The sequence below is a fragment of the Phyllobates terribilis genome, unplaced genomic scaffold, assembly GCF_046119375.1.
Source record: "Phyllobates terribilis strain yellow unplaced genomic scaffold, ASM4611937v1 Scaffold_11__3_contigs__length_659146591, whole genome shotgun sequence".
In the NCBI taxonomy this organism is placed as follows: Eukaryota; Metazoa; Chordata; class Amphibia; order Anura; family Dendrobatidae; genus Phyllobates; species Phyllobates terribilis.
In genome coordinates, this window is record NW_027362771.1 from 237,516,308 (window position 1) to 237,588,396 (window position 72,089).

The 72,089-nt window shown below is 43.9% G+C and overlaps 1 protein-coding gene across 2 annotated transcripts; it reads right to left on the reverse strand.

Moving 5' to 3' along the window:
- Positions 1–8,706: 8,706 nt before the first annotated feature.
- On the reverse strand, positions 8,707–36,896 carry ZBED4 (zinc finger BED-type containing 4). 2 transcript variants are annotated; one of them, XM_073652130.1, is made up of 3 exons: positions 36,674–36,895; positions 18,186–18,251; positions 8,707–13,963 (listed from the first exon to the last, which is right to left on the reverse strand). In XM_073652130.1, the coding sequence occupies exon 3, from the start codon at positions 13,777–13,779 to the stop codon at positions 10,324–10,326; it is 3,456 nt and encodes a 1,151-aa protein (XP_073508231.1). In that variant the 5' UTR covers positions 13,780–13,963; positions 18,186–18,251; positions 36,674–36,895; the 3' UTR covers positions 8,707–10,323. The 2 variants fall into 2 exon arrangements, with proteins under 2 accessions (XP_073508231.1, XP_073508232.1); XM_073652131.1 differs by lacking the exon at positions 18,186–18,251 and having other exon boundaries at positions 36,674–36,896.
- Between the last annotated feature and the right edge of the window lie 35,193 nt (positions 36,897–72,089).

The following is a 72,089-nucleotide window of genomic DNA, read 5'->3' on the forward strand; positions in this document are numbered from 1 at the left end:
GCCAAATTTTACAATTCTGACCAGCGTCACTTTTGAGGTAATAACTCTGGAACGCGCTTTAACAAATCCCAGTGATTCAGAGAACATTTTTCGTGACACATTGTACTTCATGTTAGTGGTAAATTTAGGTTGATGTGATTTGCATTAATGAAAATATTGAAAATTTAGCAATTTTTAATCTTTGAATTTTTATGCCCTTAAACCAGATAGTTATACCACGTCTACTTTACATCAGCATAATAAAGTGACAAATTATTATTAGAAGGTTTAAAAGTTTATCAGCAATTTTTCATTTTACAACAAAATTTACAAAACCGATGTTTTTAGGGACCACATCCCTTTGACACAACTTTGAAGGTCTGACAGAAAATTCCCAAAAGTGACACCATTTTAAAAACTGCACCCCTCAAAGTACTCAACATTCATGAAGCATATTAAACCCTTTGGAAGCTTCAGCAGAATTAGAATTAAAGCAATGTAAAGCAATACTTTTTCCCACCAAAATATTGATTTAGCCCCAAATTTTGCATTTTGAAAAAAGGGTTATAGGAGAAAATAGACCATACAATTAGTTTTGCAGTTTCTCCTGAGTACACAGATACCCCATATAATGGGGAAAACTACTGCTTGGGTACACTGAAGGCTCGTTAGAGGAGCACTCTTCAACTTTTCAAACCTTCAGTGCAAAATTGGCTGAAAATTGCAGAACCCCTGATGTGCCTAAACAGTGGAAATCCACCACAAGTGACCTTATCTTGAGAACTACAACTAACAGTGTAGTGATAATTTTTAACCCTCAGGTGATTCACAGAATTGTATAACATTGGGCTAAGTTGATGGAAAAATAGATTTTTTTTCTATTAAAATGTCACCTTGGCCGCAAGTTTTTAATGTTCAAAAGGACCGTACAATTTGTTACGCAATTTCTCCCGAGTACGACAATACCCCATATGTGGTCGAAAACTAATTTTGAGGCACAGTGCGAAGCTCAGAAGGGGAGAAACGGCATATTGGAGTTCAGGTTTGCTGAAATGGTTTGAGGGTGCCAAGTCACATTGGAAGAGCCCCTGCGGAGCCAGAATATCAGGACCCTATTTTACCAACTATACCCCAAAATGAATTCAATTTTCACCCTCTTCCTATGTTGCAGTCATCATATTATATGGCACGGTGTACTAACAATTGCTCATTTTGTCTTTCTACCAGTTGATTCTTCTGTTTTCTCTGCTCTATGTAGAAACAGGAAGTTTATTGTCCCTCATTCCACCTCTACAACTTCTGACCCAGCTGCTCCGCTCAACCCCCCCCCCGCCAAACTTTTGCAGTGACTCATGACTAGTGCAGATAAAATTGACCTGTTTCTACATAGAACTTAAAAGGATTCAATTCAGTTTTTAATCAGGTGATGTCATAGACCTGATGGAAAACAGAATAACTGGGTAAAAAGGCAAAATGAGCAATTGTAATTATGCTACCTTTTCCCCTTGTGGCTTTTATTATGTGGGCAAAACTATTCGCCCACTATATAAAGAATTAAGGAACATGCACGGTCACTGAATACAGGTTTCGATATTCCTGAAAATGTTTTAAATTAGGGCCATCAGAATAGTGATAAAAGAGAAAAAAAAAAAAAAGGGGTGGATACACTTCTGCAAAGGGAGGCATATTCGGTTACATGTACCAATGCACTCAGCGCTCAAAGTATGAATATACTATATCAATAGTGCACATATTTCCATAATATATTTAAGAATACACTATGATGTCCCCGGTTATGTGTTGCATATCATTGATGATATTTGGTAAGCTTAGTTTATTATTATAGCGCCATTTATTCCATGGCACTTTACATGTGAAAAAGGGGTATACATACAAAAACAATTATCATCTTTAACAAAACTTGACAGCGACTGGTACAGGAGAAGCGAGGACCCTGCCCACGAGGGCTCATAGTCTACAAGGGATGGGTGAGGATACAGTAGGTGGGGGTAGAGCTAGTCGTGCAGTGGTATGGTGGAGCGAGGCTTACTGCAGGTTGTAGGCTTGTCGGAAGAGAGTCTGATATGTTGAGGTAGAGTTCCAGAGTAGGGGGGATGCACGGGAGAAATCTGGTATGCGATTGTGGGAAGAGGAGATAAAAGGGGAGTAGAGGAGATCTTGTGAGGATCGGAGGCTGCGTGCAGGAATGTAGCGGGAGACTAGGTCACAGACATATGGAGGAGACAGGTTGTGGATGGCTTTCTATGCTGTGGTTAGGGTTTGAACTGGAGTCTCTGGGCAATGGGGAGCCAGTGAAGAGATTGACAGACAGGAGAGGCGGGGGAATAGCAAGGGGGACAGGGGGATTAGTCGGGCAGCAGAGTTTAGGATAGATTGGAGGGGTGGGAGAGTGCTGGAAGGGAGGCCACAGCGCAGGAAGTAGCAGTAGTCGAGGCAGGAGATGATGAAGGCATGCACTAATGGTTTTGCAGATTCATGGTTGAGGAATGTGCGGATCCAGGAGATATTTTTGAGTTGGAGGCGGCAGGAAGTAGAAAGTGCTTGGATATGTGGTTTGAAGGAGAGATCAGAGTCCAGGGTTACCCCCAGGGCAGCGAGCTTGTGGGACCAGCGAGAGTGAACAGCCATTGATGTTGATAGATAGGTCAGATGTGGGGGGGGTAGTGAATGGGAAGGAGGAAAGATGAAGAATTCTGTTTTATCCTTGTTAAGTTTTAGAAATCTGGCAGAGAAGAAGGATGAGATAGCGGACAGACAGACGTGAGATTTTGGTTAGTAGGGAGGTGATATAGAGTCCAGAGAGGTAGATCTGTGTGTCATCAGCATAGAGGTGATACTGAAAGCTGTGAGACTATGAACTATCCCAGGCGAAAGGTGTAGAAGAGCAAGGGTCCTAGAACCGAACCTTGGGGGAGGGAGGGGGGGGGCACCGACAGATGAGGGGAGATGAGGAGGTGGTGTGTGAGTGGGAGACACTGAATGTCCTGTCTGTTAGGTATGAGGAGATCCAAGATAGGGCCAAGTCTGTGATACCGAGATGAGTCTGTAGTAAGAGAGAATGGTCTGCTGTGTCAAAGGCAGATGACAGGTCTAGGAGGAGGAGGACAGTAGTGTCGCTTGGATTTGGCGGTTAGTAGGTCGTTGGTGACTTTAGTCAGGGCAGTTTCAGTAGAATGGTGCAGTCGGAAGCCAGATTGGAGGCGGTCAAAGAGAGCAGGAGAAGTAGGAGGACAGTTCAAAGTGGACATGTTCCAGTAGTTTTGAGGCATAGGGGAGAAGGGATATGGGGCAGTAGCTTGTCAGAGAGGATGGAGCAAGAGAGGGCTTTTTGAGGATGGGTGTAATGAAGTGCTCATTGAAGTGGGACCTTTTCCATCTATGCTCAGCAACCCTGGAGGCCCTTTGTAGTTTTTTGGTTAGGCTGGTGGGCCAGGGTTGCCTGTTGATTGTGCAAGCTTTTGTATGTATGAGGGGGTCGACCGAATTGGGAGCTGCAGGTGTTGGGGTGTTATATAAAGCAGCAACATCTGCATCAAGTAAGGAACTGATGTCTGTAAGAGGGAGAAGGGATTCAGAGAGTGAGTGTAGGTCAAGGTGTTTGAGATTTCTGCGAGGGTATGCAAGTTTGTGAAGCGGTGATTGCTGCCCTGGAGAGGAGAGGGCAGAGAATGTAAGTAGAGTGTGGTGAGAAAGAGGGAGGGGTGAGTTAGAGAGGTTAGACAGGGAACAGAGGTGGGTGAAGATGAGGTCCAGAGTGTGGCCATCTTTGTGAGTGGCTGCAGAATAGAAGACCATTGGGTAAAGCCAAAGGAGGAAGTGAGGGCTAGAAACTTAGAGGCAGCTGAGAGGGAAGTGTTGATGGGGATGTTGAAGTCACCCAAGATTATAGTGGGGATGTCACCAGAAAGGAAATGAAGTAGCCAGGTGGTGAAATAGTCTAAGAAGGTGGTGGCTGGTCCTGTGGGACGGTAAATGATAGCCAGTTGGAGGGGGAGTAGATGCGCACACAGTGCACCTCAAAAGAGGGAAGAGTAATGGAAAGTGGAAGTGGGATTTGGGTGAAGGAGCAGTTATCTGGCGGGAGAAAACCTACTCCTCCACCATGCTTGCCAATGAGGCAGGGTGTGTGGGAAAGGTGGAATCCACCATACTAAAGTGCAGAGCTGGAGAGGCCGTGTCAGAGGGGGTAAGCCAGGTTTCGGTGATGCAGAGGAAGGAAAGTTGGTTAGTGATGAAAAGATCGTGGATGTAGGAAAGTTTGTTGCAGACAGAGCGTGAGCTCCATAGAGCTCCTGTTAATGGGACTGGTAAAGCAGGGGCTTGGTGGTTGTGTACGAGGTTAGAAGGGTTGTGAGAGTTTGTGATAGATCGTGGATAGGAGGTGGAATTGACTGTGGAGATGTGGTGAGGAGGGCCAGGATTTGGGGAGATCGCCAGCAGTGAGGAGCAGAGAAAGTGTTAGTAGGTGGGAGCAGGAGAGGGCATGAGGTGGCTGTCTGTGCTTAGAGACACAGGATTGAATGTTGAATAGTTCTGAGGAGGGGGTAAGGTGAATGGGGAGGATTGAGGGGTAGATGAAAGTTCATTGCTAGGTGTAGGGATTAGGGGTGGTTGTAAAAAGTGAAGGATTATGAGGGCGAGTGTGAAAATAAACACAAACATTGTTTATGGTGTCCAAGTATCCAGTTCCCTTCAGGTTTAATTCAGGTATAATTCATATGTCTCACACTTAAGCAATACACTGCAGACACGTCTATAGCAGACTCCTTGCTCACAATATATGTGCTAAAGAATGCATTCAGGTGTTAGAGGGGAGAGGTCTGTGCTCATCTTGATCAGCTGATTGAGGCTAAGTGTCCACGATGCAGAAATGTTGCATATTTTTTTTTGCATCTCCCTGGCAGGAAAAACTCATGCGGATTTTACATGCGTTTATCAAGCAATTTTAGCATTACTTGGAAAAGTGCTTGACAACTTGGTCACACTATACAAATTCATGCAACCGGCATGGATTTATATAGTGTGACCAAGTTAATAGTTAAAAAAAAGAATAAAAATGGTAAAAAACAAACAAAAAAAAACATACTCACCTGATGGCCCGCGGTCGAGTAACCCGTCACGTGACTAAATGACGTCATGTAAGGTCCATTTACACCATTGCAAGCCAGGACGCACCACAAAGGAGACCGGAGGACATTCGAAGGCGAGTATAATGTATATTTATTTTAAAATCTTAAAAAAAAAAAAAAAATTAAAAAAAAAAAAAAAGATTTTAACAGGTACTATGGTACCCAGGTCTGGAGGAGAGTCTCCTTCTCCAGACCCGGGTACCATCCGCACATTGAATCGCTTAATATCCGCATGTGCACATGTAGTCATGTGGATATTAAGCGATTCAATGCAAGTCAATGGCGGCAATTACGCTGCGTGTCCGCAAAATTAATGGACATACTGCGTATTTTTCTGCAATGATAATCCGGAGCGGAAGTTTCCGCAGCATGTGCACAGCATGGGGCACCATGGGGCACATATTACCAAGCGTTTTTGATGCGGAAATTATGCGGCAAAAACGCTTGAAAAACGCATAGTGGGCACGCAGCCTAAGGCTAAGCCAGATGCAGGATATTCAAGGACCAAGTAAACAGGGTCATAAATAAGAGTGGGGGGTAGTAGTTGAAAAACACACCATATGCATGTAGGAGCAGAGGAAGGAAGAAATCAGCATGGGAAAGTTGGGTCTCGTATAGCCTTATAGTTTTTTTGTCTGCACTATTGCTTTTAAATGGATGGGTGTGGTTTGTTCTGACCAGTGACTAAACCAGTGTGCTACCTAGGACCAGAAAGAAAAAGAAACTTATCCATACATAGGAGTATGTCATTCACTACCACGCCATTTATTTTCAAGTGGGTAAAAGGAAGTCTGAATTTTATGAACATGTGTGTGCCACAATTTCTTCTCTTCTACAATAAAAAAAAAATAAAGGTTTTAAGTAATACTTTAACCCCGAAGGTGGTTTGCATGTCAATGACCAGGCCAATTTTTACAATTTTGACCAGTGTCACTTCATGAGGTAATAACTCTGGAGCGCTTCAACAGATCCGACTGATTCAGAGATTGTTTTTTAATGACATTGTACTTCATGATGGTGGTAAAAATTTTATATGTCTGGCGTTTATTCGTTAAAAAAAAAAATAAAAATTTGGCGATAATTTTTAAAATTTCGCAATTTTCCAACTTTGAATTTTCATGCCCTTAAATCAATGAGATATGTCACACAATAGTTAACATTTTCCACATGTCTACTTTACATCAGCACAATTTTGGAACCAAATTTTTTTTGTTAGGACGTTAGAAGGGTTAAACGTTGACGAGTGATTTCTCATTTTTCCAAATTTTTCACAAAAATGTTTCTTTAGACCCCATTTTTTTATTTTTGCAAAGGTAACAGGGAAAAAAATGGACCACAAAATTTGTTGTGCAATTACTCCTGAGCACGCCGATACCATTTGTGGGGGAAAAACACTTTTTGGGCACATGGCAGGGCTCGGAAGGGAAGGAGCGCCATTTGACTTTTTAAATGTAAAATTTGCTTGAATACTTAGCGGACGACATGTTGCGTTTGGAGAGGCCCTGATGCGTCTAAACAGTGGAAACCCCCCACAAGTGACACCATTTTGGAAACTACAACCCTCAAGGATTTTATGAAGGGGTATAGCGAATATTTTGAACCCAGAGGTACGACAAAATTTGATAACATTAGGTCATCATATTGAATATGTTGTCATTAGTCTTGAGCATAAGTGTGCGGTACTTAAGTTTGCATCGGGTATGCACCAAGTATCGCGGGTGCTTGAGTGACATGATAGCGTTCCTGCCCCGCATATTTCACGGTTGTTAGACACCCCTCCAAAACAAAACATGCGGCGATTGTTTGTGTATGGCAGGCAATCTTAGTGTGTTTTTTTGGCTGTATAACAGTCACGAAACATATAGGGCGGAGACTCAAGCATGTCACTCGAGCACCCGACGCAAACTCAAGTAGCGAGTACTCGCGCTCAACACTAATCGTCATATTGTCATTTTTTTTTTTCTTTACTTTTGAAAAAAAATCCCAAGGGATCCATTCACTATAATGAGGCAGCAGAGTTATTCTGGACTCTGGCATCTGTTTAGCGGTGTCCTTTTTTTCAGAGGTTCACAAAACTGTGGTCGACGGCACTTTTATGCACGCCTAATAAAAAGATGAACACCGTGGGATCACAGGCCAGACTGCGTCCATGGTGCCTCAATCTGCCTCATTAAAGGGAATCTTCTGCCGGGAGTTCCGTCTGAATCACGTATTTCAGAGATTTACACAGCTCAGCGCAGGATAGATGTGAGCCTTACTGTGATTTTTGGGAGGCAGAAGGAACAAATCAGCAGCAGATGAAGAATTAGATTTATTTTTTGCGCCGTTCCTCGTGCGGTATAAGTCGGTCGGTTCGATTACAGCGAAACCAGATTTAGATCGGGTTTTTATGTTTGACAGCTGACACACTAAAAGACGCTTTTTTTTTTTGCAAAGACTAGTTTTTGATCGTAATATTTTGAGAGCTATAATTTTTAAATAGGTTTCGGCCGACAGTCATGTAACAGTTTGTTTTTTGCGGGACAAGTTGACTTTTTCTTGGTATAATTTTCAGGCACATTACATTTTTTGATCGCTTTCTATTCAGATTTTTGGGAGGCCGCATAAAAAAAAAAAAAAAAAAAACAAGTCAGGAATTTATTTTTTTTTCTATTTAATGCCGTTCCGCGACTGGTAAAATTGATAAGGCAGCGTTATTCTTCAGGTCAGAATGTTTACAGCGATACTACATTTATATAATTTTTGTACATTTTGGCGCTTTTACACAAACTTTTATAGAAAAAAATCTATATTTTTGCATAGCTTCATTCTGAGAGCTATAACTTTATTTCTCGGCTGATGGAGCTGTATGGTGGCGTGTTTTTTTGCAGGACAAGAAGACGGCGATATGACAAAGCACTTTTTTTTTTTTTTTTTTTTTAACACTATTCACTAGTTTTATAGGTCAGGCCCAAATGTGTACTTTGTGTTTATTTTTTTCATAATATTTATGGGATATAGAAATATATATATTTGTACAATTTTTTATTTTTTTTTTTTTTACTTAGTCGTACTATGGGACTTTTCCTTTTAGCAGGCTGATCGCAGTTATAAGGTATAGCAGCGCAGGACCACTGCTATATCTTTAAACTGTCAGCCCTGCAGACACAAGTTAGCTTGATCATGCACGGTGCATGATCAAACTAACTTGCTGGGGCCTAGTGACATCGGGTCACCATGGCAACGGTCGGGACCCTGCGCTGATAGCAAGGGGGCTTCTGTCCCCCTGTTCACTCGCTAAATGCAGCGATCACAGCATTTAGGGGGTTAAAGTGCCGGGAGCGGTGCGGGCACCGCTCCTGGCACTGAGTGCCGGGTGTCAGCTGCTAGAATCAGCCGACACCCGGTGGCGATCGCGCCTGCACAGCTTGTGTGCGGGTGCGATCACCTGTTCGTAATAAGTACCTGGTCCAAAGGATGTCAGAAAGGGGTTAAGCCTTCTGCTATTTTGATAAAAAAAAAAAAAATGATTGTCTGCATGGACAGTGATGATTTAAAGAACAGAATAAAACCACAAACTTGTCAAGTTGGTCCAAAATGCTGTAAATAATGGTTTAATTTCAGAAACATTTGTTGACCATTTATAAATACACTAATACATTGATGTAAAAAAATTAGAACTGACTTCAGTACATAATGAACAAAAATTACAGTTAAAATGTAATATACAACAAAAAGAAAAAATACAGACCAGTGAGACATGTCCCAGGGTAGTAAAGAATCACTCATTTAGATTTGTGGATTTAAAGTGAAAAAGCAATTCTAAAAAATAAAACTGAATTGATTTATAACCCTTATGTACAACCATAACATTTACATAATTTTGGAGAGCAAAAAAAACAAAAAACAAACAATCAGTCAAAGAAAAGGAAGAAAATAGTTATAAGGAGTGTACTGGGCGCTTGCTGATATGCCTTGTGTGCTGAACAAGATTCCTGCCAGTTAGCCAATAGCACAGCATTAAGAGCTAGTCCACGGAAGAAAAAAAAAAAAAAAAAGGCATAAAAAAGGACATTGAATATTGAAATTTAATATAATGTAAATATCAGTCTCCTCTTCTACACTTTGTGTTCCACAAATAGTTACTATTTTTTAGTTTGACATTTGTGTAACAGACTAAATGCACAAGAGACTAAAGACAGAGCTGTAAACATTATTTCTCAATTACAAACAGGAGATGGACAGAGCCAATGTTACGGAGCAGTAGGGAACCCAATTTAAAGGGAATCTGTCAGTAGGATCAATATGAAGCTGGATGAAAGGGCAGCACGGTGGCTCAGTGGTTAGCACTGCTGCTTTGCAGCGCTGGGTGCCTGGGTTCAAATTCCACTAAGGACAACATCTACAAGGAGTCTACATGTTCGCCCCGTGTTTGGGAGGAAACCCAAACGCTCTAAAAACACACACATATGTATATAAATTTAGATTGTGAGCTCCAATGGCTACAGAAATAATATCCGTAAAGCGCTGCAATCTACGATGGCGCTATATAAGCAAAGCATGGAATAAAATGATACCTTGATATCTGTAATCAGATACAACTTTCTATGACTTCCATGTCCATATAGATGGCTTAGGAGGGTAGTAGATCTTACTGACTGATTCCCTTTAAAAAAACTCATTCCAATCGTCTGGAAATGTTCTACTCTACAAAAACGCAAACTGTTATAGACTACAATAAATTAGCACCTATAATGGAAACAAAACCTGAAATATAAATGCCGCTTTATTCAAAACACACACACAAAAAAATAAAAACAAAAACACACACTATTCCAAAGAATCATGACTAAAATACAGTACCTTTTCCATTTTGTACATAGTTGAAATAAAACTACAGAATAAAACTGTTTACATCTTCTCCCCAGTCTAAAATTTTTACATATGCATTTACAATTCTGAAGACCAAAAAAGAAAGAATTTCCTAGATATGAGAAGACTAGGTTTAGTAGAGTGATAGAAAATAATTATACAAGGTCTGGCTGCCTGAAGAACTGAGTAAGGCACATGAAGACAAGATTTAAAGCAAAACATTGTGACACAATAGAAAACTACAGTCACTTAAATGTCATACATGGCCCCAAAGGGAGCAAATTACCATTACATACAAAATTCAGTAATTCGTTAAGCAACAAGAATTTTCACCTGACTGTGTTCAATACTGAAAGTAAATCAATGGGAGATTAACCTTTAAAAATATTAGCTGCTCAAAGTGTTCCATCATTAACCTAGACTGATTAAAATTGCCACTTTCGTTTGAGGTGTTGAAGAGTTTCTCGGAAAGAATGACACTTGGCGGACAGCCAAGAAATCGCACTGCCAATTTTGACAAAACCGGCCAAGAGGATTTTTTCAAGTTCCAATACGTTAGTGGATCACAGTTATGCTCAAGCACTTCTTCTTCTAGATAAGCTAACACAATGTCTTCAGGCAATTTCTCTTTTAAAATCTTGGACCTTTTTATATTGGCCATAAGTGACCAGATATTGTCATCCTTATGGTTAGGTGGTGAATGCTTGGTACACCCATTGACAACAGGTGTATCATCTGAGGTAGAGTTTAATATTTCCAGTTCCCTGATTAACCCAAGTTTATATTCCTCAGCTTCTTCTTCAGCAAATAGGGATGCTTTGTACCGAGGGTCTAGAAGAGTGGCAAAAATGTATCTCGGATCGTGAAGTGTTGACGACAGGCGACAAACCATGGCCTCCTTCAGAGACTTTAGCATGGTGTCAATGCCCATTGTTTCTTCAAACAGCATTTCAATCTTTCGGTTTAGAATGTGGATCATTGGAATTACCTGACTTAGCGTAGCCGTGTGCATGCTCATTTCTTTACTAGCAGCCTCAAAGGGTTTCAATGCATGGCAAACAGACTGAATGACTTCCCACTGATCACAACTTATCAACTCCCTGAAGTTGCACTCAATAGACAGCTCATCGATGGCTCTTTTTTGCTCAACTAAACGTTCCAACATGTGAAATGATGTATTCCACTTTGAAGGGACATCTTGAATTAACTGATGTTGAGGCAACCCGTATTCCCTTTGCAATTCTGCCAATTTTTCCTTTGCCTTTGTTGATCTGTGAACACGTTCACAAATTTTTCGTGCGATGCTCAGAAGGTTTTGGACCATTCGTTGACTCTTAATAGCTTCATTTACAATTAAATCAACAGTGTGCCCAAAACATTCGACACTAGAATGATCACTTTCATTTAGGGTTTTTCCTATGCTATGATTATCTGTTACAGTGATGCCTATTTGAAGGCCGTATGAGGTTATCCAAGACTCCCACAAGTACTCTAGATGTTTTTGGACACTCAGGCCATTGTAATCACAATCAATCTGGGAGACGTGTAGAAGTGCAGAACAGTGGTAATCTTCGCTGTGTGGCTTGAATGAAGAGTCAAAGGTAACCCAGTGAGCAGTAAGTGTTAAATATTCTCGTGTCTGACTACTCATCCAGATTCCTGCAGTAAAATGGATCACGCCACTCTCTGCTTCTTTAAGGTGGGAGACAATTATGTGCTTCACATTTTCATACATATCTGGTATTGCCATCCTAGAAAAGTATGATGGAGATGGTAATGAATATTGAGGTTGCAGGTATTCAAGAAGTCTATTAAAACCAATATTATCTACAAAAGAATATGGTTGAAGATCAAGTGCAATCATTTCCGCTACAAGACTGGTGATTTTTTTGGCAACAGGATGCGCGTCACTGAACTTATCATTGGTTTCATCGAAAGAGGCGGCTGTCAAACCAGCGTTTACTTGCATGTGACCATCAGCAGACGGTAAGGCTTCTGAAACACCATTGTTCTGTAATACATTGCTGTGGAACCTCTGCAGGTGCCTCAGGAGACAACTGGTGCCCAAATTTGTTGGCTTTTTCCCCCTGCTTATTGTGCGCCCACAGTGCATACATATGACTTTAGTTGAATCCGCAGAACAAATTGAGAAATGATTCCACAGTTTTGAGGTCTTTTTGCTGTTTGATGGAAAAACTATTGGATTATCATGAGGTGCAGCAGTTGAAAGCTCAATAACTTTTGAGGAGGAGCATTCTGCAGATGCTAAGGTAGCATAAGGAGAATTTGCAAGACTAATGTCAAAGCTTTTTTGGTTTAAAACTATTTCGGGATGTCTCCTATAAAGATGTCTCATTAAGCAGCTAGTGCCTAAATCTCCCTTTTTACCTCTGCTGATCATGCAGTTACAATATCTACAAACAGCCTTCAGGTTGTCAGTAGGCGATAATGTAAAATGATGCCAAACCTCAGACTTCAATCGTTTTATAGCCTTCTTATTCTGCTGAAAGAAAAGGGGAGAGTCGTACACAATTGATTTGTGACAGTCAAGTTTTTCAGGTGAAGATACAGATGCTTCACCAATATTTTCTGAAGAATGCAAAACTGCTGCCCCACTGTCAATCAATTCATCATTAGGGACACTGTACTGCACGTCTTCTGACACTCTTTCAGGCGAAGAGGGTATGGAAATAGTTTCCTTCCAATTTTTTCCTGGAGAAACTGCAGTGGAAATATCATCTGTTGATAAGAGAGATGGCAACAATGTAGGAGGGATTGAATATGGAGGGGGTAAGCTTGTGCCACCACTGTTTTCTTGCAGAACAATGGACCGATGAGCCCTCCACATGTGCCTTATGAGACAGCTGGTACCCAGATCTTTTCCATTCTTTCCTCTACTAAATTCATTCATGCAGTGGATACAAACGGCTTTAGAATTATCCAGTGGTGACAAATAAAAGTGTTTCCAAACGGCAGATCTTCTCCTAGAACCTGATGAATTTTTTTGAATAGACATTTGCTTTTCTGTGACATTTTCGACAGCTTCGTCACTCGGATTATTTGGTAAAGATGAAGGAGAAACAGTAACTTCTTCTTTCACATTTTTTTCAGATATGGACACGTCTGAGGAGATTTCATCAGAAGAGAGCACAGATAAAGGTTCCTCTACTATTTTTTCATGAGGAGATATCTTGAGTTTCCTCATCTTTGTTGGGGTTGCAGTGGTATCCACAACATCGGGAGGCTGCAGAGGTAGTACTAAGGTAGGAGGGGAGTATGATATGCTTGGCATATTTCCATTTTCTGAGACAAGAACTCTGGGATGTGCTCTTCTTACATGTCGCATCAAACAACTGGTACTCAGATCTTTTTCGTTCTTGCCCCTGCTGAACTCTTTCATGCAGTACATGCATATAGCTTTGGTACTGTCCCGAGGTGAAATAAAGAAATGATTCCAAGCTGGGGACTTTTTTCGGTTACTCATATTTTTGTTTGTAATTATGCTCTGTGTAACAGCCTCCATCGCTGCATCATAGAGGGTGGTTGTATACTGTGAAAACAGAACACCATAATCTTCCTCGTTCTCATTTGATAAGGTGTGTGAGGTATCTGCACAATGTTGTTCTTGGTCATCTTGTTCATCACCGCTTTCAGCTTGCTTGATGTCATCTGCCTCCATCTTGATCTGCGCTTGTTCAACATCACTAACCATTTCATCATCCTCTTCAACTTTTATAGCATTTACTTTTTCCATTGTGAGATTATGTTCAGTATTAATTACAGCGCCCTCCTTTGTCATCACTTAAAACCGAAAAGTATTCTATTAAAGCTAAAAACAGGTTTTTATCATCAATTTCAGCAGAAATTTGTAGTAAATTTGGTCCGCGCAGGCATTCTTTTAGTCTTCCTGTGTTGAAGTATCATCTGATCCTTTTCTGTTTTAGCATTTTTGCCATTTGCAGAATTGCAATTAATAAGCTTGCCTAAAAGGAAAAAAATATATAGATTACCAAGTAAAACAGATAATAGATTACATATCAAAACATAGAAAAAAATATTTCTAAAGACTTTTACTGGATGAAAAAAATCAATAACTCCAAAATCAGTGCTTGCTCGATTTTGATTCAGGATCAATGCTGCCAGTACTTTATGAATTAGACACAGCCAGCCTGAAGTTTCCAGTTTGCGCAAAATATTTGATGCATTTCCCATTGAAAGTAAACCTTAAAAAGGTAATAAGAGGGTCAGGGGCTCTCTCCCGGATAATTTTTCCAGAGCTGGCAACCGGCTGTCTTCTCCTGACATAGGTCTTTTCCTATCAGTCTATGGGAGCAGGGCAGAGGAGAAGCAGGCTGACTTTTCAAATGTTTACTTTGAAGAGGTGAAGCATTTCAGACTGGTAAAACATACACATCTGTAACTGTGCAGCCAACATTTCATGCTGCCTGTGGTTTGGACAGAATGCATCTGATGACAAGTGCCCTTTAAGTGTAAATTAAATGGAGCAAATTAAATATGGTCTAGTTTTTAGACTATAAACATAAAATACAGTCTTAAATGTGGCAAAGAATGATATTTCTTAATCAGAAATGAAAATAAGTGTTGCCTTATATCTTTACTCTCTTACCCTTAGATCCCACAGTACCTCTATTGGCAAACCCAAGCAAATTCTACTTAACCTTTAGGCCCCCCCCCTTTATTAGTTTGAGAGGGAGAGATGGGGGCTAAAACAAAAAACACGACACCAATAAAACCTCACTGTGGAATCCAGGCTTGAAACACAGGCCCAGTTTCATCAGGACTGGCATATAAAAGTTTGAAATATCGCAACCCTTTTGCAGAAATTGGAATTGTGCAACCAATTTGGAACTTGCAGTTTTCTTGCCAAACGCCCCAATCTCCAATGAAATGAGCTGAACTGGGATGCGGAGGGGGCATGATGCCAAAGCGCATCAAATTTATGACAAGCTGTCACGTTCCTTACATCAAATCTTCCTCCAGTCCATGACTGGAGTAAGATTTGTGGTGAGGTGCACACCACTTGTTCAATGCTCCTGAACCATTAAGAGGCATGCCCCTCCTTAACGAATCAGAAGCATCTAATTCCACCACTCCCCCTCATTGAGACTAGCTAGAAAAATCGCCGGTCTTGATGAATTCTGGCCAAGGAGTGTACTACTGATGGGCAAACTAACTACTTCACGGTACAGTACACAGTTTCCTTTTCTCTATGCCTCTGTACTGAGATTACAAGGGCGATTCCTCAAATCAAGTCAGAATACTGGTCTAAAATGCTTTTGAAAAGTTGCACATTTTTGAGTCAGTGTGAAGCAGCTTCACTAAAATGGGTGGAGCCAAAGTGACACAAACTCTATTCTGCAGAAGTGCTGGTGTGTTCTATGCCAAAAATCCTACTCCAGTCTCTTGACCGTAATATTTCTGGAATGAAGCAACAAAGGCGCACATCACTGATAAGATGTGCAGAATTCATTAAGTGGTGTGTGCCTCTTAATGAATTCTGGAGCGTTGTACTCGTGATCTGTTCGGCCAGTTTTAATGTTTTATTACAGAAGTAGTATTTTTATGCAAATTACACACATTACCAACACTGCATGCTTTTAAAGGGAATCTGTCACCACTTTGGAGTTATCAGACCTCTACTATGGGCATACAGGGTATAGAAAAGTAAATCTATACATACCTGTATGACCCATGGTAGAGGTCTGAATTCAGAGAAATGTAGTTTTATCTCCTTGGTTTTTCACAGGCTTGGCATCCCCCGGTATCCCCGTCCATCTGCTTATTATTCCACCAATTCCCCACCTATGTCCACGTTTACCATATTTCCACCCCCTCCCCACAGGTCACAGGTCCCTGTGACGTACGCTCTTTCCCCTCACCTCCCGGCGCATGCTTGGCTTCCTCACGGGCCTGTTTGGGTGAGCACAGTGCTCTATTGCACAGGCGCCAGGAAGTCACTGTGGCCTCCCCGGCGCCTGTGCAATAGAGCACTGTGCTCAGCCAAACGGGCCCGTGAGGAAACAAATCGTGCTCCCTGTGAGCTGCGCTTTGCGCGTGCACAGTGACGTGAGGGAAAAAAGCACACATCACAGGGACCTGTGACGTGCGGAGAGGGGGTGGAAACATGGTAAACATGGACATAGGCGGGGATTGGTGGAATAATATGCAGATGGGCGGGGATAGCTTGGCGTACGGGGGATGCCAAGCCTGTGAAACACCAAGGCGATAAAACTACATTTTTCTGCAATCAGACCTCTACTATGGGCCACACAGGTATGTATAGATTTACTTTTCTATACCTTGTATGCCCATAGTAGAGGTCTGAACTTCAAAGTGGTGACAGATTCCATTTAACAAGACTAGAACTGCTAAGTGTTCACTAAGAAAATAACAAAAATGTGCCAAACTCAGGGTGGCCCATGGTGGATAACAAATTTGATTCCCTTTCAGACTCAAATTTTGACACACTGCATCACATATTAAGCCACACTCCTTTCCCTACAAAGATGTGCCCCATAAAGCAAAGGCACTGAAAGGGTCTCAAATACATAATAAATGTGCAGCATTTTTTTGGCACAAATTGCGCTAAAACTAACATTTAGAATGTAAATCTCCCCATTGTTGGACTAAAGCACAGGTGCCATCGTGTAGTTTAAATCTCCCAATGGTAATCAGAGCAGGGGAGCGATCATCCTCTAGGCAATCATTAAGCAAAAACCTTCTTCTGCAAAGTTCTTACAAGTGGATAAATCACTTTTTAGAAAAGGCTTCTGCCTTGTAAGTTTCCCAAAGACATATTTTAAATGATCAATTTTGCCATTTTAAGGCTATGGCCAAAAGGGGATTTTCTGGGACTTTGGTTCTTTTTTTTTTTCATTGGGACTAAAAACTTACCAGCAGGTAGTTGCCAACAACCTGCCTGTTCTGCCCAGCAACCCAGTAATGATCTTTCCCGACTCAGGTGGTGAATCTACTGCTACATTTCATCTCACGTCAACAGATCAACGCCTTCTCTTCCTGTCTGCTCTGTCGACATCACGCTGACACTCTGCTCCTCCTTTTTCTAAACCTGTCTACATCACAGGAATCTGGAGAATCTCTGGCAGAAGCAGTTTGTGACCGCTCTAAGCCAGCAGAGATCGTCACAGGGAAGAACAGGCAGGTAGTTAGTAACTACCTGCCTAGAATTTATTAGCGTCATATAAAAAAAAAAAAAAAAAAAAAAAAAAAAGAGTACCAGATGACCTACTCAAAAACAAAATTAAAGAAACACTCACATTTTTTTTTTTAATTCCTAGTCCTGTCTCACTATTGACGTAATGTAGTGTAGATGTGTTAACAGACTTGCATATTGCCATCTTCCCAGTCGTCTTCTAGTTCATGTACGACCTCCTCTTTTACGGCTCACACAGGTACTGTTCTGTGGGGTGGTGCTACTTTCTCAATTCAAGTCTATGTGGCCTGAACGAAGATCCATAGAATTACAGTGTGAAAGTGACTTCTGTGTAGCCCAGAAGAGGACAAGAGTGGTGCTGAAAACTAGGAATTAAGGTGATCGGAGAGTACAGTATATTAACACACTTACACTACACAGGTAGTTAGAAAAGATTAGGGGAAAACTGTTGAGAGTGCTTATTTAAGCATATCACTTTTTCTGTAATACAGAAAATTAAAAACAATGTCTCACTTTAGTAACATGTTTTTATTAATCTATAGCAGCATAAACAAAAAAACAAGCAGAGAAGCAATGTTTTGTTGTACTAGGTTTACAACACAAGACACTAAAGGGTTATTGCCAACTTGGCAAGTTACCACCTATTCACATGTATGGCCACTATATCATTCTGATGGGGCATTTCAGAGCCCCGCTCCCGTGACCAGTGGGGGTCTCAGAGGTTGGATCCCATGTTATTACTACATATCTGGTGGATGGTTAATAAAGGGTCAGTCCCAAATGGACACGTTAAGGACTGGGTTACCAATAAGGCATCTTCAAAACTAATGAAGGGAAAAAAAAAGCAAAGTTGCACAGATATGCAACTACTAGAGAAAAACTAGTCTGGTAGTCATCCAGGGAAAATGCCTACAAACCCAAATTTATAAGGGTTATAGCTATTGTGATCCACTGATGAAATTATTTACAGTATTCATATAATTCTGCATAAATATCGAACTTTACTATACCTGAAGCACTCTTCAACAGTATATTTAATTACCAAAAGACTCTTCCATTTTGGCCAGAACTGTCACCTGAAAGAAAATGGATAAGAAAATGACTTTCCTTGTATAAGCACACTAATACTATAGACAGGAGGAGTACTGGTATTTAGAGCAATCAACAGGACTCCAGCTTTCCTTCTGCTGGTAATCAGTGATTTAACAGAACAGGCGCATCGTCATGACAAATACCAAAACTGTTCCTTTTCCCACTTGAGCATCAGTAAGGGAGCGTTAGATAAAACTGGACTGTGGCCTGTCTTCACACCAAACATACCTTGCTTTACACCATTTGTACAGTATATGTTAGATGTTAAAAGTCCAGTCCCAAATATATCCAGAAACCATCCAGGAAACAAATTTCCAGTCTCTATTCGCTTAGAGCAGACCTTAGCGCAAAGTGCGGCCCCCGGGCCACTGATAAGAATACATTTTACAATAAGACCTATCCTAATATGTATTAGCTGTAGCAACTAGTCAGCAGACTTCATTCTGCTCAATATTAGGCAATAAAAATAGAAAACAATAATAGTAATAATAATGAGCAGATTTGAAGGGAATCTGTCACCAGGTTTTTGCTGCCTTATTTGAGAGCAGCATAATTTAGGGCCAGAGACAGATTCCACTGATGTGTCACTTACTGGGCTGCTTGGTGTGGTTTTCAAAAAATCACTGTTTTAATCAGCAGGAGATTATCAATAGAGGACTAATCTGCTGTCAGGTAGTCCACCCACACCCCCAACTCTGATTGGCAGCTTTCTGCCTATGTACAGTGCACACATCAGTGGTGTGAGCGGAGTTATACAAAGGTCAGCATTCAAAGCACTGCTAGATCTGCAGCAGATAAAATAGTTTTTAAACTCCGCACGATGGCTCAGTGGTTAGCACTGCAGCCTTGCAGCACTGGGGTCCTGGATCAAATCCAACCAAGGACAACATCTGCAGGGAGTTTGTATGTTCTCCCCATGTTTGCGTAGGTTTCCTCCCACACTCCAAAGACATAAAAGGGAATTTAAATTGTGAGCCCCAATGGGGATAGTGGTAGTACGGTCTGTAAACCTCTGTGGAATTAATGCCGCTCTACAAGTGAGTAAAATAAATCAACACTGCAGAAACCGGTAAAGTGATATAATTGGAATCAAGTTCTCAGCCTCTACAGCATGCAGTTCTCAGATGGGGTAGCAAAAACCTGGTGACAGATTCCCTTTAAAGGGGGTTCTCCAAGAGAATGCCAAGAGTGTGCAAAGCAGTCATCAAAGCAAAAGGTGGCTACTTTGAAGAACCTAGAATATAAGACATATTTTCAGTTGTTTCACACTTTTTTGTTAAGTATATAATTCCACATGTGTTAATTCATAGTTTTGATGCCTTCAGTGTGAATGTACAATTTTCATAGTCATGAAAATACAGAAAAATCTTTAAATGAGAAGGTGTGTCCAAACTGTATATAATAAGTTGGGTACAGTAGTATAATGCAGTATGTGCTGTAAATGTTTTCATAAGAATTTAGGAACGTTATGAAATGTCCTACAAATGTCTGTTCTGTTCCTGATTAAGGATCTGGGCTTTTAGTTGAGATGAATCTGTGCTGCACTTTATGTACATGGTCAGTAGTGAGGCCGTGCTGTGGAGTCAGGGAAATTGAGGAATCGGAAGTTTGGCTTATTGACTTCACAGCCCTGCCGTCGATACAGCTTTGATAAAGAAGGCTCATTCCGCAGATGAATAAGTAAATAGAGCCCCGGATGGGCGAAAATGCAGCAAGTATTAGCTGGCTGTATATTATATAGCCAAAGCCCAGCTGCATCAGTTCCGATTGGTTGCTGCACCATTCATGGCCGTTGAACCCAATAAATGATGCGGTCGATCGCAACAGTGACTTCTAGATGGTTAACAGGAGAGAGCTCCCTCTTCAACCCCAATCAGCTCCCTGTGATATTGTGTCCTGATGATTAACACAACAACCCAACGCCAAGTAATGGCAGGGTCTGTCAGTGTAAAACTGACAGGTCTCATGCAATAAAGAAGTATTGCAGTGTATGAAAGCAGAGACCAAAGTGGAACATTTGGGGAGGGAAGACATAGCTCATCTAATTCATGACAAGCTCTGGCGTTCCATATACCAGAAACCTCACTACAGTTCCTAACTGTGGCATCGCTGCAATCGTACAAACCCAAAGAATAAAGCGATGTAAATAAATATGAATATGGTAACAGAAAAGTACAGCAACACTAAGTGCAAAGGTGTATGCAAACACTGAATATAACAAGTTTGGACTGCATTACAGCTTTAAAGAATTATAAAATGAAGGTAAAAAGGCCGGTGTCTGCGGGTGTGTGCGGTGTCTGTGCGGGTGTGTGCGTGCAGGCAGACATAGGCCGATGTGACACTACTACTCCCATCGGCCTATGTCTGTCCCCCGTCCACTCGTGCCAGCAGGATCAGCTCGATGGGAGCAGTAGTTCCCATCAGCCTGATCCTGCTATTTAAATTGCCCTACTGTGTCCCCAATAAATGTTAAATACATGTCATTGGTGGCCAGTGGTTGCCTACAATAAATTAGTTCATACATTACCTGTCCCCGCCGATCGCCACCTAAAATAAAGTAAAAAATAAAAAACTACACCTATACTCACCAAGACACCTAATTCCCCGAAGCCATCGATCTCCTGTAATAAAATGTAAAATAATAAACCACAACCTTATCCTTACCCCTCCGTAGTAGTCCACGAGTGTCCCACGAAGATCTCCAGTTTAGAGCAGCCACATAGAATGTGACCGCTCTGAACCGCTGCCGCCGCTAGAATGACGGGGCCGTAAAGCAGCCCCGTCATTGCATAAGCGGGTTCACCGGAGTTCAGGCAGCGCAGCTCCGGTCAGCTCCTTTACGGCCCTGCTGTATCGTGAGAAATTCCCACGGTACAGCAGTGCCGTAAAGGAGGTCTCCGGAGCAGCGCTGACTGAATGCACTCCGGTGAACTCAGTCAGAGGCTCCCGCTGCCGGGAGCGGACGTGTTCCCGGCAGCGTGAGCTTACAGCAGCCATGCACAGCTGTCACCATCTCCAGATGTGACAGCTGTGCATGGGAGATCAGTGCAGGAACGTGGACAGGTAACTATTTTTTTTTTAAGTAAACGAAGAATTAAATAAAATGGTGTGTTTTATTTCAAATAAATTATTTTTTTCTGGGTGTAGTGTGTGTTTTCTTTTTAACACTTTGTAGGTTAGTAATGGGGGTGTCTTATAGATGCCCATCATTACTAACCTGGGCTTCATGGCAGCTGGCGCTGACATGAACCCCAGCCCTATTACCCCCTGCCACCGCACCAGGGCAGCGTGGAAGAGCGAGGCTAAGCGCCAGAGTTGGCGCATCCTATGGATGCGCCATTTCTGGGGCGGCTGACGGCTGGTGTTTCTAGCCTGGGAGGGGGCCAATATTCATGGCACCCTTCCTGGGCTATTAATATCAGCCCCCAGCTGTCTGCCTAGCCTTTGCTAGCTATTAAAATAGGGGGGACCCCACGTCATTTTTTTGGGGGGGTCCCCCATTTTAATAGCTAGTAAAGGCTAGGTATTCAGCTGGGGGCTGATATTAGTAGCCTGGGGAGCTCCGTGGGTATTACCCCCTTCCCAGGCTTCAAACATCTGCCCCAGCTGTCTGCTTAACCTCCGCTAGAGACTAAAATTATGGGGGATCCCACGCCAATTTTTTTTTTAAATAAATCCTTTATTTTAACACTAAATGACATTTGAGGAGTTAATAAAGATGCAGTCCCTAAATTATTATTTATTTTTTAATTAATTTTTCCCAAAAATTTTGACGTGGGCTTTGCTATATTTTTGTATGCCAGCCAGGTACAGCATCCAGCTTCTATGAACGCGCCATTTTCCGGGGTGGCTGCGGACTGCAATTTGCAGCGGGGGGGGGCCCAGAAAGCTTGGGCCTCCCTGCGCTGCAGATTCCATCCCCCAGTTGCCTAGTTGTACCTGGCTGGACACAAAAATAGGGAGAAGCCCCAAGTATTTTTTTTTTTAATTATTTCATGAAATAATTAAGAAAAAAAAGGGCTTCCCTATATTGTTGTGTCCGGCCAGGTACAAATAGGCAGCTGGTGGTTGGGGGCAGCCCGTTCCTGCCTGCTGTACCTGGCTGGACCCAAATATAGTGCGAAGCCCCACGTCAATTTTTTTTTAATTATTTCAGGAAATTCATGAAATAATTAAAAAAAAATTGACGTGGGGCTTCGCCCTACATTTGTGTCCAGCCAGGTACAGCAGGCAGGAACGGGCTGCCCCCAACCACCAGCTGCCTATTTGTACCTGGCCGAACACAACAATATAGGGAAGCCCTTTTTTTCTTAATTATTTCATGAAATAATTAAAAAAAATAAAAATACGTGGAGCTTCGCCCTATTTTTGTGTCCAGCCAGGTAAAACTAGGCAGCTGGGGGCTGGAATCTGCAGCGCAGGGAGACCCAAGCTTTCTGGGTCCCCCCCGCTACAAATTGCAGTCCGCAGCCTCCCCGGAAAATGGCGCGTTCATAGAAGCGCCATCTTCTGGCGCTGTACCCAACTCATCCAGGGCCCTGGTGCGGTGGCTCACTGGGTAATAAAGGGGTTAAGGCCAGCTTGGCATTATCAGCTGGCCCTAAGCCCGAAATTCATGGGGTCACGCCAATATTAGACATGACCACCATGAATTTCTAGTAAATTATTTAAAAAAAACACAACACCCAAAATAAAGTCCTTTAACCGGTTCCCGACCGCCCACTGTAGATAAACGTCGGCGCTTGCCGGGCTCTGTGCAGTGCCGACGTTTAAAAACGGTGGGTGGTCTCGCAGTGCTCAGGACCCCCAGGGTCCTGCAAGCACTGCGATTCCGGTGCAGAGCGTTAGCTCTGACAGGGTACATCATCGGGACCTGATTAGATCTTCTATATGCTGTGATCTATAGTGATCGCGGCATATAGGAGACAGCAGGAAGAGAGGGGGTCGTCTTACTTACCTCCGAAGACCTCCGTTTCGTTTGAGGACCTGGGGTTGCTATGGCAGCTGGAGGTCACATGACCGCCTCCAGCTCTGCCATATATGGTGTCCTTCCTGTCTGGCTTCAGCTTGTATGTAGCTGAAGTCAGACAGGAGACTCTGACTGAAACAGTCAGTGAAGATCTCATATAATGTAATATATGTGTATTACATTACAGGAGATCAGTGATCAGAAAAATAAAAATTAATGTCCCATACAGGGACTAAGTAAAAATGTAAAAAAAAAGTAAAAAAAAAGTTTTTAAACTATTAAAAAAAAAAATCACAAAATAAATAAAAATAAATAAATAAAATATTAAACCAATAAATCCGTAAATTATTACAAAACCAAAAAAAGTACACATATTTGGTATCGCCGCATCCGAAACAACCCGAGCTATAAACTGTCACACTAATTAACTCCTTCTGTGCACACCGTAATAAAAATAAATAAAAAACGGAGCAAAAAAATATGCTTTTTCATCATATCGCCAAACAAAAAGTGGAAAAAAATTTGATCAAAAAGCAGAATAGAAATAAAAATGGTACCACTGAAAACGTCATCTTGTTCCGCAAAAAAAGCCGCCATACAGCTCCATCAGCCAAAAAATAAAAAAGTTATAGCGCTCAGAATAAAGCAATGCAAAAAATATAATTTTTTTTCTATAAAATTGTTTTATTGTGTAAAAGCGCCAAAACATAAAAAAAAAATACAGCAAGTGTAGTATCGCTGTAAACGTACTGACCCGAAGAATAACGCTGCCTGATCACTTACCACACGCAGAACGGCATAAAAAAAAACTCAAAAAACAATTCCTGAAGTGTTTGTTTTTGTTAACTTTACCTCCCAAAAAACGGAATAGAAGGCGATCAAAAAATGTCACGTGCCCAAAAATGGTTCCAATAAAAATTTCAACTCGTCCCGCAAAAAACAAGCCGTCACATGACTCTGTCGGCCGAAATATGGAAAAATTATAGCTCTCAAAATATGGTATGCAAAAACTAGATTTTGCAAAAAAAGCGTATTTTAGTGTGTGACAGCTGTCAGTCATAAAAACCCGATATAAATCTGGTATCTCTGTAATCGCACCGACCCGAAGAATAAAGTAATCTAATCAGTTATATCACACTAGGAACGGCATAAAAAATAAATAAAACAAATATTATTCACCTGCTACTGATTTGTTTATTATGTCTCCCAAAGATCGCAGTAAGACTCTGCTCACATTTATCCTGTGCTCTGCGCTGAGCACTTACACCAGAGTTTCCGTGTAAATCTCTGAAATACGCGATTCAGCCAGAACCCATGATGGAAGATTCCCTGTAATGAGGCAGATATAGGCCACTGTGGATGCCGTCTAGCCTGGGATCCCACGGTGTCATTTGTTTTAGGCGTGCATAAAAGTGCGGTTGGCCACAGTTTTGTGCGCTTCTGAAAAAAAGGACACCACTAAACAGAGGCCAGACGGAGTCCAGAGTAACTCTGCTGCCTCATTACAGTGAATGGATCCTGCAGGGGTTTCATCTGAATTACATCACTTGGAAAATTAGATGGAAACCCCGATGTAAGTGCTCAGCCTAGAGCGCCGGATAAATGTTACGTAAAATGTTCCCAATAAAAGCTTCAACTCAGTCCTCAAAAAAAGCTAGTCCCCACTCAGGTCCATCATCTGTTAAAAAAATAAGGGACTTCCAAGTTACTGGTAGCAGAAAGGCTCTGGAAAAGCAAAATGGTCCTTGCCCCCCAAAAGAAATTCAGAAAATTTTGTGCTCCCAAATCCAAATGCCTATTCTACAATAATTTGTTCTCCAATTGTCAAATAGCGCTCCTTCCCCCTCAAATCTCACCGTATGGCTAAGTGGTATGATACAGCCACATATGGGGTATTGCCACTTTTAGAAGAAATTGTGTGACACATTTCGGCACCATTTTTACCCATTGCCCTGTGTGAAAATGTAAAATCTGAGGGTAAAACATTTTTTTGTGGTAAAAATATAATTATGCTTTTTTCACTGCCCAATGGTATAAATGTAAAAATTAAAAAATGCTCACTACTTCCCTAGATGAATTCCTTGAGAGGTGTAGTTTACAAAATGGGGTCACTTGTGGGGGGTTTCCACTGTTTAGGCACATTAGGGGCTCCCCAAATGTGACATGGCATCCGCTAATTATTCAAACAAATTTTACATTCAAAAAGTCAAATGGCGCTCCTTCCCTTCCGAACCCTGCCGTGTGCACAAACAGTAATTTGCCTCCACATATGGGGTATCAGCGTGTTCAGGAGAAATTGCATAACAAATTTCATGGTGCAATTTATCCTATTACCCTTATGATAATGCAAAATTAAGGGATGAAAAACGGTTTTGTGGGAAAAATGTGAAAATTTTATTTTTACAGCTCAATATTATAAACTTCTGTGAAGCACCTTGGGGTTCAAGGTGCTCACCACACATCTAGATAAGTTCCCTAAGGCAGGGTTCCCCAACTCCAGTCCTCAAGGCCCACCAACAGGTCATGTTTTCAGGATTTCCTTAGTATCGCACAGGTGATAATTCCATCACGTGCACAGGAAATAGTTCCATCTCCTGTGCAATACTAAGGAAATCCTGAAAACATGACCTATTGGTGGGCCTTGAGGACTGGAGTTGGGGAACCCTGCCCTAAGGGGTCTAGTTTCCAAAATGGTGTCACTTGTGGGGGGTTTCCACTGTTAAGGCACATCAGGAGCTCTCCAAACGCAACATGGCGTCCGCTAATTATTCAGACAAATTTTACATTCAAAAAGTCTAATGGCGCTCCTTCCCTTCCGAACCCTGCCGTGCGCCCAAACAGTGGTTTTCCCTCACATATGGGGTATCAGCACGCTCAAGAGAAATTGCACAAAAAAATTTGGGGTCCATTTTTTCATGTTACCCCTGTGAAAATAAAAAAATTGGGTCTAAAGTAACATTTTTGTGAAAAAAGTTAAATGTTCATTTTTTTCTTCAACATTCCAAAAATTCCTGTGAAGCACCTGAAGGGTTAATAAAGTTCTTGAATGTGGTTTTGAGCACCTTGAGGGGTGCAGTTTTTAGAATGGTGTCACTTTTGGGTATTTTCTGTCATAAAGACCCCTCAAAGTGACTTCAAATATGATGTGGTCCCTAAAAAAATGTTTTTGTAAATTTTGTTGGAAAAATGAGAAATCGCTGGTCAACTTTTAACCCTTATAGCTCCCTAACAAAAAAAAATTTGGGTTCCAAAATTGTGCTGATGTAAAGTAGACATGTGGGAAATGTTATTTATTAACTATTTTGTGTGACATATCTCTCTGATTTAAGGGCATGAAAATTCAAAGTTTGAAAATTGCAAAATTTTCGCCAAATTTCCGATTTTTTCACAAATAAACGCAAGTGATATCGAAGAAATTTTACCACTATCATGAAGTACAATATGTCACGAAAAAATCTCAGAATCAGGGGAATACGTTGAAGCGTTCCAGGGTAATTACTTCATAAACTGGCAGTGGTCAGAATTGAAAAAATTGGCCCGGTCACGAAGGCAAAAACAGGCTCTGGCGCGAAGTGGTTAATTGAAATAAACACACAATTCTTTATTGTTCTAAATTAAACCATACTTACCATCACGCCCATTCCAGCTGAAGCCAACGATCTCCTGCAATAAAAGAAAAATAGTAAACCAACATCATCCTTACCTTTCCATGGTTCCCACGACAGCTTCAGCTCTGCTACATCGAGATGACAGGCTGGACCGCACCAGAACCCTGTCATCCAGCCTGTCATCCCGCAGACACTGAGAAGCGCAGGCATGCTTGCGCTCCTCAGTGTCTCTCTGTGACGGCATCCAGATGAGCCGAGTTCATGTCCAATGAACTCGGCTCACCTCATGCACGTCACTGACAGCGTGGGAAAATTCTCACGCTGTCAGTGACGTGCATGAGGTGAGGTCATGTCCAATGAACTCGGCTCACCTCATGCACGTCACTGACAGCGTGGGAGAATTCTCCTGCACTCAGCGCTTCAGCGTGAGAATTCTCCCACGCTGTCAGTGACGTGCATGAGGTGAGCTGAGTTCATTGGACATGACCTCACCTCATGCACGTCACTGACAGCGTGGGAAAATTCTCACGCTGAAGCGCTGAGTGCAGGAGAATTCTCCCACGCCGTCAGTGACGTGCGCCGAGCTCATTGTCGGCTCATCTGGATGCCGTCACAGAGAGACACTGAGGAGCGCAAGCATGCCTGCGCTTCTCAGTGTCCGCGGGATGACAGGCTGGACGGCAGCGTTCTGCTGCGGTCCAGCCTGTCATCTCGATGTAGCAGAGCTGGAGCCATCGTGGGAACCATGGAAAGGTAAGGATGAGGTTGCTTTATTATTTTTCTTTTATTGCAGGAGATCGTTGGCTTCAGCTGGAATGGGCGTGATGGTAAGTATGGTTTAATTTAGAACAATAAAGAATTGTGTCTTTATTTCAATTAAAGGACTTTATTCTGGGTGTTCGTGTTTTTTTTTTAACTTTGACTATGGGGTTAGTAATGGGGGTGTCTTATAGACGCCTCTCCATTACTAACCTGGGCTTGATGTCAGCTGGCATTATAAGCTGACATCAACCCCAGCCTATTACCCCACTGCCACCACTACAGGACAGTGGGAAGAGCGAGGCTAAGTGCCAGAATTGGCGCATCCTGTGGATGCGCCATTTCTGGGGCGGCTGACGGCTGGTGTTTCTAGCCTGGGAGGGGGCCAATATTCATGGCTCCCTTCCTGGGCTATTAATATCAGCCCCCAGCTGTCTGCCTAGCCTTTGCTAGCTATTAAATTAGGGGGGACCCCACGTCATTTTTTTGGGGGGGGTCCCCCATTTTAATAGCTAGTAAAGGCTAGGTATTCAGCTGGGGGCTGATATTAGTAGCCTGGGAAGCTCCGTGGGTATTACCCCTTTCCCAGGCTTCAAACATCTGCCCCAGCTGTCTGCTTAACCTCCGCTAGAGACTAAAATTAAGGGGAACCCCACACCAATCCTTTATTTTAACATTAAATGACAAGTACAGTAACCAACACTGTCACTGTACTTCATATATATGTGACTGACATGTTTCTATCTATCTAATCTATGTGTGAAGCTCTATTCTGTCTGTTATAAATTGTCGGGTACCGCTGCTGAATTGCCGGCCGGCTTTTTTAAAGAGACGGTGCGTGAAAACACTATTATTTTTTTTAATAAATCCTTTACACTAAATGACAAGTACAGTAAGCAGCACTGTCACTGTACTTCATATATAGGTGACTGACATGTTTCTATCTAATCTGTGTGTGAAGCTCTATTCTTTCTGTTGTAAATTGTCGGGTACCGGTGTATGCGCTGATGAATTGCCGGCTTTTCGCGTAATACATTCTACATTATTCTTAGTTGTTTTACTTCATGTAGAATTAACCTACAAGGAAAGAAAGGGTTTATTTTCATTCCGATATTTGTGTCCCATTGACTTGCATTGGTTTCCGGTATCGGAATCGGCGATATCCGATACTTTTTGAGTATCGGTCCGATCCAATCCGATACGATATTTCCTGATATCGGAAGGTATCGCTCAACACTACTCTTAACCCCTTAGTTAACAAGCCAATTTTTAATGTATCACTTTATATGACAACTCTGGAGTGCCATATCCCAGTGATTTGGAGATTGTTTATTCATGATACATTAAGCTTTATATTAGCAGAAAGGTTAAAGAGATATGTTTTCCGTTTAAATCTAGTTTTTTCAAGGAAATTTACAAAACGTACTTTTTACGGATCTATTCCGTTTTGAAGAGACTTTCGGGATCTATAAATTGGAAAACACATTCAAAACTGCTGTCAGGGATGCTATTCTCTCATTAAAGGGGTTTTCCGGGACTATTTTATATTTTCTTACTATGATCCCATGAACTGACAGACAGGCAGTTGCCAACTACCTGCCTCTTCTACCTGGCACAGAGTTGTACTGGACCGCTCCTGACAGTTATTCTGACTTACCACGTCAGAGGAGCTTTTCCTCTTCCAGGCGGCTGTCGATGGGGCGTCACGCTAATTGACAGCCGGCTCCCCGCAGTTAGGCAGCAAAGGTGGGGAGCCTGCTGTTTATCAGCATGACATCGCCAGTCACGCCCCGTCAACAGAGCAGAGCATAAGTAGCTACATTGCTGACGTAACGTCAGCAAAAGCCGCAGAGTCACCGGCAGGAGCAGTCTGTGACCTCTGAGCCGGCAGAGATCAGTAGTGGTCAGAACAGGCAGGTATACAGCACTACCCGCCTTTAAAGGGCTCCTGTTAGCAGGATTGTGCTCAGTAAACTACATACACTGTCAGGTGGGCAACATTACACTGATTAAAATGATACCTTGGTTGATTAAATCCATCCTGTGGTTCTGGTGTAATCTTTACTTTCAGTTTGGAGATAATGATATGTGGGGAGCTTTATCTGGTGCTCTGCTTATATATTCATCCGTATGCTCTTATGACAGCTCACTGTGCCTTTAAGTTCTTAGGCCCATAGTCATGTATAACCCCTTTAACTCTTCTGGTGCTTTTAAAGATTTAATGCCAAGTGGAATGAGCAGAATGACATGTTATATTTTTACACCTAAAACATTGCTAACACCTGAAGCGGCCACTATGTCTTGCTGACTGATGCCACACTTGGTTGCCATGGCAATTCAAGACCATCAGGACCAAGCAATCTCAGGGTGCCAATGGGGTTAAAGATGGAGTTCTTATGCTCTGTTAACCATCTTGATGCTGCTGTCACTATTAACAGAAGCATCTAGGATTTTAAACGTCCATAGTCGTGGCTGACGCAGCAGACTGTCAGCTATATTGTACAGATTATGCATTTTCTCCTTTCAGGGGATGCTATTCTTTTATTTCTTAAATCAGTAAAAAGGCATATTGGTGTTCATTAAGGGGGTAAGTAGCTCCCAACTCTGCAATCTTTTTATTTCCTGGCGTGCTCTCCTCGAGTGACAGTTCTGGTGGATAGTAGAACTGTAGTATTAGAACGCTAAAGCTTGGCACCAGTTCTGTAACACATTCAGCGGTTTGTTTTGAGTCTACACAGCATTTACAGTACTTATAGAGATAACAGAAAATTTGAACACGTACACAACTCAGTAGCCCACAGCCAAGATTACAAGAACTGCTCTAAGAAAATGCAAGGAGTTAAAGCCTTCTTAAAAAGGTAGCCAGCACCTCGGCAGGCACTAGTGGCCAAGGGACATGGAAACCAGCAGTACACTATGTAAGATAAAAGCTCTCATTGCAGTAGAATGACAGCAGATAGAAAAAAAAAAGTCAATCTCAAACTGGCTTATGTTCATGCTGCTAAAAACGAAAAGCAACTTAACTTGAGAATACTCCTTTATAACATTTATTGCAGGAAAATTATCATGTATCCACCGAAAGCACAACTGCGTTGACATGTGTGTTTTTTTTTCGTTAAGCACTAAAACTCAATTATGGAAACTGCGGAGCATTTCAAAGAGGTTTTTAGTCACGATTTCGGTGTTTAAATAGAACTCTGCCAGTATAATTACCCCCTGCACAACAGATGTAGTAGTTAGGGTAGTGTAAAAACACTGCGAAAGATACCCATTACACCAGCTGCTGTATTGAAATGTGTCTTTTATTGAGAAACAAATTAGGTGCATTGTAGGGAAAGACCTGTCATTCCAGGACAGCAGTCCTCTTAGGCGACTGGAAGCTGCGATTGTCTGATCACTTGTGCTATATACAGCGATGCCACAGCATAAATCACAGTCTCGTTTGAAGCCTGGCCACAGGGAGCCTTTCAAAGGAGCTCGGTAATGACACGCATGGGGGTCTTCAGCAGACCCTCGGCTGTCATAACATCCCATCTGCGACCTGGGATCTCGTCATGGGCGTGGCGATGGGCTCATGGAATGACACACCCCAATGCCCACATGTTTAATGCCGCCGTCATAGCTTGACACACCCGCTTCCGACTTGCGCCGTACACGTACAGCAGATGTCGTGAAGGAGTTAAGTCTAATATCAGGCTCATAACTGCTCTTTTCTGACATATCATCATAGGGAGGACTGCTATTAAATATATCACCTAAATATAGGTAACACGTGATCACACTGTTCAAAATAAGTGATGGGCCGCTCACCTGCTCACCCTCCCAGCACACTGGCCTCTGCAAGAATAAATATTAGGGTGCTTTTACATTGCGTTCTGTGTCCCTGTCGGGGCATGCATCCTAAAATTCCCCGCAAAACGGGGTCTGGACTTGTGCGCCGACGGGGACAATAGACTGCAATGGTGACGGCAGAGCCAATGCAAGCTCTGCCGTGCACTTTTTTGGGAGTGTACGCCCACAGGAGGTGGACACACGGACGCAAAAGCCTACATCTAAGTGTCCGCCTCCTGTGGGCGTACACTCCCCAAAAAAGTGCACGGCAGAGCTTGCATTGGCTCTGCCGTCACCATTGCAGTCTATTGCCCCCATCAGCGCACAAGTCCAGTCCCCGTTTTGCGGGGAATTTTAGGACGCATGCCCCGAAAGGGACACAGAACGCAGTGTGGAAGCACAGAGTTTGCTAAGATAACTCTCCTATAGAAGTCAATAAACAAGTCCAGACTATGGCTGGCTATGGGGCAGTCCATGTGGCTGCTGTACAATATAGCTCTGAATACTGCCAACAGAAGTAAAGACCCTCAGGTAAGGAAGTGGTTCTTAAAGCCCCCGTCTCACACGCGCACCTAGTAACCCGTTGTTTATCATGGTTACCACTCTGCTACGGTGAGCGGGAGGTTACCGTTCACTTTAGCAGGCTCGTAACCATGATAAACAACGGGTTACTAGGGGCACGTGTGCCCCTAGTAACCCGATGTTTATCATGGTTACCAGCCTGCTCCTGCTTCAGCAGGCTCGTAACCAGGAGCAGGACATCGTGGAAAGATTCCACGATGTCGCTGCTCCCCTGATCGTTGGTGAGCCTGCCTGTTTAACAGCTCACCAGTGACCACATAGCGACGCAGCAACGATCCCTGACAGGTCGTATCGTTGTCGGGATCGTTGCAGCGTCGCTAAGTGTGACGGGGCCTTAACTCCAGTCCTCAAGGCCCACCACAAGATCATGTTTTCAGGATTTCCTTAGTATTGCACAGGTGATGGAATTATTATTTGTGTCATACTAATGAAATGCTGAAAACATTGGTGGGTTTAGAGGACTGGAGTTAAGAACCACTGCTTTAAGGTCTCATTCAGACATCTGTTATAGGTGTTTATCCTTGTTTTTTACAGATCTAAACATGCCAGTATACTATAAATGGTATATGTTCTATGTCTGGGTTTATTCTTGTAGATTTTTTTTTTTTTTTAGCCCAAAAAAAAAAAAATGGTTAAAAAAAAAAAAAAAACAGACAAATGGACTAAAATGGATCCAACACATTGAAAATGTTACGTTTGTCGTAGTAGAGAAAACAAAAACCATATATGAAGGAAGCCTTACACAAAATGGCTAAATGGCTCGTGTCGAATTGAACATGAAGAGGTAGTCCGCGATCAGCTGGAGGCCGGATTTCCTTTTCATGTTTGATTTGTCAGAAGGCAGGGACAGTGATGCTAGTGCCGACTGCGCGCCAGGGTCAAGTGTCAATAACCGCACGAGAGCCCCAGGACCGCGAATGCCAACACCGCGGGAACGGTGCCAACACGGGAGGAGAGTATAGGCTTTTTTATTTTAAATCGGGGCCAAACATTTAGATCAAGAAGGGGTTGTCCAAGTAGTGGACAACCCCTTTAAGTTTTACGTTTTGCAGGTGTTATAGACCAGGACAAAACAAACAAAACAAAAAAAACAATAACATACTGGCTGTCTACGCTGCACATGATAATAACATCATTAAATCATCAGAAAACATGCACAATCAAAAGGTCAATGTCCGCTAACCGATATTGTGCAACAAGGACTAACAGCAGCAGCTTCCACCACAGACAATAAAAGAAAACAAGACCCAAGAAAGAATTTTCATGTTACATCAGATATATTGGATTGGGAATAATAAATTGGTTGTCTTATGAAAGCCCCCTTACACAGGGCTGCTCCACCTTCACTCACTTCTGCATTAGGAGGTGAGCAGAGCTAATTAAGTCCAGTTAGCGGGTGCCAATAATAATTTGCAGGAAAGAAAGGCGGGCGGTAGGATTTCATTTTGTTCTCCAGGAGATGGCCACCAGAAGAGAAATCTGACAGCAGCTCTCTCACAGAGAACACATGATCCCTCCTGTGTATGGTGGAGTTGCGGGGAGATAGCAGTCGCCCCAATTATGTAATTGGTTTGGGGATTCTAGTATTCTGTGCTGACATCAGAATCCAATACACATAGATTGAGTTCCTGTAACCCTGTTCATATGCAAAATGTTTAATATTGGTACAGTAAAAAATATCACATTATAAAGTAGTCTGTCACTTCATTTGGGTGGAAACACATGGATTAACCACATTACATTACAATGGGGCTAATCCTTGAGCAGCTCAGCAGTGCTAACTGTACATCCATGGGTCAGCCTCAGACTGCTACACAAGATACACGATGGTTGGACAGTAGTCCATATAGTCGGCACTGTGGCGCACATTTAATTTATACTTTACTACTGTAAATATCACATTCTTGCGGTTAACCTGAGGGACTGGTGTCTTCTTTCAACATGAAACTACAAAGCCCCCAGATCTAGGGTTAATGCTACTTCATAAATTTCCCCTCAAATACACATTACTGCTTTTTGTGGTTTGACAGAAAGTGGGATTTTTTTTAACCCGTTCTCTGCCAAGGACATAGTTTGTCAATGTTAAAAGGTTTTTCCCTGCATATCTGGTAACCAATTGTGCAGGGGATTTTGGTACAGCCTGATTAAAGGGCATGTATCTATGGGATAGGGAATAACTTCCTGATCGCTGGGGGACCTACCAGTAGCAGCCTTCTGATCCAGAGAATGATCTGCGGAGCCGGGTCAGGCGTGTATTCTACTGCTCCATTGATTGTTAAGGACACTGCTGGGGATAGCCGGGGGTTTCCAGCAGTTGGACATTCACTCATCAAAACGTAATAGCATTTTTAGTGACATACTAACACTTACTGTGAGCCATCTTCACCCAGTTTGCGTGTCTATTGCTTGTATGCATATTTTCTCCCCACTCTAACCTCATAATGAAACAAAACTGAAAATGTAGCAGCGTGTGCCTATGTACTTGTGTGGTTTTCTTTTTTTTCAAAAACTGCTGCTTAACCCAAGTAAACGACATCCATAATTTTTTGTTAAAAAAAAAAAAAAGTATTAGTTTTACCTTTAACATACTGATTTTTTATATTTTTTTAAAGCTCTGCAAAAAAAACATTTAAAAAGGGGTTGTCCATGTTAGAGAGCAAAATCTGCAGATTTCTGAATCGTGACGGAGTGCGGTCTAGATTCCTCAGTGTTGCCGATGTGAGTGAATGGTCACATGACAGTACGTATACGATTTGCACACTTCTGGTCATGTGCCGATTAGACTTGCTCAGCTGACTCAAATCACTTCTATTGAGAATCCAGATGAGATTATTATTATGCAAATTACATAGATGCTGTCATGTGACCGCTCACTGGCATCAGCATTACCGGAGAATTGAGACAGCGTGCGAAAGTAGCATGACTGCAGACTTAGCTCTCTAACATGGACAACCTCCTTTAAAGGCATTGTCCACTACTGGACAACATATCAATTGTCCAAGAGGACTGGAGAACGTAAACAAGAAAAAAATCTCTACAATCTCCTGGACCGGTGATCACCACAAGTCTCAGGACATGGCCAAGGTCACATGACCAGAGTAGTCTTCACTATTTTATCCAGCGAAACAACAGTTTTTTCTGCTTAAAACAATGCGTTTATAGTACAAGACCGAAGGGGGACACTGAAGCAGCAGTGCCATTCTAGGAGGTACGTATAGCTTTTATCTTAGGCTGCACCCGTAGAAATTGAAAGGGGCTATCCACAAGTGCCCTTGTGACCCCTTTAAAAACGTCTGAACCTAAAAGCCTAACATCATGCGCCTCCTGCTTCTTATGTAGCCGTGTTTACCTGTGTATCAGGCTTTTGAACATGAAGCGAGGTGTTTTTAGGATATGCATTTGTGCCTTTAACCTGCAAAGATTCTTATCTTGCTTTGTAAATCCTGGAAGATTATAGAAGCAGCCCTTTACTCACCAAGAAAATAAGGGCCAGCTAAGGAATTTGGACTAGATATCATGGGGTTAAGGGTCGGTTTATATTATGACAGACAGTATGTTTGAAAAACGTACAAAACATTAAAAAGGTAGAACTCAGCGGATGCATAGACCCATCCGATATGGTCAGACAGAGTACAAGTGGGCTTGTGTTTGACCCAATTTTTTTAAAGCGGTCGTCCAGTAGAGATTATTTTAGTGGCATATTGCACACTGGGGCTATTAATAAGGGGTTAATCAGTACTGGACAAGCCCTTATTAATCGCCGCAGTGTGCAGTATGACATTACAATAAACTCTACACTTACCTCGTTCCTCTGATCTCGGTGTCATGTCCCCAGCATAAACAATGTCCTGTGACCACAGCAGATTTCACAGCTTAACCCAACTAAGAAAAAAAAAAAAAATCACTGTTCTTATGGTTGAAGGGCTGTAGGCAATCGAAGTTTTCAGATCGGCTGCAGCGTTGACAGGACATTGTTTATGTTACGTGACCGGGGGAAATACAGGAGTGAAAATAGATGAGCAGCACCAATCCAGGCGGCAAGTACAGACTATATTTTATGCTGGACCTCGGGGCTATTACCAAGAGGTTACTTAGTACTGGACAACCCCTTTAAAAAGATGGTGAAATGGGCATAGTTGTAGCCCACAGAGCGAGATTGGGAAAGAGGCCAAGCCGGGACGCCGGCACGGCCACGGCCAAGCCGGGACGCCGCCACGGCCAAGCCGGGACGCCGCCACGGCCACGCCGGGACGCCGCCACGGCCAAGCCGGGACGCCGGCACGGCCACGGCCAAGCCGGGACGCCGGCACGGCCACGGCCAACCCGGGACGCCGGCACGGCCACGGCCAACCCGGGACGCCGGCACGGCCACGGCCAACCCGGGACGCCGGCACGGCCACGGCCAACCCGGGACGCCGGCACGGCCAACCCGGCACGGCCAACCAGCCCAGGACGGTGGCACAGGTGCACAGAGCGCTGCCCCCCATTACCCCCGGCCATGTGACAGCACTGTTCCTGAGCATGTGGCTCCCGCAGCACAATGGTCGGGCTGTAGGTCAATATGTGCTCAGGCCTTGCTCGCACTACCCCTCCTCAGACCGGAACTCCAGCCATCTCCTCTGTCCTCTCACACAGCCGTCCGCTCCCGGGCACTCACCTGGCGCTCAGCCGCCTCTCCGAGGGCTCAGCAGCCGCTCACTCTCCGCAGGCCAGCCGGAGCTCTCACTGCCCCATTCATTAGTTTAAGGCTTTGTCTCCCTCCCGTTCACGCGACGTTCCGTCCGACGGCGAGATGAAGACGAGAGGCGGAGCGCGGCCTGCGTGCCACAACGTCACCGAGTCAAAGGTTCTCAAAATGGCGGCTTCCTGCAGACGGCTGCCCCATGGCGTAAGCGCAGGAGGGCGGGGTAGACCGGCCCTGGCTCCGCCCCTCAGCTCCCACATATATACACACACATATACACACACGCGGCCACGCCTTCCCGCCCGCCTCGCGTTTGTTTTGGCAGATGGCAGTCGCTGTGTACGGGGTTTCCGGAGCACTTGTGGCCTGCAGCCAGGGTGGGGTGAGCTGGAACAACAGTGGCGGCTCCTTTATAGCCAAGACCTGAGGAAACAACGGGATTACGGCCTTTGTTCTGAGGAGGGAAGGCAAACGCGGGGCTTAACGGCTGTCCTTCACCCCAAAGCAATAGCTGAGAAAACCGCGTGATTCTCAAAGCCCCGCGCCTGTAGGAGGAGGCACACGGCCGTATTGTGGCTGGTTGTACTGCTGGTCCCATCCTGGGGCTTGTGGCCGAGATGTGAGCGAACCTGTCAGGGCAGAGAGCACTATATACCTGGCGATATAGGGTTAATCTGCAGGTTAACCCCTTCACCACATCCAGGCTACATGAACAGTGCATGTTGGAAGCGGGTGCATGGAGCGGTGCTTTGCCTGCGATTTCTATCCTGATTAACACTAACATGTGGGCGCGTTATTCTCTCCGCCCATTATGGAGGGTCGCCAATGGGTTGTCATGACGGGCAGCTGATGACCCCTGTACCTGTCGTGCCAGAGCTCACCTGAAACCCAGCCTGTGACCGGACTTCAAAGGAAACTGTGATTGCTGCTATAGGCAGCGATTCTGTGGCATCCTTGTATATAGCACAAGAGATCAGATGATTGCAGCTGCAGGTCCTCCAAGGGAACTAACAATAAGGCTGTGTGCCCACGATGCGTTTTTTAAGCGTTTCCGCAGCGGCAACTCTGCTGCGGAAACGCTTAAAAAATGCTTGGTAGAAGGTCTGCCATGTTCCCCAATGATAATCCGCATGTGCTGTGCACATGCTGCGGAAATTTCCGCTGCGGATTATCATTGCAGAAAAATCTGCAGCATTACCAATTATTTTGCGGAATCACAGCGTTTTCGCCGCCATTGACTTGCATTGAATCACATAATATTCGCATCACTACATCTGTACATGTGGAATCCATGCTTTTCAATGTGCAGATGCTACCCGGGTTTGGAGAAGAGGAGACTCTCCTCCGGACCCAGGTATCATAGAACATGTAAAAAAAAGAATAAAATAAAAAATATACATTATACTTACCTTCTGATGGCCCCCGGTGTCCTTAGCGATGCATTCTGGCTTGCCAGCAGCTTGCAATGGTATAAAAAGGACCTGCCATGACGTCATTTAGTCATATGACGGGTCACGCGACCGCTGACGTCTGTGGTCGCGTGACCCGTCACATGACTTAATGACGTCATGGCAGGTCCTTTTAGTCCACCGCCAGGTGCCAGCAAGCCAAGACGCATCGGATAAGGACACTGGGGGCCATCAGAAGGTAAGAATAATATTTATTTGTTACCATTCTTTTATGGTCACACTATATAAATCCATTCCATTTGCATGGATTTATACAGTGTGACCAAGTTGTCAAGCACTTTCCAAGTGATGCTAAAAGCGCTTGACAACCCGAATGCGAAATCGCATGTGAAGAATGCTTCACTTCCGCTTGTCCCTGGCAGGAAAAACACGTGTACAATCCGCATGCGTTTTTTCTGCCAGGGAGATGCGGAAACGCTCAGGAAAAATCCGGAGCATTTCTGCATCGTGGGCACATAGCCTCAGCCTGAGGCTATGTGCCCACGATGCAGAAATGCTGCATATTTTTTCTGCATCTCCCTGGCAGGAAAAACGCATGCGGTTTTCCCACCAGGTAGCCTTTGTCAAGCGTTTTTGCATGCATTTCTGCATGCAGGTTATCGAGCGATTTTAGCATCACTTGGAAAAGTACTTGACAACTGGGTCACACTATATAAATCCATGCAACCGGCATAGATTTATAGTAGTGTGACCAAATAAGTTAAAAGAATAAGAATGGTAAAAAATAAAAAAAAGAAAGATTATACTTACCTTCCGATGTCCTCCCTGTGTTTTCTCCGCTGCGTCTGGTGTCTTGGGCGGCTCGCGGGGTTGTGAAGGACCTGCGGTGACATCATTGAGTCATGTGACAGGTCACATGACTCAATGACATCGTGGCAGGTCCTTCACAACACCGCGACACATACAGCAGACCAGACTCGGGAGAAAACAGCGGGAGGACATCGGAAGGTAAGTATCTTTATTTTTTATTTTAAATTCTTTTTTTTACAGGTTCTATGGTACCCAGGTCTGGAGGAGAATCTCCTCTCCTCCAAACCTGGGTACCATCCGCACATTGAACCGCGTGATATCCTCATGTACAGATGCAGTGATGCGGATGTCACGCCGTCCAATGCAAGTCAATGGCGGCGATTACGCTGCGTGTCCGCAAAGTTAATGGACATGCTAAGTATTTTTCCGCAATGATAATCCACAGCGGAAATTTCCGCAGTATGTGCACAGCTCATGCGGATTATCATTGGGGACCATGGGGCATGTATTACCAAGCGTTTTTTAAGTGTTTTCGCAGCGGAAATTCCACGGCAAAAACGCTTGAAAAATGCATAGTGGGCACGCAGCCTAACAGTGAAAGTTCAAATCACCCCCCTTTTCCCCATTGAAAATAAACATATAAAAAAAATACATGTGATATCGCCACGTTCAGAAAAACCCGATCTATTAAAATATAAAAAAACAACCCAAAAGGTAAACCCCATAAACGGAAATCAAGAATGCCAAAATTACATTTTTTTTGGTCACCATAATTCTATAAAAAAAGGCTGTAACAAGCGATCAAAAAGCCACATCTATCAAAAAAATGGTACTAATAAAAATGTTGTCTCGCCCCTCAAAAATAAGACAATTGCACAGCTCCATCAGCTGAGAAAAATGACACTGGTCTCAGAAAATGGAAACACAAGCCAAAATAAGGTTGTTTTTTTTTTAACTTCTAATTTATTTTTCACCCCTAAAGTAATAATAATAAAAAAAACTGGACATGTTGGGTATCACCGTAACTATGAGGATAATCATATTACTTGGTAATTTTTACCATAAAATGTACACCGTAAAAATAATTTAATAATTTCCAAAAAAAACAATGTCAAAATTGCGTTTTTTTTTTCACAATTTCACCGCACTATGAATTTTTTTTTAGCCATTTTCCAGTACACTATGTGGTAAAACGAATGGTGTAATTCAAAAGTACACCTTGTCTCACAAAAAACAAGCCCTCGTATGTCTATGGGGACACAAAATAAAAGAGTTTTGGCTCTGGGAAGAAGGGGAGGAAAAATGGAAATTTGCCCCATCGTGAAGGGGTTAATAATGTTCCAATGCTTACTGAAAAGCACTGCTACCACAGGATACTAAACTTTCTCTCCCAGGAGCTTCCAGTTTTCAGCCATACAGGCGTGCGACACCGCTGCAGTCACCGCTCACAGCACTGACAGTAGCGACTGACAGCCCACAGCACTGGTACGCTGCAGAGCAACCTGTCAGCCAAGTGTCAGGGCGTGGGTACAGCCGCCACATAGTGTACTAAGCAGTGACTGAAGCCGTGACGGCACGCTTGTATGACTGAAGGGCTACAGCTACCTGGTGCCATGCATTCAGCACCTTTCTATCGCTTTTCGCCTTCAGATTAACCCTACATCTGCAGGTAGTGTTAGCTGACCTCACAGGTTCACTTTGATCTCGTGATGAACCTTTTCTTTCACTGCCAAATAATCTCCCTGTAACGTGCATGAACCATATTCTAGCGTGTCAATCGAGACTCGGCCTACATCTACACATACAATATGTACAGGGAGGAACCATAATCAAGTGTGGCACTCGGGACTCAGCCTACGTCTACATGTACCATATGTACAGGGAGGAACCATAATCATCTGTGTCTATCGGGGCTTGGTCCACGTCTACATGTACCATATGTACAGGGAGGCACTATGATCAACTGTCAATGGGGGCTCTGCCCACGTCTACACTTACCATATGTACAGGGAAGAGCCATAATCAACCGTGTCACTCGGGACTCAGCCTACGTCTACATGTACCATATGTACAGGGAGGAGCCATAATCATCTGTGTCTTTTGGGGCTTGGTCCACATCTACATGTACCATATGTACAGGGAGAAACCATAATCATCTGTGTCAATCGGGACTTGGCCCACGTCTACACGTACCGTATGTACAGGGAGGAACCATAATCAACTGTGTCAACTGGGACTCAGCCCACATCTACACGTACTATCTGTACAAGGAGGAGCCATTGTGAATTGTGAACTGTATGTACTTTTCATTTGTAGTGAATGAAAAGTACTCTTAGCCTCCAAATGCCCTGAAAAGATTTGTATGACACAGATGTCTCCTAAGACTATATCCAACTTCTTTCCATCTCTTTAATGTAACTTTAGAAATTTCAAAGTGACCTCCACATATTTGGCAATGGCTAAATGGATGGTAATTGGTGGTAACAGCCTTTTTAACCAATTAGCATACAGTTAAGTTTCTATACATCGGTCTTGAGGTCAGAGTGTGTGTGGGAGAGGGCTTTCCACACATGGTAGATGCCATGACTGTAGAAAAAAAGGCATGGACCTCACATCCAAAAATCATACATTGATCTAATGCCACTAGGCAAAAACTTACAAAACTGAGCATGAGGTTTTTCGTTTGACATTCTTATCTGACTATATGAAGCCCACAACCACATCATGGTGAGCCTCCTCAGTGGGTCCCTAACCTAAAAGATGCGACACCGACCACCATTAAGGTGACAGAACACTATCAGAATGTTAAACTAAGAAACTCATGTTCATTCTTGTAAATTGTTGTCTAGTGGCATTAGATCAATGTATTATTTTTGAGTAAACAATCCATGTCTTTTTTTTTTCTACAGTTATGGTAGATGCTGACTGTTAGGCCCCCTTCACACGTCTGTTTTTTGTGTCCGTATGTGGTCTGTTTTTTAAAGACCGCAAATATGGACATACGCACAACCATTGTATTCAATGGGTGTGCGCACATGTCAGGTTTTTCACACGGACCGTGTGTCCGTGTGAAAAACCTGCAGATATGTCAGTTAATTTTGCACAGCAGGGGCAAAATTCGTGCCGCACACATGGACATTGATGACACACGGATGACATCCATGTGTCATCAGCGTGAAACGTACTGGCGCCTGGGAAAAGCGGTACAGTTCGCGCTGATCCCAGGCGCCAGCTGCTGAAGGTAGCTCTCATCATTGCCGCCTTCTTGCGTTGACATCAGCGCGACCAGGAGACAATGATGGAAGTTGTATTCAGCATCCGCTGTGTACATGCTGTGTATAATTAAATAAATGGCGTGGGCTCTTGCCGATTCATAACCAGCAAAGGGAAAGCCGCCTGCTGGGGTCTGATCTTACTAGCCAGGAAAAAGGCCATTAGCCAAAAATGTTCCCTGGCTATTAATAACAGCTCACAGCTGTTTGATTAGCATTTACTGGCTATATTATAGGGCAACCCCAGAAACAAATTAACGTAGGGTCCCCCTATAAATTCTAACCAGCAAAGGCTAAACAGACAGCTGTGGGCAGATATTAATAGCCAGGGAAGGGGCCATGGATTCTGGCCCCCTCTGCGGCTTATAACATCAGTCCTCAGTGGCCCTAGAAATGGCACATACATAAGATGCACCAAATCTGGTACTTAGCCTTGGCTCTTCCCACTTGCCCTGGTGCGGTGGCAAGTGAGGTAATAGGGTTGGGGTTAGTAATGGAGAGGTGTCAATCCGATGCCCCCATTACTAACTCCATAGTAAGTTTGGAAATAAACACACAGCCTGAATACAATTCTTTATTTGAAATAAAACTCAACTCCCTGTTTTACACATGTAATAAAAATTAACACTCACCCTAACACCTAATCCATTGAAGCCAATGTGCCCTGTAAAAAACAAAAATTAAAAAGCAAAATTATACTCACCTTAAGACCTAATCCACTGAAGCCAATATCCCCTGTAAATAACATAAATAATAACCATATCTCTCACCTGTCCAATGTGAGGATAACCCATACTGTCCCACACCATAATCCATCTGTGCGACGTGGTTTTCAATATGAACGCTCGCATGATGTGACCGTTCACGTTTAAAACTAGGGGACAATGAGCTGCTGCGAGCGGGCCGATGAACTGGGGTGACCTTAGTGAGATCACCGCAGTTCCCCATGGGAAAATTCTCACTAGTAGTGACTAGTGTTGAGCGAGTATGTTCTGTTCCGAGTATGCTTGGGCCGAGCTCCGAGTATTTACAGCTGCTCGGTGATATGTTTGAATCGCTCCCGTGTGCATGATTTGCAACTGTTTGACAGCTTTATTACATGTGAGGAATGTGTAAGAAATAGACATTCCTCACATGTATTAAAACTGTCAAACAGTCGCAAATCATGCACACGAGAGTGATTCAAACATATCACTGAGCAGCTGTAACTACTCGGAGCTCGGCCCGAGCATACTCGGCGAAAGGGTTAATAGAATATACTCGCTCAACACTAGTAGTGACCTCATGAAGGTTACTCCAGTTCACTGGGAGCCGGCCCACAGTGAACTGGGGTAACCTTCATGAGGTCACCGCTAGCACCGTGAGAATTTTCTCACGGTGAATTGCATTGATCTCACTGAGGTCATCCCAGTTCATCGGCCCGGTCGCAGCAGCTCATGGTGCTTACGCTGAGCTCAGTGAAATCACAGAACTTCAGTGATCTCACTGAGGTCATCGCAGTTCAGGTGCCCACTCGCTGCAGTTCATTCTCCCATGGTTTTCAACATGAACGGTCGCATCATACAATCATTCATTTTGAAAACCACATGTCGAACAGATGGATTACGGCTTGGGACAGGTGAGAGATATGGTTGTTTATTATTTTTGTTTTTTTATAGGGGACATTGGCTTTAGTGGCCTTTTGCCTGGCTAGTAATATCGGCCCCCAGTGGGTGGCTTTCCCTCTACTGGTTATGAATAATCGGCTGGAGCCCAAGCAATTTATTTTATTTAATTCATCATTTTACACAGCATGTACACAGTGGGTGCTAAATACAACTCCCATCATTGTCTCCTGGTCCCGCTGATCTCCGCACGAGCAGGGGACAATGATGAGAGCTGCCTTCAGCAGCCGGAGCCTGGGATCAGCACAAACTGTACCGCTTTTCCCAGGTGCCGGTACGTGTCACACGGACATACGGATACACGTATGTCAAACTAATGTCACGGATTGCACACGGACCATGGATATCACCAGTACTTGTTTTTCCTGTACAGGAATCATCAGGACGTGTGAAAGAGGTCTTATATAGTAACATTTGTCTGTCTAGGTTGTGTTCCCACAACAGCTGAAAACTAGAGTTTCTCTTACCAAAGTTTACAAAAATTCAAATCAACCCTTTTACACCCACTAAAAAGCACATATTTGGTATTTCTGCATCCTAAAAGTTTGATCTATAAAAATATAAATTGAATTAACCCTTATGGTAAATTCCATAAAGAGAAAAAAAATGAAAATGATAGAATTGTGGTTTTTCAGTCACCCTAAAATTGCAATAAAACCATCAGCTCGCCACACAATAAAACAGATGCTCAGACAGCCCTATTGATGGAGAAATAAAATATTACAAATCTCAGAAAATGGCAATACCAACATTTTTTTTTTCAAACTTCTGAAATTTCTGTCACCACTTAAAAATAAAAAAAATATGCAAGTTTGACATTGCTGGAATTTTACTGACCTTGGGGAATCAATATTGTAAAAATAAAAGCCAGAAAAACAATGGTGGAATTGCATTTTTATCACCGTTTTCTTCCACTTGGAATTTTTTCTCCCATTTTCCATGACATTGGTAAATTGGATGGAGTCATTTTCAAACTATAACTTACCCAGCAAAAAACAAACCCACCTACATCTATTACAATGAAAATATAAAAAGTTATGGCTCTTGGAAGAAGAGGAGAAAAACATGTAAAAAGGAAAATTGGCTGTGGAAAAATGGGGTAAATAACAGTGCACTGCTGGTCCTTTTTATGCCTTATACATAAAAAAAAGTCTAAAATATCAATTTTTGGGGCAGAGGCCTGTAAGACCAGTGTTTATATCTACATTACTCACAAAAAGTAAGGGATATTTGGCTTTCAGGTTAAATTTCAGGATGATCCTAAAATGCACTCTAACCTTTTCAGGTGAACTTAATTTCACCTTGTCTAAACTTTTGAATGCACGTGTCCAACTGTTCAGTGTTTCAGCACTTTTTGTACAACTTGCTGTTCTCTAACAAGGAGCTTAATGGCAAAATTCTGAACAGGTGTTTGCTCCATGAATCGCCCAATAAATTTTGTGATTCAATTTGAATTGTATTTAAAAACAGTCGTCCTCATCATGCTGTTCACCTTTTTGACATCATGAGACACCTAACAATTGATCAACAGTACCTCGCCATTGCAAGGCTTCAAGCAGGATGTACTCAGACGGAAGTGGCCACTGAGCTTGGAGTGTCAGAGTGTCATCAGCAGGTTGCAACAGAGAAACTGGAAGAGTCACAGAAAAAGCAGAGAAGTAGAAGTCCTTTGGCCACATCCCACACTGATGACCGCTTTATTGTGAACAATGTCCTTCGGAACTGGATGATGTATGCCACACAACTCCACGCACATGTAAGAGACATGAGAGGCACTCAAGTGTCACATCAGACCATTTAAAGCCATTTACATCAGCGTGGTCTGCTTGCTAGACTACCTGTAAGGGTACATGACTACACCATCAGGCACAGGCGACATCTACGCCGGGCGAGAGACCTGTGGGCCTCAGTGCTGTTCACTGATGAAAGTCTATTGATGCTGAGGAGAAATGATGGCCGCCAATGATGTTTGAGATGTCAAAGAAAGCTCGATGTATCAGCCATTGTCAGTAGATGAGCCTTTGGTAGTGGTGGTGTTAGTGTGGTCTGGTGTGTCTAGTCAATACAGAACTGCCCTACACTTTGTGAATGTTAAAATGACAATCCCCTATTAATTGAATAACATTAATGCAGTCATTGTGCCTCTGCATGAACAACACCGGCCTAATTTCATCTTCATGGATGACAATGCTCCAGCTCATCGAGGTCACTTCATTAGGGAACGGTTTCCGGAGACTGGGGTACCTCAAATGGAGTGACCTGCACTTTCTCCAGACCTGAATCCCATAGAAAATCTATGGGATCAGCTGAGTCGCCGTATAGGGCTCGTAACTCTGTACCCTGGAACCTCAATGACCTGAGGGTCGCCCTTCAATAAGAATGGGATGCCATGCCTCAGATGACAATAATTCGACTTGTGAACAGCATGAGACGTCGTTGTCAAGCTGTAATTGAGGCTCAAGGTCGCATGACAAGTTATTGAAACATTGACATTTTTTTGGTGGGGTATACCCACCACCGTTGTTGGCTTTTACTTCAATAAATTGTTTGAGATGAGGAAATCATCATTTCATGCTTCTACTTAATGCCCTACTTTGATGATAAAATATCACTGTAGCATTAAACTTTTTATGTTTTACGTAAATTTCACCCGAATGCCAAATATCCCTAACTTTTTGTGAATAGTGTATATATAAACGATGTTATTAAAACAAATAGTCCAAAAATTATCCCTTTTTAGTGGGTAGCTACTGGTTTTGTGTTATAACAATAAGTGAATAAACAGTAGGGAAGCACAATGGCCTTGTCAGCAATAAAAAATTTGGAAATAGTTTTTTCCTGTCTTTTGCTTATATTTATTTTTAGCCATAACCAATGGTACAACTACTTAACTGTCTTGCTTCTCTGACCCAGGCTCATAAGACTGCACGGCAGTGCTTCAGCTCGCACATATGAAATGACTGAGGGAGACAAGTAAAAACAACATTCTCCCCTTTTGCTGTTGGGGACAAAAAAATGTCCATTGAGTAGGTTATGGAGTGTTAACTGTCCCATCACTATCATCGGGCTCAGCTCCCTTCTTCTATGGCCGCCTCCTTTTGTTATGGTCCACGCCAGGTTTGTCAAGTAATAACCCAGCAATATCCTTTGACATCATCACCCAATGCACCCAACTCTTCAAATCCTGAAATTTTTAGAAGGAAATATGTTATCAATATAAGCTGATAATATAAAAGGGATGGACAATGTACTAGCAGATTTTATTTTTTTTTTAAGTCGATGAGTTTTAACCCAGGGTAAGTGGTGTCTAAATCAGGGGATATTCAACATAATTGTCTCCCTCAATGGCAGACCGACAAGAGATCTATTTGCCTCCAGACACAATACGGAGACAGATCTATTTTACGCTATAGATCCTTGGGATTGTCCATTGGGGATAGACACTTTCTGTCATATCTGGGGCAAGAACCTGAATTATTCCTACCCCCTCTTTTGTCTCCTATCAAAAGTGTTAAGGAAAGCACGATAAGCTTTATCCTAACAGCCTTTTGACCCTGGAGGGCTTGGTTTACATGCATTTGACTTCTATCTGAGTTGGACCCATGGCTTCTGAAGGTAGCAGATCTAATTTTCCAGGGGCTAGTCACAGAAGCTGCATCTAACTGCATGGCTCTTAAACGGAGACTGCTTTTAATGCAGAGGCTATTTAGAACAGTGGTCTCTGCCATGGTAAAATGTAGAAAGCTGGTCAACTCCAGTATCTATTTTAGTATTTGTAATGCTTTCCTGTAAGAGGCAAAAATTAATCCATTAGATTCTGCTCTCGTTCCCATGACTCTTATGTTGCAGTCAGTTACAGAAGAGGTTAGGAATTCGTACTTTGAAGGTGCATATTTTGTGTTTCAGTTTAAAATTACTTATCACCCATGGGTGGTTCGATTCTTTAAAGCTGTCTCGAAATCCCTTCTGGTTTTTAGTTCAAAATTTCCATCATGGGATCTAAATTTAGTTTTGAAACTTTCTAGATGACCATTTAAGACTATTGACACTGTTTCCATCAAAGTACTTTCACTTAAATGTATGTTCTTGAAGCCATTACCTTCACTACATGGATAGAGGAATAGGCTATTTCTTTAAATTTCTCCTTATACATTTGTCCTGGAGGATCGGATTATCATTAAACCGGATCCGTCCTTCCTAAGCATGAGCAGCATATCCAATGTCAACCTATACCTATTTGGGTGCTAGCGTTCTCTTCAGGTCTGCCCCCTTCCGGTTAACCTTTTGCTCTCCCCCCTCCTCGCGAAAGCCGACCGGGTATTGTCCAGTGTCTGGGCCGGCTATGCGAAGGGCGCCACCATCTTGTTCCGGCACACCCCCCTGACGACAGACTCAATCAGTCAGACTCTAACCTCTACAATATGGGCAAGACCAAACAGCTTTCCAAGGATGTCAGGGACAAGATCATAGACCTGCACAAAGCTGGAATGGGTTACAAAACCATAAGTAAGACGCTGGGTGAGAAGGAGACAACTGGGTGAGAAGGAGACAACACCTCGCCATGTTTGGAAGAAGAGAAATGCTGCCTATGACCCATAGAACACCGTCCCCACTGTCAAGCAAGGAGATGGAAACATTATGTTTTGGGGGTGTTTCTCGGCTAAGGGCACAGGACTACTTCACCGCATCAATGGGAGAATGGATGGAGCTATGTACCGTAAAATCCTGAGTGACAACCTCCTTCCCTCCGCCAGGACATTAAAATGGGTCGTGGCTGGGTCTTCCAGCAAGACAATGACCCAGAACATACAGCCAAGGCAACAAAGGAGTGGCTCAAAAAGAAGCACATTAAGGTCATGGAGTGGCCTAGCCAGTCTTCCGACCTTAATCCCATAGAAAACTTATGAAGGGAGTTGAAGCTCTGCGTTGCCAAGCGACAGCCTCAAAATCTGATTGATTTAGAGATGATCTGCAAAGAGGAGTGGATCAAAATTCCTCCTGACGTGCACAACCCTTGTCATCAACTACAAAAAATGTCTGACTGCTATGCTTGCCAACAAGGGTTTTGCCACCTAGTATTAAGTGTTGTTTGTCAGAGGAATCAAATACTTATTTCTCACTGCAAAATGCAAATAAATGTATAATTTATACAATGTGATTTTCTTGATTTTTTTGGGGGGGATATTCTATCTCGCAATGGTAAAATTAACCTACCCTTAAAATTATATATTGTTCATGTCTTTGTCAGTGGGCAAACTTACAAAACAGCAAGGGATCAAGTAATTATTTCCTTCACTGTATGTGCTGGACGGTTTTCCCACTCCAATTGTACTGGGTCTACCCTGGTTGGTGAAACATAATCCGTTGGGGGATTGGCAATCCAGAGAGATCATTGAGTGAGATTATACTGCCATGAGAAAGGTTTAAACATTTCCCTTTCTACAGTCTCTACGGAGACCTGCGTTTTTGTCTGGTTTTGAGAATTTTTTTTTTGAGAGGGGGTATCAGGATTTGCCTCCTCATCATGCATACGACTGACCTATTAACCTGACCCCCGGAGCTAAACTACCAAAGTCCAGACTGTATAATCTTTCTGGCCCTGAGAGACAAGCCATGAAGGATTTCATTGAGGAAAGTCTGGAGAAGGGACATATCAGGCCCTCATCTTCGCCCGTGGCGGCAGGGTTCTTCTTCATGAAGAAAAAATATGGCGGTCTACGTCCCTGTTTAGATTTCCGGGAATTAAATCAAATTACCATCCACGATCCATACCCTCTTCCTCTGATTCCAGATTTGTTCAGCCAGGTTGTGGGAGCTAAGGTGTTCTCCAAGTTGGAGAACCTACAATCTGGTTAGAATCAGAGAGGGGGCTGAATGGAAAACAGCATTCAATACCCCTGAAGGGCATTTCGAGAGTCTGGTTATGCCTTTCGGTTTGACCAATGCACCTGCGGTGTTCCAACATTTCATTACTGATATTTTCCATCTATTGGTGGGCAGGTTTGTGGTGGTCTATCTGGATGATATTTTGGTTTACTCACCTGATTTTGAGACACATCAGGAGCATCAGATATTAAGGGATAACAAATATATGCCAAACTAGAAAAGTGTGTTTTTACCGTCCAGGAGCTGTAGTTTTTGGGGTACCTGTTGTCATCTTCGGGTTTTCGGATGGATCCGGAGAAGATCCGTTCTGTCCTTGATTGGGACCGTTCTGAGCTGTCCTTGATTGGGACCGTCCCGAGAATCTGAAGGCCCTACGGCATTTTCTGGGTTTTACTAATTTTTACCCGAAATTTATCTAAAATTATTCGGTAATTGTGAAACCCCTTACTGACTTGACAAGGAAGGGATCTGATCTTTCTAACTGGTTGGATGCCACCCTGCAGGCTTTGTCCTTTCTAAAGAGCTGTTTTGCCACTGCACCTGTACTCAGTATACCTGATGTTTCTCAATTCTTTATTGTGGAAGTTGATGCGTTGGAGGTGGGGGTTGGGGCTGTGTTGTGCGTTACTCCTCCGGCGTCTGCTCAAGCTAAGTTAATCCCCTTTGTTTGTCTACCTTGTTGTCTTTAGTTTGTAGTGGGGCTTGACCAGTGCTTACCCTTCCCCTTCCCTATCTAGGGCCAAGCTCTAGGGTCATCCAGGGTTAAGGGTCCTGCTCGGCGATAGGTGTGTAACCTATATAGGGACGTTAGGGTAGGCAAGGTGATATTAGATCTGCCTAGGGGTCTCCACTCCCCCTTTCCCTAGTGTTTTGGGCTTCCTCCCCCTCTTCCCTTCGTGTTGTACTTAGTCTTGCCCACACCTTGCGTGACCTCAGGAGTTCTTAGAGATCCCCTGGATAAAAAGGCAGACACATTTTTGAATATGTGGGAGGCAGCAGCAGGAGGTTTGAAGCCAGCAATATTAGGGACCTGTGCAGACCGTTCTCTCATGGTTTGATTGCAACAGTTAAAGGAGCAGCTGGAAGACAAAAAAAAAACGAGATAGTATTTTATCCAACCTACCTCTGTTGCATGCTTCTTCAGCATTTCTAGCTGACACATCAGCTGACTCTGTAAAGTTAGCAGCTAGATCAGCCAGATTATCTAATGCAGCAAGATGAACCTTATGGCTCAAAAGCTGTCTAGGGGATCTACAGTCGAAACACAAACTGTGCTCTCTACCGTGTGATGGCAAGTTTCTGTTTGGTAAAAAGTTAGACAACATCTTAGAAAGGGCTGGTGACAAGAAAAAGAGTTTTCCTGGATTTTCTGGTGACCCCAGAAAGATTTCGGAGGAAAAAATTTAATTGAGGACGTCCTCCAGGAGAGAAGAGGAAGTGGAATTTTAAAAATAAAAGGGAGTCAGGATACATGTTTGGAGGTCCCTCCTCCACTTCCGAAAAACCTTCCCAATGACGCCAGGTCATCGGTAGGCGGAAGGCTATCCCGCTTCATTCAGGCTTAGAAGAACTTCTCCTCCAGCAGATGGATCTTGAATATAGTGAGGGAAGGCATAAAGATACAAGTCTATTACATACCCCAACAGTCATTTGTAATACCCCCATCAGGAAATCGCTGGAAGAACAGATGGCCCTGGAGACAGAAATCCTGAGCCTAGTGAAGAAACAAGTCTTATGCGAGATTCCGGACAAGCAAAAGGAAAGGGGATTTTACTCCCCCCTCTTTTTGTTAAAAAAATGGATGGCTCATTCAGGACTATCAGCAACCTCAAGAGCCTAAATTGTTGGATAAAAATATCACACGCTCAAAATGGAATTGGTGAATACGGCCATAAAGCTTCTTCATCACAACTGTTTTATGGTAATAGTCGATCTAAAAGATGCCTACTATCACATCCCGATTCATCCGGATCATCAGAAATACCTGAAGGTGGCTGTAGTATCGGCGTCTCTGCCTCCTGCCCGGCAGAGACGCCGTCCGCCATACCGCCGCGGTCCTGCTCCGGCGTCTTCTGGCCTCCCTTCAGCTGCTGCTGGTGCACGCAGCTTCCCCAGCTCTGTACTTAGGGCGCGGTCTCCCTCTTTCTTAAAGGGGCCGTGCGCGCCATCCTAAAATATGGAGGTGCCCGTGCAAGGTTGTAGCTCTGTGTGTTAAACTCTGCTTCAGCCCTCAGGTCCCGCTGCTAAGTCTGACTACCAGTCCTGCCCGCCAGCCTGACTTCTAGTCCAGCCCGCCAGTCTGACTACAAGTCCAGCCCATCTGCTTGTCTACTCTCCAGCCCGACAGTCTGTCTACAGTCCAGTCCGCCAGTCTGTCTATGGGCTCTGTCCGCCTGCTTACCTGTCACTTGCCGTGACCACCTGACAGCCTACCTAGAGGCTCCTGCCTGTCACTTGCCGTGACCACCTGACAGCCTACCTAGATGCTCCTGCCTGTCACTTGCCGTGACCACCTAACAGCCTACCTAGAGGCTCCTGCATGTCACTTGCCGTAACCACCTGACTGCCTACCTAGAGGCCCCTGCTCGTTACTTGCCTTGCCTGCCTGACAGCCTACCTAGAGGCTCCCGCCTGTTACCTGCCGTGCCTACCTGTCAGCCTACCTGGAGGCTCCTGCTTGTTCCAGCCGTGTCTGCCAGTCCATCTGTCCGGACCACTCGTCAGCCTGCTTGCCGTGCTCATCTGCTGAACCGGTCAGTCCTTGCCACCTGACCCGTGTGAGTCACCTGCTCTCTTACAAGGTCGTCCCCAGAGTAGCACCTGGTCCCTCTGCTCGGTCCCTCCCTGGTCACTGAGTCGATTGAGCCGCCGTACGACCCTGGTTGATACCTAGTTACCCCCCTCTGGGTCCCTCCTTGCACCGCAGCACAGAGGTTCCACCATCCGGACTCGTAACAGTGGCCTTCTATATACAAGGAAAAATTAGACATTTTCAGTTCACAGCCCTCCCGTTTGGACTCTCAGCGCCGAGAGTGTTCATCAAGCTAGTGGTGGAGATAACGGCCATTTTGCGCATCAGGAACACAGTCATCATCCCTTACTTAAACGATTTCCTTATAGTAGGGAAATCGGAAAACCACTGTACTGCACAATTGGAAGAAGTCACAGCTGTCCTACAAAACCTGGGCTGAGTGGTGAACACTCAGAAATCGAGACTGAAACCCAGTTCAGACCTTCCTGGGCCTGGTCTTGAACTCCGAGCTACACACCTGTTTTCTACTAGAAGACAAAATAAACAGGGTCATACATTTGACCTCAGAAGCAAAAGAGTCCCTAAAGATGACCTTGAGAAAAGCTATGTCTTTGTTGGGAACCCTGACTTTCTGTATCCCAGCAGTCAGATGGGCCCAGTTCCACACATAACAACTCCAATGGGAAGTTCTGTCTGTGCAAAAATCATTAAAAGGACATTTAGAAGGGAAGGTAGATCTTTCCTTAAAGGTCACAAACTCCCTGTCATGGTGGATAACCAGAGCAAACTTAGTATCAAGGGTCCAGTGGGCGACACCACTAAACAACATAATAACAACCAACGCAAGCAACTCGGGCTGGGGGGCACATCTAAGGCTGGGTGCCCACGTAGCGTTTTTCAAGCGTTTATGCTGCGGAATTTCCGCAGCAGAAACGCTTGTGAAACGCTAGGTAATCTGCACCCCATGGTCCCCAAGGGGATTCCGCATGTTCTATGCACATGCTGCGGATTTTTCCGCAGCGTTTATGCTGCGTACAAAAATCCGCAGCATGTCATTTAATTTTGCGGAAGTGCAGCGGAACTCCCGCCATTGACTTGCATTGAGACGCACAGAAACCGCGACTGTACATTTTTACAAGCGGCTTCTATGCGTCTCTATGTGCGGATGGTACCCAGTTCTGGAGGAGAGGAGACTCTCATCCAGACCTGGGTACCATTGTACCTGTAAAAAAAGAATAAAATAACAAATAAAGTTTATACTCACCTGTCCGGCGGCTTGTCTCTGAATGCCGGCATCGCTTGAGGACCTGCGGTGACGTCACAGTCATGTGACCGCAGGCCCTTCACCGCTCTGTCTCGCGATATGCCGGCAGCCGGGAACCAGACAGGAACGAGCGCTGCTGCACACACCGGGGCCTCGGGGTGAGTATAGCTTTATTTGTTTTAATTTTTACGGTTCACACTGTATAAATCCATGCTGGTTGTGTAACATACCTGGCGGCGTCCTTGCATGGTGGTCCATCTCCCACTGTGCTCAGGCCATGGTTCCCGTTGAGCCCCACGGCCTTCGCTCTCTGAGAAGTTTTCCAGCGAATATATGCATTAAAATAAATAAATAATTTTTTTTTCTCTTAGCTGAGTTCCAGGCGAAATTACGCACCGTCCAGATGGATCTATCAGCTCTCGTTCCTGCGGATCCGCCACGTTACTATGGGGATCCAAGACAGTGTCGTGCATTTGTGGAGCAATGCATGCTACACTTTAAGGCCTACCCTCTCTATTTTCCTTCCGATTGGGCTAAAGTGGCCTTTATGATGTCTTACCTGGCGGGTGATGCCTTGGAATGGATCAACCCCCTATATGAAACACAGGATCCGATCCTCCTGGACCTAATGGCCTTCCTGGTGGCCTTTCTAATGGTCTTCGATGATCCTAACCCGGAGGCTCCTGCTGAAGCTTCACCTCCCAATATCCCGGAGCAGCCCCGATGGGTAATGTGTGTGGGTAGCGCAATAGTCCTCCAGCCCAATGAGACTACTGCCCACCCAGAATCCTCACAGGGTGACTACGCTTTCCGGAATACTTCTCCCAACCTCAAGAGGCAGTCCAGATGTGCTAGACGTAGAGGCAAGCCGTCACGCCAGGGTCTGTCCTCCCTGAGACCTCCTGACCCCAACCTTGAAGTCCCTACTGAAGCTTCATCTCCCTGTATGCATTATGCGTGTGCATAACAGGTTGCATGGATTTATACAGTGTGACCTAGTTGTCAAGCACTTTCCAAGTGATGCTATCGCCTGGAAAGCGCTTGTCAATCTGCATGCGGAAACGCATGTGAATCCGCATGTGGATCCGCATGTATTCTGCAGGAAAAACGCATGCACAATCTGCATGCGTTTTTTCTGCCAGGGAGATGCAGAAATGCTGCAGAAATTTTCTGCTTCATTTCTGCATCGTGGGCACATAGTCTAAGAGACTATAGAATCCAGGGGTCTTGGGAAATCCCCGAGAGGGTAAAATCATCAAACATAAAGGAATTGGTTGCAGTGGGGAAGGCCCTAGAAGGTTTTCTTCCTCTCCTCCAGGGTCACCATGTTCGAATTATGTCAGACAACCAAACTACAGTAGCATACATAAACCACCAGGGGGGAACAAGGTCCCACTCCCTAATGACTGTGGCAAGCCGGCTTTTTCAGTTAGCAGAGCAACATCTTCTGTCTCTTAGGCTGTGTGCCCACGTAGCGTTTTTCAAGCATTTATGCTGCGGAATTTCCGCAGCGGAAACGCTTGTAAAACGCTAGGTAATCCGCACCCCATGGTCCCCAAGGGGATTCCGCATGTTCTATGCACATGCTGCGGATTTTTCCGCAGCGTTTATGCTGCGTACAAAAATCCGCAGCATGTCATTTAATTTTGCGGAAGTGCAGCGGAACTCCCGCCATTGACTTGCATTGAGACGCACAGAAACCGCGACTGTACATTTTTACAAGCGGCTTCTATGCGTCTCTATGTGCGGATGGTACCCAGTTCTGGAGGAGAGGAGACTCTCATCCAGACCTGGGTACCATTGTACCTGTAAAAAAAGAATAAAATAACAAATAAAGTTTATACTCACCTGTCCGGCGGCTTGTCTCTGAATGCCGGCATCGCTTGAGGACCTGCGGTGACGTCACAGTCATGTGACCGCAGGCCCTTCACCGCTCTGTCTCGCGAGATGCCGGCAGCCAGGAACCAGACAGGAACGAGCGCTGCTGCACACACCGGGGCCTCGGGGGTGAGTATAGCTTTATTTGTTTTAATTTTTACGGTTCACACTGTATAAATCCATGCTGTTTGCATGGATTTATACAGTGTGACCTAGTTGTCAAGCACTTTCCAAGTGATGCTATCGCCTGGAAAGTGCTTGTCAATCTGCATGCGGAAACGCATGTGAACCCGCATGTGGATCCGCATGCCAGGGAGATGCAGAAATGCTGCAGAAATTTTCTGCTTCATTTCTGCATCGTGGGCACATAGCCTTACAGCCTTGCACATAAGGGGAGTAGAAAACACAAAGGCAGACTTTTTATGCCGCAACAAGCTAAAGTTGGGGGAATGGGCTCTGTACCCCAGAGTTTTTCAACAGATAGTCCAGCCATGGGGGTTGCCGGAAATAGATCTGTTTGCTGAAAAAAACAACAAAGATAAAAAAGTTCTGTTCACTAGATCCAACAGAAAAGCCGTATGCAGTGGATGCCCTCCAGGTGCCCTGGAATTTCAAAATAGCTTATGTCTTTCCTCCAATAGTGATAATTCCAGCGGTCCTGAAAAAGATCAGGGAGAATCAGGCAAGGATAATTCTAATTGCCCCTTTCTGGCCGAAAAGAACTGGGGTTAGCCACTAGGACGCTTAAAGAACAAGTATCTGCCTTGGGGGCGTTATATAGCTGTAACCTAGAGGCCAATAAGTGGATATCAAGATTCATTAAATTCTGCCATAGATCCAGACCAGTTTACGTTCCTAGGGTTCCCCCGTGGGATCTGAACCTGGGGCTGAATGCACTAATTAAAGACCCGTTTGAACCTATACAGGAACAATTGGCAAAATTGCTTACCCTCAAAACAATTATATTGGTAGCTCTAGCATCAGCAATCAAAAGGTTCACTCAGTGGGCCATGAAAAATTGTACTGTCCTTGACTGTAATTGTAGCTCCATGTGTCAATGGTGACATGCACCTTGCCGCACAATGACAATTCCAAGGCGCTGCTCACTTTCTACACGTGAGAGAACAGCAGAGACCTAGAAAAATAATGGCTAGTTCTTATACACCATTTTTGCCATACAAAAATTATCTCCGCAAGTCTGGTTAGTTTTCCCTAAACCACTGTTATTATCTTGTTTTTTTTTCATAAGCTGGGCAAGTACATCAAATGATCCGTTGAAGTTAATGCAACTTATTAATACATGGAATAATAGGCAGTAGTAACTGACCCTTCATACCATAGATAGGACTCCACTGGTTCTTTCAAGTTTCAGAGTACAAGCTTCTTTTTTACATCATTCATTTCGTTCATTAGAAGTTAAAGGGGTTGTTCCCTTTCAATTAAGTTTCTCCCCTGGCTCATTTTGCTATTAAAAAAATAATAAATCGTGCCGGACTCACGTTCCCCGGGTCCACCGAGTCTCCCCCGCTCTTTCCAGTTTTTGGCATTGGCTGTGACGATTTTTAATAAATCAGAAATATTAAACGCTTTACATCAGCCATTGCAGCGAAGTGTGAGTGTGAGGCTCCAGCATTCATATTGAGCACAAAGCTCACAATCAGGTGCATCAAGGATAGTGAAATTTATAGCCTTTTACCCTTGTTTCATTCAACCTGCTTTGTGTCTAAGGCTTCGTTCACATCCAAGTAAAATGTCAGTTTGCTCCCTCATTTTTTTTTACCAGACAGCAACTATTGAGTAGAACCGAGAATGAGATCTATGAGACTTTGAGCTTTCAGATCCTATTCTGATCCGATTTTAAGGCTCACAATAGGATGTTCCCAATGGGTCCAAGTGCAATCATAGTACACACAGCACTAGGACCTCTCACACATACACACGTTGTCAAAATTGTTGGTACCCCTCGTTTAATGAAAGAAAAACCCACAATGGTCACAGAAATAAGTTAAATCTGACAAAAGTAATAATAAATTAAAAATCTTTAGAAATGAACAAATGAAAGTCAGTCATTGCTTTTCAACCCTGCTTCCACAAATTTTTTTTAAAAACTAAACTCATGAAATAGGCCTGGACAGAAATGATAGTACCCCTGAAAATAATGTGATAAAATGGACATATTAAATCAACTTGTGTCCACTAATTAGCATCACAGGTGTCTACAATCTTGTAATCAGTCAGTGGGCCTGTATGTAGGGCTACAGATACTCACTGTGCTGTTTGGTGACATGATGTGTACCACACTCAACATGGACCAGAGGAAGCAAAGAAAAGTGTTGTCTCAGGAGATTAGAAAGAAAATTATAGACAAGCTTGTTAAAGGTAAAGGTTATAAGACCATCTCCAAGCAGCTTGATGTTCCTGTGACTACAGTTGCACATATTATTCAGAAATTTAAGATCCATGGGACTGTAGCCAACCTCAAAGTGACGGATAATGCGAATGGTATCAAAAGGGCCCAGGATTACTTCTAAAGAGATTAAAGGTGAACTTCAAGCTCAAGGAACATCAGTGTCAGATCGCACCATTCGTCGTTGTTTGATCCAAAGTGGACTTCATGGGAGACGACCACGGAGAACACCATTGGTGAAAAAAAATCATAAAAAAGCCAGACTGGAATTTGCCAAACTACATGTTGACAAGCCACAAAGCTTCTGGGAGAATGTCCTATGGACAGATGAGACAAAAATGGAAGTTTTTGGCAAGGCACATCAGCTCTATGTTCACAGATGGAAAAATGAAGCCTATCAAGAAAAGAACACTTTCCCTACTGTGAAACATGGAGGAGGCTCTGTTATGTTCTGGGGCTGCTTTTCAGCATCTGGCACAAGGTGTCTTGATTATGTGCAGGGTACATTGAAATCTCAAGACTATCAAGGGATTCTAGAGAGAAATGTGCTGCCATGTGTCAGAAAGCTTGGTCTCAGTCGCAGGTCATGGGTCTTGCAACAGGATCATGACCCAAAGCACACAGCTAAAAACACCCAAGAATGGCTAAGAGGAAAACATTGGACTATTCTGAAGTGGCCTTCTATGAGCCCTGAACTAAATCCTATTGAGCATCTTTGGAAAGAGCTGAAACATTTCGTCTGGAAAAGGCAACCTTCAAACACAAGACAACTGGAGCAGTTTGCTCATGAGGAGTGGGCCAAAATACCTGTCGAGAGGTGCAGAAGTCTCATTGACAGTTACAGGAATCGTTTGATTGCAGTGAGTGCCTCAAAAGGTTGCTCAAAAAAATATTAAGTTAAGAGTACCATCATTTCTGTCCATGCCTATTTCATGAGTTTAATTTTTTTTTTTTAATTCTGTGGAAGCAGGGTTGAAAAACAATGACTGACTTTCATTTGTTCATTTCCATAGATTTTTAATATATTATTACTTTTGTCAGATTCAAGTTATTTCTGTGACCATTGTGGGTTTTTATTTCATTAAACGAGGGGTACCAACAATTTTGACCACGTGTGTATGTATAAAGGTAGCCTAAATCCCATGAGAGATATGTCTATTTCTCTGTTCTTCTCTTTTGCCTGAACTTTGTAATTTTGGTGGTTATTAAATAGCCAGTATCTGTTTCTAACAGTTGCGGCCAAAGCTGAGCTCTATCTGTGGCTGTCACCTATTTAAACACTGTTGTCAATCTCTGACAGCAGTCGTTTAAATTGAATGTAGCTGACGCACACGTGTACAAAGTGACATGATTGAGGGGCGCCGATGGGTTACCATAATAGCCTGCTGCGATCTTTGGTTATATTCTGAAGCTCAGCTGTATCCTGATCTTCAAAGGAGACAGCAAGCTTCATTATATTGCAACTAGCTATTGAGCCCGTTCTACGCCCGGGTGGCGAGCATTTTTATTTGTATATGGTCTCCCATGCTGGTATGTGCTGCCCCCATACTGGTATGTGCTGCCCCCATCCTGATATTTGTGCTGCCCCCATCCTGGTATTTGTGCTCCCCAATCCTGTTCCCCTTTCCTGGTATGCATGGCACTCCTCATCCCTATCCTGGTACGCATGGCACCCCTCACCCCCAATCCTGGTACGCATGGCAGCACCCTTCACCCCCAATCCTGGTACGCATGGCACCCCTCACCCCCAATCCTGGTATGCATGGCACCTCTCACCACTAATCCTGGTATGCATGGCACCCCTCATCCCTATCCTGGTATGCATGGCACGCCTCATCCCTATCCTGGTATGCATGGCACCTCTCACCCCCAATCCTGTATGCATGGCACCCCTCACCCACCATCCTGGTATGCATGGTACCCCTCATCGCCAATCCTGGTATGCATGGTACCCCTCATCCCCAATCCTGGTATGCATGGTACCCCTCATCCCTATCCTGGTATGCATGGTCCCTCATCCGAATCCTGGTATACATGGCCCCCACAGATTCCTATCCTGGTATGCATGGTACCCCTCATCCCCCAATCCTGGTATACATGGTACCCCTCATCCCCCAATCCTGGTATGCATGGTACCCCTCAATCCTGGTATGCATGGTGCCCCTCATCCCCCAATCCTGGTATGCATGGCACCCCTCATCCCCAATCCTGGTGTGCATGGCACCCCTCATCCTCAATCCTGGTATGCATGTCACCCCACCATCCCCAATCCTGGTATGCATGGCACCCCCCATCCCCAATCCTGGTATGCATGGCACCCCTCATTTCAAATCTGGTATATATGGCACCCCTCATCCCAATCCTGGTATTATGGCACGCCTCATCCCCCAATCCTGGTATGCATTGCACCCCCATACCCCAATCCTGGTATGCATTGCACCCTCATACCCCAATCCTGGTATGCAGGGCACCCCCCGTCCCCAATCCTGGTATGCATGGTACCCCTCATTTCAAATCTGGTATACATGGCATCCCTCATCCCAATCCTGGTATGCATGGCACCCCATCTCTCATCCTGGTATGCATGGCACCCCTCATCCCAAATTTGATATACATGGCACCCCTCATCCCAATCCTGGTTTGTATGGCACCCCTCATCCCCCAATCCTGGTATGCATGGCACCCTCCATCCCCCAATCCTGGTATGTATGGTACCCAATCCCTCATCCTGTTATGCATGGCTTTCTCATCCCCAATCCTGGTATGTATGGCCCCCTCATCCCTATCCTGGTATGCATGGCACTCCTCATCCCCCAATCCTGGTATGCATGGTACCCCTCATCCCCCAGTCCTGGTATGCATGGTACCCCTCATCCCCCAGTCCTGGTATGCATGGTGCCCCTCATTCCCCAATCCTGGTGTGCATGGTGCCCCTCATCCCCCAATCCTGGTATGTGTGGTACCCCTCATCCCCCAATCCTGGTATGTGTGGTACCCCTCATCCCCCAATCCTGGTATGCGTGGTACCCTCACCCCCAATCCTGGTATGCATGGTCCCCTCACCCCCAATCCTGGTATGCATGGCACCCCTCAATCCTGGTATGCATGGCCCCCTCACCCCTCAATCCTGGTATGCGTGGTACCCCTCATCCCCCAATCCTGGTATGTGTGGCCCCCTCACCCCCCAATCCTGGTATGCATAGTACTCCTCTCCCTTTCACGCTGCACACATACAAAAAAAATAAACACTTATACTCACCTTTCTTCCCTGTGCTCCAGCGCTGCTGTGTCCTGTTCTGCCGGAGTGCGGTGCCGGAGCACCGCGCTGTCCGGCGCCATTTTGCTGAAGACACACTGCAAATGCAGATTCAGTTCACCTGTGGAGACTCAAAAAAAAATTAAGTAAAATTTTTTTTTTCAAAATGTAAAGAAATATTCCCTTCATTAAAAATAAACAAATGTCCAAGTCCAATCTATCAAAATATAAAATTAAATAAGCCAATAAGTAAACGCCACAGCAAGAAAAAAATCAAACCACCAGAATTATGCTTTTTGATGCTTAAGCCTCAAATTTTTAATTTTCACAAGGGTAACAGGAAAAAATTAACTGCAATTTCTCCCGCTTGGAAACTATTTGAGCACACAATAGTGCTTGAAAGGGAAGAAGCAGTATTTCATTTTTGGAGAGCTGAATTTGGCTGGAATAGATTGCCGATACCGTGTCACATTTGCAGAGCCCCGAGGTGCCAAAACAGCAGAATCCCCCCACAAGTAATCTCATTTTGGAAACCAAACCCATCAAGAAATTCATCAGTGGTTGCTGTGGGTGTAATGAGCATCTTGATCCCACAGGTACTTTACAGAATTTTTTAATATTGGGCCTGTGACATAGTCACTGGTGAAGTATGCGAGGGGAGATATGTTTCACTATGGTTATTAGCCTTAGTGAACTAAACCTACAATCTCCTCCAGCATGTTATGTGTTGGGGGGGTTAAACCACCATGTTCAAAGGGATGTTTTTTTTTGTGAATGACCATTGTGAAGGGCGGGAGGTCATTCACCATATCTCCACCTCAGGGTGTGGCTGAGCAAGGTTAAATGCTCAGTCACTGTTTTTTTTCTCTGGTGTGGTCTGGAGAAGGAAGTCTCCTGGCGGTGTGTGTGGAAGCCAGAGAGCTCCACAGTAGGACTTGTGTTTGGTGGAACTTCATTGTGCTACCTGGAGCTGGCGAAATGGACTGTTCTATACTTCATCTTTTTGTTTTCCGTTATTCCGGAAAGGAAGTGTTTAAGTTGTGGAAGTCTGCTGAGGTTTATGCCATATCCCAATAAACCTCTAGGAAGTTAACCCAAGACGTGTTTTCCTGTGTCTGCCTCTGTGAGAGCCGAGCAAGGCACTTTACCACAGGCCGTAAAAGCTAAATATTCCTTTTTACCATGAAAATATTTAGATTTAGCCTCAAATTTCTAATTTTCACAAGGTTTACAATAGAAAATAGATCACACAATATGCCGATACCCTGTATGCGTTTGTAAGTTACTATTGGGCTCATTAAGCTCTGAAAATGAAAAAAATACATGTTGGTTTAGTCCCAAATTTTACATTTTTAAAAGGGCTAAAATTTGTTACTAAATTTATCGTGAGTACACCAATACTCAGGGCTGCTCCAGGTTTTCTTGGACCCCTAGCGAAAGAGTCTCAGTGGGCCCCTTAAACACATACCATGATTTATGATGCACAGATACGGCAGAGAAATATACTGTAGGTATAGCACAATGCCAAAGATTTAACTTACTTCTTTCATTACATGAGTGATATCTATTGTAAATTCAACAATAGCTCAGTAACCGGCAAATCCTCGCAGCGCACAGTGTGTGCCCTGGGGGGTTCAAAAGTTTTCATTTTAGACCGGACAGTATAGCCCTCCATACAGTATTATGGGTACCACATTGTCCACCATACAGCATTATGGGCACCACATAGTGCTCTATACAGTGTTATAGGCACCACGTAGTCCTCCACATAGTATAATGGACCCCATATATTTCTCCATTCAGTATAATGGGCCCCATATATTGCTCCATACAGTATAATGAGCCCCATATATTACTCCATACAGAATAATGGGCCCCATATAGTGCTCCAAACAGAATAATGCACCCCACATATTGCTCCATACAGAATAATGGATCTCATATAATACTCCATACAGAATAATCAGCTTATCCCGTCTGTCTGTCCGTTCAGGAAATCCCGCGTCGCTGATTGGTCCGGCCACGGCCAATCGGCGACGCGGGATTTCAGAACAAGATGGCGGCTGTTAGCGGCTCATCTGCCGCACGGAGGTCAGCGGCGATGCTGCCGGGAGATGACCGGCGCTAGCCGGTCATCTCCCGGCTGCTCGCAGCAGAAGTACCCCGACCGGCGGCCTAGGCAGTGCCGCTCCTCCCTTCACACTTGCCGTCGGGAGATCAGCGGCCCTAGCCGCATGGAGGTCAGCGGCGATGCAGCCGGGAGATGACCGGCGCTGCTCGCAGCGGAAGTACCCTCACAGGCAGCGCCGCTCCCCGGTCCTCACTAACACGGTTCGCTGATGGGTCGCGGCCGCCGGCCTCGACCAATCAGCGATATTGGCGCAAAATTTAAAACACCGCTGTCCTGATTGGTCGCGGCCGGCCAATCAGCAACGAGCGCAGTCCGGCCGCGAATTGGCGCCGGATTTGAAACACGCAGGCCACCGTCGGGAGATCAGCGGCGACGCAGCCGGGAGATGACCGGTGCTCGCAGCAGAAGTTGCTCCATACAGAATAATGGACCTCATATAATGCTCCATACAGAATAATCGGCTTATCCCGTCTGTCTGTCCTTCCAGGAAATCCCGCGTCGCTGATTGGTCCGGCCGCGGCCAATCAGCGACGCGGGATTTCAGAACAAGATGGCGGCTGTTAGCGGCTCATCCGCCACGCCGTCATCTCCCGGCTACTCGCAGCGGAAGTACCCGCACAGGCAGCGCCGCTCCCCGGTCCTCACTAACATGGTTCGCTGATTGGTCGCGGCCGCCAGCCGTGACCAATCAGCGATATTGGCGCCAAATTTACAGAGCGCGCGGTGGATGCTGGGTGTGACACGATGGGGGATAACCCCGCCCACAGCCCGTCATTCACTGTCGTACGCGGAACAGGAGGCCCCTGGCTGCAGCCGCAAATAGTCGTAATGTAAGCGGAAGCAAGAGCCGGCTGCAGCCGGGGGAATTACGTGCTGGCTGTGCGTGGTCAGCGATGTTGTCACAAGCAGTATTGACAACATGACGTAATTACAAAATTCATTAGTGGTCCCGGGGGGATACATTGGGGGGTTAATTTAAAGTAGTGCACAACCCATTTAAACACTGCTTTGATGATTAGTCGCGCCCGGTCGGCCGCATACATATTCTAGCATACCCGATGCGTTAGAATCGGGCAACCATCTAGTACAGAATAATGGGCCCCATATAATGCTCTATACAGAATAATGGACCCCATATAATGTTCCATACAGAATAATTGACCCCATATAATGCTCCATACAGAATAATGGGCCTCATATAATGCTCCATACAGTATAATGGCCCCATATATTGCTCCATACAGAATAATTGACCCCATATAATGCTCCATACATAATAATGGGCCTCATATAATGCTCCATACAGAATTATGGGCCCCATATAAAGCTTCATACAGAATAATGGGCCCCATATAATGCTCCATACAGAATAATGGGCCTCATATAATGCTCCATACAGAATAATGGGCCCCATATAATGCTCCATACAGAATATTGGGCCCCATATAATGAGGTATTTTAAACAGTTTAAAGCCCGGGGGAGAGGGGCGGCGTTGACGCATGCTATGTGGCATGTGAGTCGGGATGCCCGGTGCCAAAGCCGAGTGGGTCCCCCGCTTGCTCAGGGCCCCGGCACTTGCCCGGGTGCACTGGGTGGTGACGCCGGCCCTGCCAATACCCCATATGTGGTCAGAAACTGCTTTTCAGGCACAGTGCAAACATCAGAAGGGACAGAGTGCCTTATTATAGTGCAAGCCTTGCGGTAATGGTTTTCGGGTGTCACTTCACCTTAGAGCCACTGAGGTGCCAGAAGTGAGCTTACTAACACCACAGATATTTCACAGAATCATATACCATTGCGCGGTGAAGAAAAATTACCTTTTTAGAACTAAAATTTTATTTTAGGCCCAGAGTTTACATTTTCAGAAAGAGAAATATGTGAAAATGGCCTCACAACACAGAAATACCTCATATGTGGCTGTACTGTTTGGCCACACGGCAGGGAATAGAAGCGAAGAAACGTTACTTAAATTTTGGAGAGCAGATTTTCTTAGAACTTTGCGGACTCCATTTGCAGAGCCCCTAATGTACCAGAACACAGGAAACACATTCAAGTGACCCTATTTTGGAAATTGCACACCTCTGAGAATTCATCTATGGGTTATTTTTACTCCACGGTTGACTTCCAGAAATAAGCATGCCCTCAGTATTCCAGAATAAAAATATACCAGTTTAGTGCTCAATACATTGTTCCCAGCTTGTGCTTCTGTGTGTCGACACGTACCATGTAAATTAAGTGGGTTCTATCCTCTATAATAATTGCAAATGTGGATGCTACCTGTGATTTAGGCACAATATGGGACTCAGCAGAAATGGGGGCATTTGCATTTGGGAGCGCAGATTTCACTAGATTTCTTTTGGGAGGAGCCATGTTGCTTTTCCAATGCCTTTGTGCTACTAGTAACACGGAAACCCCTTATATTTCCGTTGACAAATGACAGATCTGAATGGGGACTTATATTTTGTGGGTTGAGTTCAGTTTTCTGTTGGCAGCATTTTGGGGTTCATAACTTTTTGGGTCACTATTAAGTTTAGGTTTACATTTATCTTGCGCTCTACTTGTTAGAACTCTCCTGTTAGGTTTTTTTTTAGTTTGCTGGTCACATGACCATTTTTGCCTATTTAATCCGGCTCCGCCCTCCTGGTCTTGCTGGATTTCATTGTATTTACTACTCTTGAGCTAGCTTGGTGCTCTGTTGCCGTTCTCTGTTAGTTTTGCTAGGTCTTCTGACCTCTATGCTTTTTGTTGTGTGTTTGTCTTTGACTGCTACTATTTCTGCTAGGAGGTGTCCAACTTATCCCAGTCCCTAGTTCTTGTAGGGATCCCTCCCTCACATCTATAGGTCTTCGTTCAGACTAGCCGAGGACTTTAGCGGGTCTGATCGCAGGATCAGGTTCCCCGTTACATTGTAGGGATCTGGTTTAGTTCTATTGTAGGGACAGTTCTCCTGTCTTTCCTTAGTCCCTGTAGCAGATCATAACACTACTTTGAGCACTTACATCGTTTCTGTCTAAATTTCTGAAATTCGTGATTGAGATGGAACCCCCAACAGATCCTTTCCCTTTAATGAGGGAGCAGAGTTACTCTGGACTCTGTATGGCCTCTGCTTGGGAGTGTCTGTCTTTTCAGAGGTGCACAAACTGTGGTTGACTTCAATTTTGTGCATTCCTAAATAGATGTGACACTGCCAGAACAGAGGCCAGACAAAATCTATCGTGACTCAATCTGCCTCATTATTATTATTATTATAATAATTATAATGAGTGTTTGGGTTTTGTCTGAATCCTTGTTTTTTGGAGATTTAGAAGGTAACCCTGATGTAAATACTCAGCATAGAGCACAGGATAAATGTGAACTGAACATTTTATTCCAACTTTTGAGCAAATGAACGAACAAATCAACAGTAGTTCAAGAATTGCTTTTATTTTTTTTAGCATTCATTGTGTGGTATAATGGATAAGACAACTTTATTTTTCAGGTCAGTACGATAACAGCGATACCACTTTTATATAGGATTTATTTTTTTTGCTACTTTTGCACACGGAGAACAATTTTAAAGAAAAAAATTGTTTATACATCGCCAAACTGTGAGAGCTATATCTTTTTTTATTTCTTTCACTGACAAAACTGAGTGGTGGATTATTTTTTTTGCAGAAGATGATGTTTACAGTGATACTCTTTTTATTTATATTTGAATTTTTGATTACATTTTATTCTACTTTTTGTACAGCGATATGATGAAAAACAGCATTTTTGCCTTTTTTAATGGTTTTCATTGTATGGATTAAATAGTGTGACAGGTTTATAAATTGGGTCGTTCCAGATGTGGCGATACTAAATGTGTGTATAAAAATGTGTATTTATTTGGGACTTCAACTGTCATTATCTGATCACTGGTCTAATATTCTACACTACTTCTGCAGGACATTAGATCTGATCTGTAATTCTCTTTTTTCTAATACCATTCCCCCATAAATAGATTTGCAAACATAATTGCTAGATAAGCGCCACAATTATTCCAGCAACAGGACATTATATTGAGAGGTATAAAGAAGCAAGCAAGATTAGTGGACTGCAAATAAATGCTGTATGATACAGTTTCTCACTTTATCATACAGGCTAAACTAAAATGATTGGTATTGTCAGTAGTGTTTAATGGGAATCTTACTAGGTTTTTAATTTTCTATTAGAGAGCAGCATGATGTTAGGGCCGATTCCAGGGATGTATTACTTACTGGGCTACTTGCTGCAGTTTTTCTAAAATCCCCTTTTTCTCGATTTCAGATCTACCAGGTCTTTGAATGCTTAGCTCGCTATAACGCCACTGATTGGCAGTTTTCAGTGTACATTGGCAACTTTCACTGGTGGAAACATGGTTACGCCGAGTTCATTGATACGGAGGACTACATGACTGCAGATTTATTAGTCTTCTAGTGATAATCTGCTGATAAAACTATGATTTTATCAGAACTACAGCAAGCAGCCCAGTAAATGACATACTGCTAGAATCATAGCATCTGTTTCTACATTATCTCTCTATTTTTTTGCTATTTAGGTGGCAAAAACCTTGTGACAGATTCTCTTTAAACACGATCTTTAACCAGTTTGGGCATGAAGTGAGAGAAGAGCAGAATAAAATGTTTTTTATTATTTTATCTGTATTCTCTGTTGCGGAGATATTGGCCTGTGAAATTTATGGTCCATCAGCCAAATCAACCAAGCATTAGCAGAGATTCATCTCAGTTTTTGACTCCGCATAAACCTCAGAATCCGCTCTGCCACCAGTCCTCTATGGCACTATCCACACCTCTGTATCACAGTGGAGTCACCAACAAAATAGCTCTGCACTGTGATACTAAACTTTTTCCTCCTCCACTTATTTAGCAAGTACCCTGAAGGGGAGGTGTGAGATCAAGTTGAATAAGGGGTGTTTTTGGCCAGCTTGGATGTAGAGGCCCGCCATAGTTCAATACCGCATGAGGCTGTTAAGCATTTTTTGAGGACAAGAGGTACTCATCTGTGAAGGCATAATACCTTCACTATGGATCTCCTGGAATTTGTGCTTTTTTTTTTTTGTTAATATATAATTTTTATTAACTTTTTCAAAAAGAAACAAAACATACCAGATTAAGGTGATAATCAGATACCTGTTTGCAGACAGGGTATAAAGAGATAGTTCTTACATATGTTATAGCAGAAGATGAGGTCCCTCAAGTTTAAAGGCCCCATCTATGCTATATAAGTCTGACAGTTACTTTAGGTCAAAACAACAGTTAAATGTTCCTTCCTTGTATCAATAGAGACTAACGTGTCCTTGCTAGTCATCAGAATGTATCCGATTAAATGTGTCTAATTAAATGTGTCCGATTAAATGTTTCAACACAAGAATAGACATCATGAGAACAGAAACCAGTCTTTGTGTGCTAAATTGTATAATCGGACCATATATGGTAAATCCGTTTCCTGCCTTCAGGGTGTATATAAACCCTATGCTTTGTAATAAAGTTACAGCTTGTTTGACACATACATCCTGTCCTGTGTCTCATTCTCTCCGATATCATAATCCAAGGATAGAAGACCCAGAAAGCAGTGACGTCAGCTGGCGCCCGAATAGGGACCTGAGTTAATCTACCCAGGGGTGCTCGACCGGTCCGAGACGTGGGACGAGTGAAGCTCTCTATTGGTGATATATACAGCGCTGAGGTAAGAATAACTGTTATATTCTGCCTAAATTATATCACTACATAGAAGAGACTCCTTCACCCCCGAGCGGTCGGCTCCCAGGTAATTCACAGATTGTTGTCTGGCTCAGGTCCCTTTGAACCAGTAGAATCCCCTCAGATAAATTGTCAGTCCTGCCTTCTATCCTTTGGAAAAAACTTAAGAATGAAAGTATGGATCCGATGATTGTGTTGTGGGTGTGTCTCGGGATCGGTGTTTTTGGTCTGTTTTTCTGGCTGGCGTATAAGTCCTGGAAGGCTAGTAGTGGTGTGGTTCAGAAACCTTTGTGGCCCATTGTCTAAGTGACTGAGGAGTCTACTCTAAGTGAGGAGAACCGAAAGAATGGGGAACCAAAATGCCAAAGAAGGCATTACTGCCAAAGACTTAGTAGTACGCAGAGAAGGGAAACAGGCACTGATTGGAATTGACAAAATATTGTGTAAAGCGGGAATGAATGAAAATGGAGAGATGAACGGAGAGAAATGGAAATCCTTCTTTAACTCCTATTATGGATGGCTGAAAGATAAGGGTCTGTTGAAGACAGTGGATGTATGGATGAATGCATGCGCTCATTTTGAAGGAAAGATTGAAGAACTAGGAGACGGATGTTACAGACTGACAAAAACCGGAATGACAGATTTTTCTCCCTATCTGCCCCCGACGTCACCCCACCCTAGTACCAGAATTCCCAGGAACCCAATAGCTGGGTTTGCCCCAGATGTGGACAACAGAACCCCTTGACAGTAGACATCTGTGTGGCATGTGGAGGACCGAGACCCCACCCAGCTAGTTTATTCCCAATGAGAACGGTAGTTGTGCCAGGAGCACCGGGAGCAGTAGCAGCAGCAGCAGCAGTAGGGGACGCAGTTGTTCCAGGTCAAGAATCCCGTACAATGTTAATGTATAGACCATGGAGTCCCTCAGAACAATTGGCGTTGATTTTCCAGTTGCCAGATCCATCCCAGTTCCCGATGGGTTTTGCCAGAATGATAAGAACCATACAGGATACGTATAATGCAACTAGGTTGGATTTACAAGGGGTAATTAAGGGAAAATTGGCAGATGAAGTCCGCTATGATAGGTTGATAGATGAGACAAAAAAACAGTATGCCAATAGGACCGGACCCGTAGATGCAGAATCTAATGATGCAGCAGCCGGAGTCCTATTCGCAGCAGCGTTGGTAAAGGCATGTAAAGACAGACAGGCAGAGAGGCAGGTTACACTAGAAGACCGGGTTCAAGGTAAGGAAGAAGACCCCAAAGATTACTTGTGGGCATTAAGGAGAACTTGGTCAGAAATGGGATTTATTCCCGAAAATAAGACTAGTGAGAGGGTATTAGCAAGTGCTTTCATGAATGGACTAAAGAAGGTGATTGCAGAGAAGGTAAAAGCAAGTAGACCAGACTGGAGATCAGTGAAAGCAGAGGATTTGGCTAGAATAGCCCAGGGGGCACAGCATGACATAGCGCAGGCAAAGAGAGCTGCCAGAGTACACATAGTAGAGACTACCCCTAGAAACAACAGAGACAAAGGACGGACTGCAGGAGGGGGACAGAGACTATGTTACAGATATAAAAAGCCAGGACATTTTAGAAAGGACTGTAGGACCAACCCGTATCCAAATGCTCAGAGTACGGGTCCTCCAGCCGATCAAACAACACCCCCATAGGATAAGGGTAGCTTGCACATGAACTCCCTCATCTCCTTACCTCCAACTCCCAGTTGTATAGTGCAGGTGAACCTACCAGGGGGACATGAAATCGATTTCCAAGTAGATACGGGGGCCGACAATTCAGTAATTACGCAAGGTGATTGGCCATACACTGACACTGATTTTTCACATCATGTCATTGGCACCCCCTTCAATTCCCCATCTGTCCTGCTCCCTGTCACCAAGAGAATTCCCCTGCAAATTCAAGGAGCTACTGTACATAGTCAGCTCATGGTATCGCCCCGAGGCCAATGTAATCTTTTGGGAAATGATGTGTTGTCCCAATTACAAGCACATATTGAATATCATCCCGATGGCACTGTCACCATGACCCCAGGTTTAAAACCAAGTACCCTTTGCAAAATTATGTCGCTAGATATTGCAGGAATAGAAGAGAAAAATGAGTTTCCCCCGATATTGGAGCATGCTGTGCCACATGACTTTTGGGCCTCAAACAAAACAGATGTCGGTAGGTTAAGAGTTCAACCAGTAATGGTGAAATTAAAACCAGGAGCAATCTTACCTCAACAGAGGCAGTATCTCTTTAGCTCGGCTCAGGAGAATGCCATAGCCCAGCAAGTCCAAAAATTACTACACAGGGGAGTCCTAGTCAAAACCCAGTCCCCTTGCAACACTCCCCTGTTCCCAGTAAAGAAAAAGAGCGTGCCAGGACAACCAGCCGCATATAGAATGGTCCATGACCTTCGGTTGGTTAACAAAGCCACAGAACTTCTAACACCAGTTGTGCCCAACCCGCATACTCTTCTGTCACAGATACCTTCTAACGCTCTTTGCTTTTCAGTGGTCGATTTGGCAAATGCATTTTTCAGTGTACCATTACATCCTGACTGCCAGCACCTGTTTGCTTTCACGTTCCAGGGCAGTCAATATACATGGACAGTGTTGCCACAGGGTGCCCAGAATTCACAGTTAATTGATGCCCTACAACTACCCAAAAAAGTAGCTGTCATAAAGGTAAGAGCACATACCAGACGCACCGACCAGGTGAGTAGAGGAAACGCGATGGCAGATGCAGCAGCAAAAACAGCAGCCTGTAAGCCGCAACAAGGGCCAACAGTACGTCAGTTAAGTGCCCCTAAAAACCCCTTTGTGTCGGAGGGCATCTTATCCCAAATGCAGGCTCAGGCTCAAAAGGAGGAGGTTGATAAGTGGTTAAAGGAAGGTGCATGCCTGAATGAAGCAAATGGGGTATGGGGGAAAGGGAC

Excerpts from the sequence above, each read along its gene's own strand:
- ZBED4 (XM_073652131.1), bottom strand. The coding sequence starts at position 13,779 with ATGACAAAGGAGGGCGCTGTAATTAATACTGAACATAATCTCACAATG.